Raw genomic sequence first — 65866 nt, forward strand, 5'->3', positions numbered from 1 at the left:
TAAAGTAACAAAATAACAATTCCTATTTATTCATGTAATATTGCAATTTAAAAAAAGTAAAAAACGATGGCAACTTCCGGTTCACGGGGACAAGCTACTAACTTATATCAGACATATGAAAAACATGGAAATTTGCTTTAGCTTCACCACTTAAAGCCTAATTTCTGAATCATGCAGCAGGTTTGTGTCATCTGGCTCAAGACCAGCGTTAGGTTTTTATTTCCAGACCACATCTGCCGTTTAGAACTGGTCTGAGGTCAGCAGGGAGGTGTAAACATCAGAACCCATCCCAGATATGTGAACCTGCAGTGCTAAGGATGAACACCAGTCTGTCCATCTCTCGCTCTCTCTCTCTCTCTCTCTCTCAAACTGAGTGCACGCCAAGTGAAGCTTGAGACAGAATGTCCACAACCCAGCGCATCGCATAACACACACGCCTGTACCGATACACTGTGACATCAGAGATTGACACCAGACTAACACATCAAAACACACTTAGGTTGAGTTTTTACAGTGTGACAGCTTTGTAAACAGCACGTTTATCTCGGCGTGCCTGCTAATGTGGACATGTTTCAAACTGACAGACGGCTTTTGGTTACACAGGAAGTTTCTTTAAACCGCAGGGCCGGACGAGCACAGACAGTGTGTGTGTGTGTGTGTGTACGCGTGCGCGTATGCACGCTTCGTGTGTGTGTGTATACACACAGAGTCCAATTCTCATGCCAGTCTCCCTGATACACGCTGCCCACCAGAGCTGGAAACGGGTGTTTCACCGCTGACCCCCTGATGATGGGCAGTGCTACCAAACACAATCAAATACTTCCTGCCACACAAACTGCCGTCTCTAACTGCACTCGTACTGTAAACAAACAGTTTATCAAAATTGTTCAAATATAATCAATGCGATTCACTTTTTAGTCACTTTCAATAATATTATACTTCACTGAAAATACTATTTGATTCTGTTATGGAATTCAAGGCCTTGTTGAGAATGCAATTCGTGACTGCAGTAAGATTTATACATTCCTTCCCGAAAATGTAGTTTAAATAACCTTATTCGATTTAGTAAAACAGAGTTAAGTATTAGTTTATTGAGGTTTAAAACAAGGAAAATATCTATTTATATCTATCTAAATATATATATATTTTTGTAAATATATCATCTTTTTATTTTTAAACGATTCGTTTATTGATCTTTAACTTTGTTCACTAATTCATCAAGTAAGTTTTTTTCTTATGCAAGTACTGATTATTTGTAATGTGCAAGTTCTTGCCTCAATTGTTGTATATTAATAAACCTCGGGGAGGGGAGGAATGAAAAAGCACAGCTTTGAAACAATCAAACAAACACAGATTTTTCCTCAATTTTTGCGAACGATTATAAACAAATTGTTAAAGTCTGTAATCATCATTTGTTAAATAAAATATTGCTTAAAAATGTAGGCTTTGATACAATTAGATGTATGCTTTCAAACATATGCGACTGTAAAGTTTATATGTCATTTGTCAAGTATTACTTTTGTGTGACAACACTTCTTTGCCCCCTACCACACACACACAAAACATTAACGTACATATTTCCCTTAAAACAAAACATTGAGTTGGTTTTTCCCTCACTGACATTCAGCCTCAATATGTTCTAGCATAGAAAAAACTCAACCGTGCGAACTATCAGAACATCAAAACCAATTTCCTGTTTTCAAATGGGAACACAAAGCATTGTGGGTACACAACTGTTGTCAGACCATTGCTTCTTACACACACACACACACACACGTGACTACACAAACACAGACCGCTTTCTATTCCAAACTTTTACCTTCTCACTCTTCTTCCTCTTTTACACATCTAACACTTCCACTTTTCTGGTTTTCTGGTCGGATCGTTGACGATCAGTTTAGTATTTAACCCTTTAAATGACGCCATGTTCAGATCACCTGTGACACACTGATAGATGTTTTGGGGTTTCTGTTGCCATAAACAGAGAACATCTAATCAATTGAGATTCTGAAGAAACAGGAAGTTGCTCGACAGAGAGCGTTATCTCAAGGATGTTCGCATTGTGTGTGTGTGTGTAAGAGATTTCCATATAGATTTCTGCATGTAAGTCTCTGGTGTTTGTTTAATATTGTTATTTTTCTTTTTTGCATTGAGTCTATGTAAGAGTTCACGTGATTCATGATTGCTCACTCTCATGTCATTTCAAACCTGTGTGAATCTCTTTCATCTGCAGAACACAAAAGAGGATATTTTGAAGAACGCTCATAACCAAACAACATTGAACCCCTTTGGCATTTCTCAAAATATCTTCTTTTGTGTTCCACTAAAAAAGGGAAATATACTAAACAGCACGAGGGTAAATAAATGACAGAATTCTGAATTTTGGGTGAACTTCCCCTTTAAATCCACCAGAAGTTTGGCAACATCTCCAAAAACAACAACAACCTGCAGATCAGAAACAGTGTGCAGGTGTCCCAAAGGCAAACAGTGATTACACCAATTCTGAAATGACAAATAAAATAAAGTCACTATATAATTTCTTGAAAACACTCACTTTACCTAGTGCTTAAAACATTAACTGCAGTTTCCAGTTAGGTTGTTTTGAGCATCTTGGAGATGTTGCAACACTAATGCAAATACATAAATAAACTTCTCAAAACCAATCTTGAGACTTCCTGAGTTATGGTGAGAATGCGTGAGACATTCCGAGACTTTGTGAGATTTTCTGAGTCTGACTGAGACAACCCGCAGGATATGGGTCTGCATTCATGTCTCGGGGTGAGCGGGGGGACAGGAACACGTCTGACAGTCCGTATGAGAGCAGAAAGGAGACATTTAGGTGATGCTGAGGATTTAGGGAATTAAAATCTTTGGGAACCGGGATGAGGGGGGTGTGGGGGGCATCTTTTGTTGGGTTTCCTGGGCCGCCCCCCTCTCCCAGTGGAGCCCCTCTGAGCGGGTATCCTGCAGCTGTGCCTTCCACCCCGTCCTGTGCATATCAATGAGCCAGCGGTCCGCCAGCGGTCCAACGGAGGCCCAACGGAGGGACCATAAATCAATTTGAAAACATTCAAAAATATAAAAAAGTAAACCGCAAAAAATGCCTTCAGATAATTCTTGTAACATCTGCACTTCAGCCAATACAGATTTTGGACAGTAAATTTTATATATAATATTAATACGATACATAATACAATTTAACTTTGTTTTCTTTTCAGATTTTCAAACTTAAAACGTTTTTAATGTGATTCACTCAAGCGTGACTCGTGAGCGCTTCTGTCCAGTGATTTACTTCAATCTGAAACGTTTTATTAAGATAAAAAACAAACAAGTACTACCACTTAATAAAAATCACATTAGTGACACTGCCGCGCTCCGCATCCGAAACGTGACCAAATAGGGAATTCCTGGCACCGGCGCGCTCGCAGGAGCTTAAACTCTTCCGCAGTCACTCCATCTTCCTCAGTCTCTCTTTTCTTCTTCTCTTTTGTTGCTGTGATTTTCATTGCAGCTGGATCAGACGGAGCAGTTGGCAGGCACCACTGTTGCCGCTGGGGCGGGTATTGCCGGCGCTACGAGAGAAAAGGGGGCGAGCGGAGGCGCAGGGAGGAGGAACGGGTTCGGCCGCGCTTTCTCACGCTCGTAAGAAAGACTTCACTTCTTCTCTGCGGCCAGAGGCACCTGCTGATTACCATAGAGACACAGTGGGAAGTTTTCCCCCTCCGCTGCTTTTTGTGTTGTAGATTCCCCCCTCTTTTCGTTCCGGTAAACAAGCGCTCCATGGATTAGTTTACTGGGCGAAGAAAACAAACAAACAGGAACGCAAAATTCCAGCGAACGGTACAGATGCATGCGTGAACGCCAACAGAATGCTACTGTGATGGAGGAGAAAGCATTGATTGCTTATTAAGTGAAAGTTGTAAAAATGGTAACTAATTATTTATCTTCGTTAGGATTTGGGGCCCGGTGTATAAATCTTTTTTTCTTAAAGAAAATCTATTTATTATTCTGATGTGGATGGTAAATTGAGGTTTTCTACATCAGGCCCCTTGTTTTCTGGATTTAGCCATGCATGGGAGACAAACATTACATAAAAGCAATATTGTCACACGTGTGTTCCATAAACTCAGTTGGTTAAGCATTGCATGTTTGCAATGGGTTTAATTCCCAGGGAACGCAAAAATGTATCAAAAATGTAACTTACTTTGAATTACAGCATCTGTCAAATGCAAAAGACATGTCATGTATGCATGATGTCTTCAGTTTACATTCATGCATTTGACAGAAGCTTTTATAAAGATTACAGATTGCCTTAAAAAAAGTTTCTCAATTAATCAACTTGATATTACGTCTGAACACAATTTATCTCTGGACTTCATAGAAAGTCTGGTCTACTTCATAATTCCTTCTGGACCAGAAATGTTATTTTATATTTTTCTATTAAGTAAGAATGAGAGCACAATAACAGACTGTTGATCTCTACACAATATCAAATAATAAGTAATAAGTATCTTGCCAAGATCTTGTAAGGGCCCCCTTTTGTGGGTTGCATTGCTTTGTGGTCCCCCAAATAAAGACTTATTATCTTAAACTTAAACCAAAGACATCAAATTCTGTTTGATTGCACAAAATGTATGATAAAATGTGAACTGTGGCGCCCCTGGACCAATCTTGGGTCCACCCGGGGGACCGCGGCCCCAAGTTTGCTGCTTTAAAACAAAAAAGGCTCACTGGTTAATCATGGTTCGATATGATTTGGGTAAATCTAACTTCTGGAAAAAAACAAAGACAGAAATGTCTTAAAAAGCTCTGAGGATCAAACTGCAGGGGTCTAAAGCAGTTTATGTGTGCAGAATAATAATAATCGACTGATCCAGGATCTTTCTTTTTACTCATATCTGCTGTATGTTCTGGAGTTGAAAAGACTCTTAACCGCAGAAAATCTCGGCTCATGATGGATGTCAGAGACAAGCAGGACCCTGGCGATCAGAAAACCACCCGCGCAGCCGCTCCGCGCAGCCGCTCCGCGCAGTCAGCGGGGAACACAGAGCAGACGTGCGGAGGAGGACGGGCAACCGCGAACAGAAGTGCAAAACAGAGAGATTAAAGTTGAGGGAGGAAAATAAAACAGCAGAAAAATGAACCGGACGAGCGGCCCGGTGGCAGAGCAGGAGGTTTCATCACAGCAAAGTAAGCACACAGCGGGCGCAGAAGAAGAGCCTGCTGGTGCGCGCACACACACATCTATTCGCCCTCCTCTCTGACAGCTGCACCCTGGCAATTTACTTCTCCCAGCACATTTAGCAGGAGCCTGTATGCCATCACCCGGAGCACAGAGACCTGCTGGCCTCCAGACAGCAGACTGAGCGCGCTCCACCCGGGAGTCCAGCACCGGCGCTGCCGCATCCAGCCAGAGTTCTGACGCTACAGCTCAGCTGTCACGTTTGGACAGTGATGAATAGAGATCTTCATAAGAGTAAAGAAGAGATGCGAGACCTATAGATACATGCGTGAGAGCTGATCATCGGGCAGAAATGATGCAAGGCCGTGAATGATTCCCATTACAGTCCGATGTTACCTTGGATGTCAAATAAAGAAAAAAGCTGAAATGTAGGAGTTCATACAGGAAATAGAGCTCAAGCGGAAAAAAAGAGACTGTAGTTGGTCAAGACACAAAACCTTTAAAAGGCACTTTTAACTGTTTTTTGCCGTTACCAGATTGGAAATCTGAGAACTGACGAGTGTAAATTCAAAGCCAAGAGGCACACCCATATACACAGCATACACAATCTAAACCCACAGACACACCCAGAGCACACCACCGCAACCCCCCCAAACACACACACAGGTGCTCACATCACATGACCACCATGACACCTGTCACCCTCGACCCACATGTCACGTGATGTGTTGCCCCTGCATATCAGACCCCACAAGAAGAAATAATACCATTTTTAGTATTTACTTAAATCAAGTCGGTAAATTTTGTACACTTTAGTATACTACTGTAATTATTGTATGGTATAAAATGTTTAGTATAGTATATAGCCTATAGTATGTATGTGTGTGTGTACAATATTAAATGAAAACACTACAGAGGTACTGTAGTATACTTTATTGTTGTTTACTGTTACTGTAGTATACTATAATGTTTACTATAGTAAATGAACAACTGCTGTAATACTGTAGTACAGTATACTATAATGTTTACTATAGTAAATAAAAAGACTGCAGTAATACAGTAACCGTAGTGTACTATAATGTTTACTATAGTAAATGAACAACTGCTGTAATACTGTAATATAGTAAATGAAAACACTAAAGTAATACTGTAGTAGTATTTCATCTAGTAAATGAAACCAGTGCACACATGAAGACGACTAACAATAAGCCCAATTGGACAAGTGATTCTCTCCAGAGAAGAGTTTTATATGAAATAAGACCTGTTAACTCAAGTGAGCTCACGCAGCAAACATCTCTTCTCACAACTGCCAACTCACATAAAGAAAAAGATCTCACATCTTCAAAGCCAAGATACCTTCAAATGTGACAGATACACAGAAATGCATCATCTCACTACGTTTTTGTTTGCTCATATTAAGCTATTTAACTATTAGGTCAAACCCTTGAAATACATGCATGCTCTTGAGAAGAGAAGAGCTAGAAGTCATCAAATTAACATTTTCAGCCTGTCGAGCTGGTGGAAGCCGTCAGATTCCCCAGCGATGTATTAAACCGTGAGTGCTCGAGCTGTTCGAGGAGGTCAAACACAGTAAACACACCGTCTGTCTGATGCCTGATGGAGCCAAAGGTGAGATGACAGTGACGTGACATCTTCACCCACCCACCCAAACACACAGACTCATGTGACATTAAACTGAGCGCAGCCGCTGGATCTATGACAGCACGCCGGCCAAACACACAGATGGGAGAAAGAGAGACGTGTGTGTGGGAATTTGCTTTTCACAAATCACACGAATGCTCCGTCAGCTCAAATCTAACGGTCACCCGAGAACTTGAAAAACATCAGACACAAATGAGAGCGTAACTGTTGAAAGAGTATGGAGGTGTAAAAGAAATGTAGATTGCGGAGGTAAAATAATCTGGATTTTATCTTAAAGGTGATTTGTCCATTTGAAGTCAAAATACTTTCCATCGGATCATACAGTGAATATACAGTGGTGTAAAACTCTTTCTGTGTCTGCCGAGCCGGCGTTCATTCATAATTTCTCTGTAAGTCAATCAGATAGAGGTAACACTTCCCCCTTCTCTACTTCTCTGCTTCCTGATGTGGTTAACCAGACAGACGTCGGATGTCACAGCGGACTGAATTTTCAGCTAAAACCATCATATACACCGACTGTCCGAGTTCTGCTTAACAGAGTAGACCTGATGTAATTTCAGCTCATGTCACGGACGTCCAAACACGGTGGGAAATTCAGAAAATCCACGGCAGACAATAAAACCAAACAACATTCAAGACAACCGTCAAGCTACCCGAGAAAAGCTCTGTGTCTGAAACACTACAAACATATTTATGTACATGAACACAGACGCTTTAAGCTTGATTCACACACTTACGCTCTCAGTGTTGGAAAAGGTTGATTTAAAAAGAAATGTGCTTCCTATAAAGTAACTCATAGCATTCCTTAGTTACTTTTATGAAAACGTTACGTTACTCTTTCGATACCTTTCTCACCTGACCGATGCTCACTCTCTTCCAGGCCTTGCAGGTGTAGTTTAATCCGAGAGTTTTTTTACACTAGTATTTAACACTGAAATGCATTCAACAAAATAACATATATTCTATATATCACGTACAACTGAAGTGATTGGTTCCAAAATGAAATAACACAAAAATCATGTTTTGTTAATGTGCATTACAATTAATATAAATCAAACTGCAGTTGGTTTGTTTTGATTTAAGCCATAAGTAAAAAACTAACACAAGAAAATCATTATAACATTATAAAAAATGTTTTTATCTCATTTTGGAACCAAACTCTTCAACTTCATTTTCTCTTAAAACTACATTTAAAGTGAAAAGAAAAATTCACTTACACAAAAAGATAAAAATTCTGTCATCATTTAATCATCCTTTTGTCATTTAAAACCTATAAGACTCTCTTTCGCAGAACACAAATGAAGATATGTTGAAAAATGTTGTTAACTGGATCCCGTTCACTTGCATTGGGTTTTTTGTCCATACAATAGAAGTGAATGGGTGCCGACGTTGTTCGTTTTTGTTTTTTTTGTGTTCTGAGTTCTGCGTAAGAAAGAAAGTCATAAAGTTTTGAAATAACAAGAGACTTAGTAAATAACAGATTTTTTATCTTTGAGTGATCTGTCACCTGACATTCTTGTTAAATAATCACTTCATGATCAATAATTCTGAGTGCGCATGTATAAGTATCTACATTCATATTAATTCAGAATTTAAGTATACTCCATATACTGTTCAATAATGGTCCATTGTATTTAATGTGGCAGCATCTAGCGGTGAGCCCTTCCATTCGAAGCATTACGGTGGCTGACACAGAACTAAAATGTTGTGACGTTTTCGCTTCTTTGCCGAATAAGAAAACATATCTATGAAAGGCGCTCTGTAGTGGAGCTTGTCCATTTGAACCCGTGGTCAACACTTGACTTTCCGTTCCATTGACCCTTCTTACCGGAAACGCAAGCCCGTCCGAACATATGTCACATTTTGCTGCGTAGCAAAGTTCAAGTTTGGTGAACTCTGACCTGCAAATTTGTTTCACGTGAGTGCGTGACACCAATAGAAGATTAAAGCATCCTCTTGGTACATAAATGTAAAAGATAGAGGATTCACATGCTCAAAGTGTAGTACAACCGATGCATAAGGCGACTGTAGAATTAACTTGGCGAATTCCATGTAAATAAAAATCTCACACTGGACCTTTAAACACATTTTCTTCAGAAAACACTGGAATACACTTGTAATATTCTGCAAGTAATTCTGAATGATTTCCACCAGAGATCAGAGGAACTCTGATGTCATGACAAAAATCTTTGATTCTTTTCAAACTAAGGATACACTACAGCTTCAGATATCAGTGTGTATAACCACAAAAACAGCCTGCAAAGAAATCGTCTGAGCAGTTTGTGATGAATGTAGACACATTTGCTCTGTAAGTCGCTAAAAGCATCTGCTAAATGACTAAATGTAAATGTAATGCTCTTAGACGTTGACATGATCTACTTATTATCAAACCTGATCAATACACAGACTACAGAAGCACTCAACATTGTACTTTAGTGGAAAGAGGCCTAACATTCTTAAATCACACTTTTCTTCAGACGAGCTGTCAATCAAAAGAACGTGAAATCACAGCAGTAATACATTACAAACATGATACACGCCCAATACACACACCTCTTTTGTGGAGCCATCCCTCCTTCACAATCGCCGCTCCTGCCGCCGACATGATCTCCTGCAGGAGACGTCAGTCTGTCCAGCGTAACACCTCCTCTCTCACAGGACACACACTGGAAAACATAAGACGACAGAAACTGTAAAACACTCAGATATTAAACTAGTGCCGTCTAACATCTCATCCTGGTGTACAAGTTTAACCAGATGATTAAAAATAGTGAAAAATCATTGACCAAGCACAATGACAACATGTGCAATAAAACAAGCACAATTACTTTTTTTTAATGAGAAGCATTTTTAAATGTATATACATTTTTTACTTGTTCTCAAAGCCCACATCATTATAAACATAATAAACTAAAGCTATGGGTTTACACTTTTGAAGAGCCTAAAGTGGCTCATGGACTTCATCATGGTTGGGTAAACATCTGTAGCAGTGAATGGGAGACTACAACTAATATATTTTTTGGATTCTCATTTGCTCAAATAGCAAAAGAAAAACTCAACAATATTGTTTTCACTACTTTCAACAAAATAAAAGAAATTGAGAGTTCAATAACAGCAGTCAAAAGAGAGAATAATGTCAAATTTACCGTGACATCCATAGACGCTGTTTAAGAAACACCCTCACATTCAAATGTTTTTAGCAATTTGATGCAAAAGTAATATAATACAAAGAATAGTGTTATAAACGTACATGTTTTAAAAATGAAGATATAAAAATCTTCAAAGGATTTACGATGCTGATGACCGTTGAACGCGACATCACAGTCAAAAAGGTCCGTTCCACAAACAAGTTTTGTGTTTGTTTGGTCACATACACAACCATAAACAGTATGACATGTAAAGACTTGTTTTAACTTAAAAAAAATGTATTATATTGATTAGGAATAAAAGTTTCAATGAAATATAAAAATAAAACAGGTGGTGAAAGTTGACTTTAATAACAAGACAGCATCTGTGTTTCATTTGTACACATCGGCAGATCTATTCAAAAATTAAGAAGATATCACTTTTCGGGTTCTTTTTCAAACGTTTGCATGTTAGTAATTCAAGAACTGTTAAGAATATCTTAATATCCTTTTAAATACGTCTTTCAAACCTTTCTTTTGTTTTCTTCATTTGTACAGCACTGTATGGTTCAATCCCAGATACTGTATATGAAGATCTCAATGTCGATCTCATTTTAATGGTCAAAACCCAAGGTAGGTCATGAGGCCCGAGATGTAAACCTTCTGATCTAAAGCGTCAGAGTGGCAGTGATGATGATGTTTGCAAACCGATTATTAAAATGCTGTGGTACACAGACACAGAGACTGTGTTTGATAACTCATAGTCATAACCTTCTGTGTTTTGTCTGCACTGTTACGTTGGAAAGATGAACTTCAGAGTCAGATCAGACCCAAACAAAGAGGCAAGGACAGTCAGATGATGCTGTTTTACGTCAGAGTCTGTCTCTCAAACCACTAACACACACAACACATCTTCCTGTGTATGTGCTGATATCAAACAGCATTCTTGACATTCTGCGCATTACTGCTGGCACATTTACATCAGCGATACTCCAGAAATGTCTGAAGAAGTTCTTCATTGAGTCAGAAAAGCAGTTACGTCTGTCATCTACCCACTCGAGTCACATGTCTGAGGACAGACATCGAGTCTCATGACTGAAGGACGAGAGAAACAGTAAACAGAGCTTTCAACCTGGACCGGGCTCAGATCAGGCCTGGTGGTTCTATCTGGTTTTGAACTTCTAATGGCAATCAAACACAAAGGCAGAACCGATTGTAAAAATGTTCATGAAATTGCCCAAGAAATGTATGAACAATAAACTCAACAGGTCAAATAATACTCAACATTCGAAAGGGAAAGGCCGATTTTTAGTTTTCCATTGACATTATATAGTCTTATACAGGTTTACAACAACATGAAGAGAAATAAATAACGGCTGATTGTTTATCTTTGAGTGAGCTATCCCTCACTTTTGGTTTCTAACCGTTGATGGTTTCGTGCTCAAGACAGCCAAATCTTCACCACATGAAAGTCAGCAAAAGACATGTTTCTTTTTGTTTATCAAGTGAATCTGTTTTAACAAAAGTACTTTTTGAGCACATTACAATATGGCTTGCTTACACCAAGAGACAGACACAATTGCAGATCTTTAAGATATGAAGTGTTGCATGTCAACATAATTCAGAATCTGATTCCGAGATTCTGCATAAACGCTGCGCATAATCTATAAACATAGCATATCAACAAGACTCAAAGAACAAAACACGACTCAAAGAACAAGTAAACATGATCCATCACAAACAGATGAAGTACAAACCAGTTCCTGTGTGTTGGAGTACATGAGCAGGTAAGAGTGTGTGTGTGTGTGTGCGTGCGTGCGTGCGTGCGTGTGTGCATGTATGACAATCATTGTGTTCTCATCAACATTCAAACAAACATCTGCTCAAGTCAAGAGGATATCTGGATGATTCAGAAGCCTCTACATTAAATATTTAACTTATCGATGCATTTGACAGATGGTCTACAGGTTTAATGCTAAAATTAAATAAGAGTGTGATGTATTGATATGATATGCCTGTATTGTTAAAGGGATACTTCACCCAAAAATTTACAATTTTACACACCTTCGAGTCCAAATCTGTATACTTTGTTCTGATGGACACTGAGAAATATATTTGGACGAATGCTAACATATTTCATTTTGGAGTGAAGTATCCCTTTAAAGCTTCAGCAACAATATAGAAATGAAAACACAGCAATGGCGTGGAACTGAAGAATTGTCAATCCTTGTCACCATTTATATTTATGTAAATGTGTCAAGCAGTTGTATGACATATGGCGTATTGCTCCTGCACTTTGGATAAAAGCGTCTGCTAAATGACTAAACGTAAATGTTTTACCCCAAATCATCCACGACGCAAATGCAGCATCACTAAAGCTACAATCTGCAATACGAGCTAGAAACTATGACCCTGGTATTTAACAGTGTGCTTCAAGAAACTTCAAAGGACATAATAAATGCTTTATTCGTTGCAAACACAGTATTATTTTTGACAGGTTTAAAGACGAGTATTGTTTATAAAGTGTGTGAATGAATGAAGAGAAACAATGTAACATCGAAACATGTTAACACTGGGCCTGCGCGTGCGCGCGCGCCTAAAGTGATACAAAGTAATAACTGACGCGTGAACACTTTGATCTCCGCACAAGAGTTAACGAGCTTAACCAGCAGCTAACCAGTACTTCCCTTCAGCCCGCGTTAAACCAGTTGAACACGAGAGTTCGTGTTTTGATTCAGGCCGCGTTCAGACCTGCAGTCTGACGACTGCTAATAACTGATTTCATAGAGAAGAGAGATCAGACTCTACCCACTCACAGTATCACAGGTGGGTCCCGAGCATGTCTGTGGATCTGTTGGCTCCTGTAAATCCACGGAAAACACACAGACGCGTTTTCATAAGCGCGAGCGCCAGTGCTTCCACTACAACTTCCACAGCGCGAGACGCGAGACTGTTGAGAGACCGCAGAGAGCCGAGAGCGCAGGGTCCTAATGCTCATCCCTTTACTGGAGAGAGTACAGTATATTATACTGGATGACAGAGACAACAGTTCAGTTTTAAAGAGTAACGTTTGTTTGTTAAACATGACATAGTAGTTTAAATAAGAAGAATGCACTAGATTATAGTGGAGTACTAAATACTTTAAACAAAATGCATTAGAGAGAAGGAAGCAGTAGTTTTACAATGTAGAGAAGATATACAGTAGAATACAGTAGAGTGGAGCGATGTAAAGGGCCTTGTCGCTGTTTTTCGGGAAATGGAAAAAACGTATTTAATGATTAAACTTAATGATTAAAGTTTAAAAAAGAGACAAAACACGGTTGTCAGACACTACTTTTTATTGGTTAGATATTTGCAAAACCCAGTGACAAATGTAAATGGTGACTAATAATAATGCTTTAGAAATATGAGATATGAGGTTTCGGGGCACCAGCTAAATTAAAGTTTACTCAGAGGAGTTTAATAATGTTTTTTAATGTTTAATTTTATTTAATGGTGTTTATCAGAGTATCACAGATGCAGCTGCAAAAAAGTAAACACCACAGACAAGTCAACAACATTCAATATGTGTGTTGTTTGCGTTTTTATGTTTATATCTTATGTAGATTTGAATTTTATTTTTTTATTCGTGGGCAATACGCATTTATCAAACATGGAAAAAACACAATGTAAAATGTGTCAGATTGGGTCGTTTTCAGCCATAGTCTCTAGGCAAGTGAACCAATTGAACATTTCATCCTACCATAACATACACAAAACAATTCTCTAAAAAAATGAAGTGTTATAAATAACATGAAGTGTTAATTTTCTGCTGAACATGTAATAAAGTGCCCGAGAGAAGCTAGTGTAACTCATTGATTTCAACACATTATTTAATCACCAATATTTAATGTATTTTTTCATTCAATTCAATTTTATTTATATAGCGCTTTTCACAATGTGTTTTGTTCCAAAGCCGCTTTACAGGAGAAAAACAGAAAGGTAAAACACAGCACAGTATATGGTGTTTATAGAACAAGCAAGATCATTCTAATAAATAATATCTGTATGTCTTCTGGTGAGAAAGCCAACACTGCCCTGTGGCGAGGAACCCAAACTCCAATGATAAATAAATGGAGAAAAAAAACTTGGGAGAAACCGGGAGGACCAGTTCCCCTCTGACATGTCACAGCTGCACTCAGTGACTTTGATTTAAAGTTAGTAAATGTTTATGAAAAATAGAGAGGGCTTATTAGTTGTGATTTAGGAAATATCATTTGTTGAAACTGTTTAGGTCTAATTACAGTATGTCTTATTTTGTGGCTGATATCAGACAACAGAGGGAATGTTATAAGCAGGGAAAATAGTAATAGCATAATGTAACTGAGTACAGCTTTAACTTCAAACTGCTAATGTGATGTAAGTTTAGCATTAAATACTAAGTATTGTAAATTTAGCATTAATGTGGCAAGTAGTCCGTCTTTGCTCTTGGGTGGTAATGGAATTTCCTGAGCTGCGATGGTCAGGTGGTCATTTGCTCTTGGGTGGTGATGGAATTGCCTCAGCTGGAGCTGGAATGGTCTGTCAGTCCTCAGGCTCTCGCAGAAGGGTGGCACGGGATGTCCAGCTGGAACTGTTGTTATCTCTAGTTAGGGAAGGGCATATGATGTTTATCTGGGTCTGGCGTAATCTCTCCCTACATCGGGATGGGTAAAAAGTAGCTAAATAGTATATTGATAATCTGGAAATAAAACAATACAAAAATCTTTAAATCAATATAGAATTTGAAATGTCATAGCTTCGTGTATTGGACATTGTGATCACATATTGCATTTTGTGCACAAATGGATTAGAAGATTTTATGAATACTATTTTTTAATTCTGTCTAGCATCAGGAGGTCAGTGTCATTATTTATGACATATAATCGTGGCTGTGAGGAGCTCTGGCTCATCTCTTTGATTCCCCATCTGAGACCCTTTTAAATGTCTAAATGCTTTATTCACTCTAGGCTCTGTCCGGATGAGAGCTCATTAAATATATTATCTTTTGTGTATCTGTCTATAAGACTCGGCACATCATTATTATGTTTTAATATCTGTAATTCTGCAGGCTGTGTCTTTATGTGTTCCTAATGAGAAGATATTTTCTATGATCTCCTCACATTTACATGATCTCTGTTTTTATTAATGTCATGCAGATTTTAAAATGGAAATGGCCTCAATGTGACATTTATTCCAGAGTTTTCAGGAACACTTGAGCATCAATGTGCAGATTTCACTATACAACCTCTGTTTGTCAGCAGTTTGCCGTTTACACAAACAGACTGCTTCTGCATAATTCCTCATTAATGTAAATTGCTAAATCTTACTTCACTGTGGAGTGAAGTAAATCTCAAATGGTTTCTCAAAGACAGTAATGAAATTATGGATAGCAAACAGGGACTTGTGCTGAAATCTCTGAAAGCGATCAAATAATTCTATAAAAGGTCAGAGATCTCAATATTAACTCAAACATTTCTCAGTTATCTGAGCTTTGTAAGCCACATCGAGAGCTCTACACTCTTATTGTACTCCATTGAAGAGTCCGGAGGTTTAAAATTAATGTAGATTGTGGAGGTACTATAATCTGGATTTGGGCAAATTTGATGGGAAATGTTTGAGTTCATATCGGGATCTTCACTAATATTGACTTTTGATTGCAGACTTGACAAAATCTGAGAAGCGATGTCGACAATGTGTCAAACTGAGCGTTGATTGACATTATTGACATATTAAAGAGATCTCATCTGTGATTTGATTTCTCTATATAAATTACATTTGCTTTCTCAAGATGCATCATCTTCAGTCTAGAGATTGAAGGGTAAATTCTCAGTAAAATATTCAGCAGGTCGTTCGTGTGTTTGTGAATGAGAGTGTGGATGGGCCTGCCCAGAGAACGCTGGAGGAATGTGATGCTTTTGTCTTTGTGAGGAAAGAGAGAGGGTCAGCTCGGAATGCCATTGATGAGAAAAGAGAGTCCCCCCCTCTCTCTCTCTCTCTTTCTCTCTGTCTCTCTCTCTTTCTCTATCGCTCTCTGTGTCTGTCCTGTGAGAACTTCTCGCTGTCATTCTGAGCCACTCTCTCCGGTCCCAGGGTGCACAACAACTGCATTGTCCAACCCGTAAACACACTGTCCACGAACTACAACCAAACTCCCTCTCTGGAAAGATGAATGAGACGACATTCCACCGCACAGCGACACTGCAACCATTTACATCTTCAGAGCGACATTGTGAAGATCTCAGACAGAAGAGAGCTTTTTCACCGTCGTCTGCTTCATTCAATGTTGATTCTGTGGCATTTGTTCTCATTATGCACCCTGACATGTGTAGTCTCTACATGACAAGATTTGTAAATCATCAACTACAAAAGTTCAACGATTCAACCGTAAATTGATGTACAGATGAGATTGTTTGACGGATGCAGTTTTCTTTCTTTCGTTCAGAAGTGGGCGATAAACAATATGTAAAATATGATGTCATCGATATATTTGTTATTCTCCTGCAAGAGAAAATTGTACATTTTAAATTTGTTTCTCTACTAAAAATCAAATCTGTCTGCTTTTGAGAATGAACCAGCATGATTTTATAAATATCGAGAAAAGACTCAAAAGTACACTTTTGATTTAATTTACATTTATTTATTGAGCAGATCCATTCAACATTTTGCCTTAAACACACACAATAAACAAAGCAATGTTTCTCAATGAAAGGTTATTAAATGTATTGAACACGCAAAGAAGATATTTCGAAGAATGTTGATAACCAAAATATTAAACCCCATTGATTTCCACTAAGACTTCTGAAAATATCTTCTTTTGTGTTCCATCGAAGAAAGAGTCATATATATGTTTAAACCACATGAGGGAGAATACATGATGACAGAATTGTTTATTTTTGTCTGAAATATCCCTTTAAGAGCATTGTGACAACTAGCCCTGGTCTCTCTCATATTAAAATGTACATTTAGTTGTTAGAATAAAAGTCACATGGCGTCTCTGTTGTGAAAGTCCAGCCCCCAGCTCTACACATTAACTAGTACACGAGAAATACAAAACTCAAAGTATTGTCTCTTTAAACAGCCTTTCAGAGCTTCAAATGGCCCTTTCAAAGCGCTTGACAGCTGGAGTTTAGGCAAAAGGTGACCCGACAGTTGCAGAGGGCAAAAGCTCAGCAGCTGCAACTCCCTGTTCACGTCTTCACTGCGCCTACAGGATCAACAACAGTTTGAGTGTTCATATAGATCACAAATCCCAAAATAACTCTGTTACTATGTGGCTCTGTAGCATTTCTGTGAATTATGGCACTGGTGTGCGACTGCGTGCTGTAATATCTGTGCTCGCTGTAGTTTTATTGGAATCACATTTACATTATTCATTTAGCAGATGCTTCTGTACCATTCGACGTATGGCGGAAAATATCAAGATAACAGAAACAGTCACAGAGTTCTGTATCTATGATCTGATAGACATGAAGATTTATTATGATCCTTCACTGAAAAAAAAGAAAAACAAATTTGATGTCTTTAAATGACCTTAAAGTAGAAATATACATTTTCATTCACCTTTTACAATTTAGAAATGATATAGTGACCAAAAGACTTATAAAGTCTGGACATTGTATCAGACGACTTGATATTTAAGATATTCTGTATCTGCTTGAATCTTTTAAGTTTACCTAACATGTGTTTATTTGTATACACATTTGCCTGCCAAACTAAATTCAAACATTTAGGCAGGAGCCTTTGGGTCAAAAGGTTTTGAAGTAGCAAACGTTCATTACAGCTTTAACGGCACGAGAAAAAATCAAACCCATTTGGGTGATATTAGTAAGACTAAAAGGGCAAGTTAGTGCCAAGACATTCCAGCTCAGTGCGGGATTAGCTTCGATTAGATCCCAGAAAACTCTGCGAGCACACAACACATCAGCTCTCAACAATGGCCACAGGAGGAGGGGGAAACGTCTCAAAAGAGCTCTAATTATACACTTAAATGTATTGAAAGAGTGGAATGCATTTAGACTGGATGGGCTTGCGGGGAAAGTCGCAATCTGGAATAACTGTGGCAGCTCGAGCATCTAGAGGCCTCTCAAAAAAACACTTCATTTTCTGGAGAAAGCAAATGTTCTCTAACATCTATGCTCTTAATAAGTTCCTCTTCATTGCACTTCCTATTTGCAAATGTCGTTCTTTAGCCTTGTGTTGTTTTAACACCAAGCACCTGGCAGGTGAAAGGAACTTTAAATATTTTAGTAGTGTATAATATAAATTTAATATTTTTACAAAAGTAACATTTGTATAAATACACAATTTGTGCCTACTGCCTTCTCTTGTTATTTTTATTATTATGTATTGTATATCATATATTATATACTATATACATTTTTTGTATATTTTGTAAATTGCAAAGACATTTTAAATGATTTAAATAGATTAATTCGATGTTAAGCAGCTCTTTAAATCACTTCCAGAAGACATAAATACTCATTATGACATTCCACAAGAGAGCACTTTTTAAAACTAAATTAAACTAAAACTAAAAAAAAACTTAAAGCTAATAAAATAAAAACTTTTTATAAATTTAATACAATTTAAAAACTCATTTTCATCTAAAAATCACACAACAACATCACTCACTAAAAGGGAAGTGCCCTGAAAGGCACAGCTGTCTTGTAAGTGAACACTGCTGCTCACTGTGAGTGTGTACTGTACACTGGTGTTATCGCGAGACTGGACCATTAACAACCTGCTCGACACACACACACACAACAGAGAGAGAGAGAGAGAGAGAGAGAGAGAGAGAGAGAGAGAGAGAGAGAGAGACAGAGAGAGAGAGAGAGAGAGAGAGAGAGAGAGAGAGGGGGCAGTGCGTAGTGTTTCATGCGCACCGGGCTCGAGAACAGCGCTCAGGACTAGAAAAAGACACTTCAACATCTGGACACACATCATGAGAGCACGCGGAAACATCTGAGTCAGTCTCCACGCGCGCGTCTGTGAGTATTCGCTTTGATGTGAAGTTACGTTCAACTGAACGCGTGATACATTGTGTCATCGGCGCGGCGCGGCGCGTTTGATCCGCGCCACTGCTCGAGTTCCGCTGCCGTGAGTTTCTCTTTACGTCAGGTATAGTTCAGCTTACTCGTGCTCTTGTCAGCACTTACGAAATGTTTCGCGTCAATGAAAGGTAAGACTCATTAAAGTGTTTCAGTACAGATTATTTATTAAAAGTTCAGTTACTCCTGTTGGCTGATGTCGCTTTACAGGAGTTACTTATAAAAATAAAAGTTCCCTGTTATAAGCTCGCGTTTAACGACTTTGTGTGTCTGTTAAAGGGCTCGCGTTATAACGATAACAATGTGAAATGTGTAGAAGTGGGAGAAGTTTGCGCGGTTGCTCAGAGGAACATATGGCATAAAAGCACAGCTGGAGGTTTGAGACTGATGTCAGAGCAGCTGACTCCACCAGTAGACACACACTCGCACACACACACTGCTCAAACACACCACTCACTAACCCACTCACTCACATGGACGCGAAGTAGAAAGTTGCGTTTGGACGTCTGGTGCTCTCTTCGAGTGTCCTGAGGGTTTAGTTCGTGATGTTTGGAGCCTCGAGCGGTTTCTGACTGGATTTGCTCTCATTGACTGCTGCTGTTTCATGGGAAATATAAGCTTCTGATAGAGGAAGGTATGTGTAAGTTTTCTTTTAGACGTAAAGCTGCTGTTGTGATAGTACATTACTTGTTTGAGCAGGTTGCTTTTATCCCTGTTAAACTGTTTTGACATAGTTTAACTGGTTAGATTTTCAAAAGTTTTCAGTCACGCTGGAATATTTCGACTGTGAATCAACCATAGCTGCATAATAAAACAGTTTTATTTTAATGAAATGCGTTTTGAGTGTAGTTTGACATTAGGCTTGAGTTTGCAGATGTGTCTGACTGAAAGCTGGTGCTTGTTTCTGTGAGACAAAAGTTCAGTTTCAGTGAAACCATGAGATTTCAATAGTTGTTAGTCGAATTGGTCTTTTGGCCTTTAATGCTCTCCTCAGCGGGGTTGGCTGGACTTTTGTTTGTCTCCAGTGGCCTGTAGATGCGTCGGCAGGTCTGCGTGTTGTGAATAGCTACCCGGCGTTTGTTTAACATCCAGTTTTTCCTGTTTTCCAGCAGGTTACGGAAGAAGAATGGAGTTCCCGGACCACAGCCGCCAGTTGCTGCAGTGCCTGAGTCAGCAGAGGCTTCAGGGTTTCCTCTGCGACTGCACCGTGCTGGTGGGAGACGTTCGGTTCAAGGCACACCGAGCCGTTCTGGCCTCGTGCAGCATGTACTTCCACCTCTTCTACAGAGACCAGCTGGACAAAAGGGACACGGTGCTTTTGAACAGCGACATCGTGACGGCCCCCGCCTTCAGCCTGCTGCTCGAATTTATGTATGAGGGGAAACTGGACTTCAGCACGCTGCCCGTGGAGGACGTCCTGGCCGCCGCCAGCTTCCTGCACATGTACGACATCGTGAAAGTGTGCAAAGGAAAGTTAAAGGACAAGGAACCGTGCTACCTGGACGACAAGACGGGGGACGGCGCGGTTCCGGAGAGAGAGGAAGCACCGCAGGCCCCCCGGAGAGGCGACGGCGTCGCAGATTGCAAAGGTCCCGGGCAGAAGGCGAACGGTCACCGTGACGGGTCCCCGGACCTTGTAGGTGTCAATTATGTGTCAGCCGAGGCCGAGCCCTGTGTCCAAACAGCTGGAAAAACAAAAGCCGATGTCAGTAGTTCGGCCGTCCACGTGTCCCAGAGGTCCCGGGCGTCGGATGACATGGACTGCGCTCTGGATTTGTCTTTCAAGCCTCTGTCGAGCAGAGACGCCTTCCACCCCTCCTACGTCTCGGGACAGCTGGCCCTCGACAGCCAGCAGCAGGGCACTGAGCCACTTGTTAAAGATGAACATGACTTTCTGTCAGAGCAGGGGGATGGCGAGCCTGTGAGCCCGGAGAGGCGGCGCTTTGGGAATAGCGCCAGGAGCTCGGTGGTGACAGGGTTCGCTGCCCTCTTCCCCGGCAACAGCGGCCCGGCCGCGGCCACCCTGCTCCCCCCGGACGACGACCTGATGGAGGGGGAGGGCGAGGGGCTGGGCGTCCACCGCGAGGAGGGGGGAGGACGGCTGCTGGCGGACAGCGAGGGAGAAGACGAGGACGATCTGGCCTCTTCGGACATCTCCACGTCCAGCGGGGTCCTGCTACCCGTCGGCGGTCAGCAGGTGTGCGTGTGCCCGCTTTGCAGCAAAGTCTTCCCGAGCCCGCACGTGCTGCAGCTGCACCTCAGCTCTCACTTTCGGGAGAAGGACGGGGTGCGTTCCAAACTCTCGCCCGACGGTTCCGTGCCCACCTGCTCGCAGTGCGGCAAGACCTTCTCCTGCATGTACACGCTGAAGCGGCACGAGCGCACGCACTCTGGCGAGAAGCCCTACACATGCGGGCAGTGCGGGAAGAGCTTTCAGTATTCCCACAACCTGAGCCGGCACGCCGTGGTGCACACGCGCGAAAAGCCGCACGCGTGCAAGTGGTGCGACAGGCGCTTCACTCAGTCGGGCGATCTGTACCGTCACATCCGCAAGTTTCACTGCGGCCTCGTGAAAACCCTTCCTATTGGATAAAAACTCTGGTCACTGTCATCTAACTTTTCGGGGCAACTTTTTTTGAACCTGTCTGACACCGGTAATAATAATAATAATATCCAGTGATTTTCCAGATGATTCGTTTATTAATGACAGTTAAATGCACTTGGACGTTGACCTCATGTGTGTCATGTATTTAAACAGCTGGAAGAAACCGTCCAGAGGATTCACTTCCACCGCTATAATTTATCACTGGAAGAAAGTGATTCGACCGTCATGACAGAGAGACGTTTTGATGTATGTTCTTCATTTCATTGTTCAAATGCATTCTTACAGAAAGTAATGAAGAGACAGATTTTATTTATTAGTTAGAATTATGTATGCAGGGGGATGATTTTGTTTTGTGTGAATCTACTGAAGGCCTGACTGTCGACTGAAATCTACCACTGATGTTTGTGCACTTGTGTTATCATTGACATGAAGCTACTGTCTGCTACGTCGGTTCTAATGACGTTCTTAGACATGCGTTTGAATCAAATCATTTAATATGTCTGTAAGACACGAGGTGACCGTGGTTTAAAGTCAGTTTTCTGATGTAAGACAACATGTTCACATCTATTCTGCTGAAATTTGACTAAATTTTTTCTGATTTTCTCTCTTTCTATGAAGAGTAAATGTGGTGGAACCACTGCTGACCTAATTCACCGATCCTCTCCAGATCTTTGCTTAACTTTACCTTTTTCCTTCACTTTGACGTTTTCGTTGCTTCTTTTTATTTAATGTGATGGTGGAGTGTTTATGGTTGTATAGTAACAGTAGTTGGCACTAAAAATATCCAAGTTATGCTGTATATTTCATCAGTCCTGAAAAAACTTGATTAGTTATTTATTGGTTTTGTTTGTTTGGTTCAGGGTTTACTGTCGACGTTTAAAAAATGATCACGCTGGTACTTCTTTTTTTTAACATTATTTTGACAATTTATATGCGATACCTGGTTTCATTCATTGAAGTTTGACTTTTGTGATGCTAACAAGCACTTCATAAACAACACTGAGATACTGTAGGCTGCTATTTCTAACTGTATATTTATTGTAAATAAGTATTTTATTAAAAATCATTATGTCATGTTTCGTTTGAGATATAGTACGAATGAAATGAAGCTGCGATTCTTAACATTGACAGTTCGTGTCTTCCAGCCGCGATTTAAATCCCTGTTTGTGTGACATCATCTTATACTTTTGTTACAGTAGATATCAGAGATGCTGTAACTATTGGTTCAGAAGCACAAACGTATGAACGATCTGAAGATGAAAAGAATCTACCTGAAAGATCTACCGACTGAACTAATGTACATGGGGATTATAGAACCGTGCGGGCCAGTTAAAGGATATTTCATTCATTCATGAACTTGCATCCTGATCAATTCTTTTTTTTGCACATTTAATGGAAACATTTCTGTCCATGTACTTTCACTTCTGTGTGTATATTTTCAGATTTTTACACTGGAATTTCATCATTGCAAATGAATTTCTTTGTTTTTGTGTGTGTATTTCAGAGAATATGTTGAGATATAGAAAGCTTCCTGAATTTATTGTCATGTATTTACACGATCACATGATACAGTACGCACAGTGACGAATGCTTTTGGATTGTAGATAAACTGCACCTGTTGCAATGATGTGACACATCCGAATATTTAACATCAGGAAAACTGATAGATTAATGCAATAAGAAGAGAATAATTCTCAAACTGTGCTTCACACGTGACTCGTGTGGATTTCTCAATTTAGTCTGCAAAATGACATTGTACATGAATACTGGAGTTATGTCTTCTGAAGGTTCAGACTGTGAAATGGTAAAATCATAAGAACTATTTATTGATTTGTATCTTGTGTGACATTTTGCTGTTTCTCAAAATTTCCATGTGTGAAATATAAGACGATACTAAGTTGAGAATTTTTTAATAGACTGTAGAAGTGCCATTAGATCTAATATAATTTTTTGATAAGACAAGAAACATATTTTATAGGAAAACAAATGCTTCACTGTTAAGTCCTTTAGTGAATGTAGATGACAATCTGTTGGATTTGACCTTGCTTGGATTTCTTTAATTTATTTGGATTTTTTTGGCGTGTGTGTGTGCGCGTGCAGGCTTTCTTTATTTCTTCCGAGGGCACGGTGGACATGTGAGCCCTTGAGTGTGTGTGGTGTGTGTAACATGTGACAATCTTTATGTCAAACTTGATTTAGATTTACACATAGATTAAACAGCCTTTTCTGTGGATTCATTGTGTTTGTCTTTTCAAGTGATAAGGTTTTAATGACACTGAATCGTCAAAGATATAATAATGACAAAGCCATTGATAAAGAATTGTTTTCGTTCATGAGTAAAACTTTTACACAGCGTTCTCACGGTCCCACCCGTGAACGTATCGGATCATTTAAGAAGTGTATAGAAAGCTCTGGAAACTCATCAGTTTTATTTAGGAAAGCACCAATACCATTTTTTGAAGGCAGAGTTCAGATATTTTTTCCTGGTATACTCGCCGATACCGATGCCTGTACCTTTTCACAACACAGTGAGACTTATAAAAATAGCTCCATAATTACAAACGACACCTTAAACAAATGATGAAAAAAAAAGTATTATGTGCTTTTCGAAAACTGTCAAAGCACATTTCGCTACAAATGTCTGTCAGTTCTGTCCATCATGTCACATGAGGTATCGTTTTTTGGTATCTGTGCATTTTTACGAGTACGTGAGCTTAGTATCGGGCCCGATACCGGTGCATCCCTGTTTAATCTACACATTTACTTTAATTTAGTTTGAATATATAGTTTTTCTAGGTACTAAAATAATTTATCATCACATTCTGTCGAATGATCTTTTTTGTCATCCCAAACAAGGAGAAGACTCATGGAGATTCATTCACAGGCTGTTTTTTTAACAATGACCTTAAACCTGTTACCAGGGAGTTTGCCGTCAGCCGTCTGCCGATGAGAGTTTGTGTACAGAACACAGACGCTTCCGTATAATGTGAATGATGTTTCCATTCTTAAAAGAATTGCAGAAGTTACGAGTAGAATTATAATCGCAAATATGTATTTTTATATTCATATCTTCATAACGTCTATACAGTGTATTTATCACAATAGATGTGTAGACCTACAGTAAAGCAATTGCAAATCCTTACTTGTTTTAAAGATTAACTGATATAAGAAACTAAACTCGCTGAACAAAATTTATCATACACATCTTTATTTCCACATTAATAAGAAACCTAAAACTGCTCATTTGCATTCTGATCAAACCAGCAGTTAAAGAACTCTCAGAGACCCTCATTATTCCTCCACTGCACATCCATAGAAATCCAGCTGCCTTGCGATGTGATTCCCATGACCCTGCCCCCAAAGAGACCACACGCTTTTACACAAAACCACCCCCAAATACCCACGCTCGGCCCTGTCCCACTCACTCTTTTGTCAGCGTCTATATTGTTCTCTATACGTCTCAAGTTCTGCTCAGTTAACTGCTGCAGACGCTGCGTTTCACGCCGGTTTGAGAGATGCAAGTCTGTGTGATGGGTTGCGTAGATGTATTTAAACTAAATAAATGAGTGTTACATCGTTTCAGTGGGCAAAGCGGCTGGTGGGTTGCCAGTTAAGAGTTCTCCAAACACAAGGGGGTTGCCAGGTATTCCACCATAAACATTTCACTTCGTTTGTAACTTCGAAAGAGACCATGCACGACCGTTTTACATTCACACTGTGTTGTGGCAGAAATTCATCTGATAATTGGTATGAAAAAACTAGAGAGAATACGGAAGTTAAAAACATTTACATACGCATCCAGGTTCACTTTATATTGAAATGAAAAACTACAATGACATTTTTTTCACTATATTCAGCCTGTCCCATGTTTTTTTTGCATGCATACACGGTTCATCATACTACATTTATTGAATTATTCAAGCGTGTTTAATTTTTGTTAACTTTTGTAAGAGAAAGCATTTCGGCTCTCCAATTCGTGAAGCAAAACAGGCAGCAAATAAGAAACAAGAAGCCCATGACTCATTTTACTCTTTGATAAACACGCTTGTCTTTCCTTTGACTTAATGAGATGTGTGTTTTGCCCTCGCTTATCAAAAACCTTCATGTAATTTCCATTTTACCACAGCTAGCACATTTGCATGTATTCCCCAGGCGACAGCAAGTCTTTGTGGGAGAAGTGAAGTTGAAACTTGGATGTCTTCACCCCGCAAGGCCAGCGGTGGGAGACCTTGACCTGTGATGGGGCGAGCGGGGACATCTGGTGCCTGGCCATGTTTATTTATTTATTTACCTCATAACAAAAGACAGGTGGTCACACTTGAAAAAGACACACACACACATTCATGCACATTTAACGAGTAAGCGAGCGGCCCGCTGTCAGAGACGAGACCTTTGTGTCTTATACAATTAACTTCAAAACATTTTATCCTTAATGTTACCCTTATAACAAAGTACGGTGTCGGTATCAAACGCTGTCACAGCACTTTCATTTATATAATGGAATCATTTTTTTAGGCTTTACACCGTGGCACAGAGATCAAATCTCAAAGACATCAGTAGAAAACAGCTAATGGGTTTAATGGTTATTGTATTGGTTTTAAGGGAAACTATAAAGTTGTCTCCGTGTCTCTACTGGTAATGTGTTGGGTGTGATGTCACCTGCACTTCAGGTGCTTCAAAAGGTGCTTTGATGCCATAGAAGAATGTTTTTTGTCTAAATGGTACCATAAAGAACCTTTAACATTTTCACAAAAGGTTCTCTGTGGCGAAAAAAGATTCTTCAGATGATAAAAAAGAAAGACTTTGGTTCTTTGAAGAGCCTTTGTCTTAATGGTTCTTCTATCTATGGCATCGCTGTGAAGCACCTTTATTTTAAAGAGTGTGGTGGATGTGGAATTTGTAAAGCTCATGGTATTTGTAATGGCATATTCATTTCAGCCGGGACGGCAACAAGTCACATTGTCTTGTTTATTTTGAAGTGCAGAGTGAGTTCACACGCGTCTATAGATAATAAGACAGTAAGCATCACACAGTCTTGTGTATGAGCTCACAGAGGAGGTGTCGGCCTGCCCAACGCACAGCTGTCACTCACACACACGTGTATTTATAGCCGGGACATCAACGAGGCACGACTGTCCGTGCACAGCTGTTCCTACACAAATGGAGGGTGGATACTGAGCCACACGCCTGGACTTAAGTCCATCCAGGAGTCAGTGGGCCCGTGAGGCTTTCAGGGGTCCCTGGCATGTGACACAGAGAAACACGAGCCGCCTCGGAAGTCACGGCTGTGACCTTTTACAGTAAAACACTCATGATGGAGAGAAGAACAGCTGCACGGAAATCACCAACAACAAACAGCATACACGTGAGAGGAGAGAGTTTAGAAAGTTAAATAAATAGTTTAATGTATAATTTAATAACACACATCGTGAGAAAAAACACCATCAGTTGTCCATATGACTACTGGAAATTTGACAACATGAAAACATCGTATTCAGTCAAACATTCTGTTTTCAATTGAATTATTGGCTGCGTGTTCAATTTTACACATCTTACTGTTCTTTACAGCACTGCATTTCCCACATGATTTCCTCTTAGATTTTTCTATATGAAGTCATGTAAATCTGCTGGTTGTTTTAAGCCTGGGTCAAACAAACATTTCCAGGTTACCCAAAAGCAATCTTTGTAACCCAGCATGAAACTACTGAATGAGCCGTAAGTGTATTTTCTATTTGGTTTAGTTAAGATTACACAATATTGTTGGATTGGTTTCAAATCTTATGTGTCAACTCGTGTTTTGTGAAGTTGATGTTAAGTGTTAAGGAAACATCTTTCACAAAAGTACCGTTCGCTAATATTACAATTATAATATTAAAAGGTCATTTCATTGAAATGCTGCCCTCTAGTGGCACACACACACACGCACACACACACACACACACACACACACACACACACACACAGGCCTTTACTGATTCAACACAAACATAAAAAACAAAAATCATTAGAAAAACATGATCCATACAGAAAAAAAACATGACAGATAGAATTTGTGAGTGGCCTGTTAATCATGATATATTGCAATCTTAAAAACTGTCAAAGAAGAAAAGAAACTCAAAGAAACTAAATTTCAAATACTTGGTCCTCAAGAGGCAATTTGGTTTGTAGATAGCAGTTCACATCAAGACCCCACATACAACAGTTCATATACATCACAACAACATTACATCATTTATGGCAAAGAATTTCAAAACCTGCTTACAGATGGAATGAAATAATTCTTGAATCTGTTTCATTTACATCAATTTATATTTTTAATCTACAACCCGAAGGCCACCATTTGAGTTCATTGAACAGTGGAGGGGTAACATCAGAAAGGACTGACTGATCCTTTATGAGCATTCTATCACCGTAGATCGACTATTTCTCAGTTCAATCGTCGTCGGCAAAGCAGGTCCAGAGTAATTCCGAAAATCAAGAATCTTCTCTTAAAAAACAAAAAGAGGCATCACACCATTGAGACCACCGGACCATGGCTGACCTCTCAGAGACACGTTCACTGAATCATCCGCATATTTAATGTCTCCCCTCAAAGGAATTCTGACAATCGTTAGTATACAAAGTAAACAAAAGAGGACATCGGACACGACCCTGGGGGGTACCTGCACAGTTTACACAGGGACAGTTTTGTTAAAAAGTTCACCAGCCTAAAATTAATTATATTTTGAAACAATTGAACAAATCTAGTAACACAGCAAGTAATTGTTCATACCTGCATTTGTTAAAACACTTTGTGATTGTAATGAGCATTATGTTAACTGAAATATATACTGTATGATTGTACTGAAATGATCAAAAGAAACAAAAACATAAGTTCACCAGCCAACAAACATTAAAAACCAAATGAAAGATGTTAATGAGATTTCTAGCCAATATGTGGCTGTATAAAGTAAAATACATTTTTCTTTTTAAAACCTTAATCAATAAAGTGCAAGCAGCATCTCCTACTCCTCCGCATGATCAATAAGCAAATTGCAGAGGGTCAAGTACAGGTTGTGTCAAGGACAGAAGCTCATCTCTAACTATTTTTTAAGGACTTCATTACTAACGAAGTAAAACTTGTGGCTTTTAGACAGTAATATCAAACAATGTTTCAAACATCTAAAAAAATACACAGCATTTTAATAAAGTAGAAAGCATTTATTTCAACAATCACTGGAGTATATACACAAGTAAAGGAAGGACAGGAGTTAAGCAATATATAAAATAGTAATCTCATTTACATTAAACTGGTAATGAATTAAAATCATTTCTTGCACAATGTTCAACGTCATCTCAGCATCCATGCATCAATCCATATGTCCTGTGTGCTTTGTGATCAGGATGAACAGCTGACGCACAGGACACGGTCGTAACGCTCGCTGTAACTGCAGAGAATAGAGAACTTTAGATCCTGATCAACACAAACATGGGAACAGTCAGAAAACGCACGTCTCATTCACTCACTCTGTAACGGCACAGAAGTTGCAGCAGCGACTGGAGCAGCTGGAGCATTGCAGGGTGCACGCAGGACACGCAGACCGCTCACACTGCACGCAGGGCTGCCTTGACCCAGAGACCCTCTGACACACACAACACGCTGTAGGAGTCGCTGCAGGACCTGAGAACAGAGATATTACAAAAGAACACAGGTGAGTCGCATGATACGATCGTTTTTTTCTTCTGATACTGATTGAAACAAACAGATACATCACGCTGTATAACAATTGACCTGGAACGGTGTTTGCTTTCTGTAATCGCCCATCTGTGCCGATAAGCGTTTGTCCTTTCAGAAGAGTCTGATGGCCTTGTGCGGAGGAAGACGCCTCAGACACCTGGACCGCTGAAGGTTTCTCCTCCCCGTCTACCTTCCAGATTCGACTCATTACGGATTTTGTCCCGTTGAACAGCAGATTTTTGGTTTTCTCTGATTAAAGAAGAGTTCACATGTTCAGACCTCACGGTTTACAGGATTCTACATGTTCAGACTTGAAGCTCAAAGACGATGGATTCTGATCAGCTGTATTTAAGAGTCTGCAGTAAGTTCATTGAGTGAAAGTGTGAATGAAAGAAAGATTTTAAACCCTAATTTTAAAGAGATGTTTTAAAGTGCTCACCCCTAACAACATAACCACGGGTATATTAAGTAACAGCTTTCTTGCTTATTTTGGTTTTCCATTTGCGGAAGTATAGTTTGAGTAATGTTAAGCTTAACTATTGTTGTTTTACTCCAATTAACTTACGTGAGGGACAAAATAGCATTAAATGAGTCACGTTCGGTCACGCACACGGAAATATTTGGATGTTTAAACGAGCATTACATAATAAAACTCCACCGGTGTTGATCATATCAATCTATTCTAGATAAATGTGATATAATGTACTACAACGGGCCGATACAACAGAAACCGTTTACAATGATATAAATGGTTTTACCGTAAACCTCTTGTCTGTATTTCGGTCCAAAAACTCCGTAATTGTTCATTTCTTTTTGCCCAACATGAAGTTTGTACTGGGAGGAGAAGGTTTCGCTGAACGGATACGAGCGTTTCGGCATTTTTAAAAAGACAAAGCGTTTAAAATGAGATTAGTAGAGAAACTTCAGAAATAAACAAACAAACAGAAGTCAAACGCAACAGACTGACACGCGCACGTTCGCGCTTTAAGGCCTCCGCTTCTTCTTCATCCGGAGGCGCGGCGGTAAGAAGCGTGAACGCGCTCAGCGCCCCCTGCTGCTCACAGTCACCATTGCAGCAAATGCACAGTTTGACATCACATCTCTCCTAATGCTAAAAGACAGAACGTTAAATAAGGTTTACAAACAAAACTGTAAGATTAAAATGTAATATTTTTTTGTGGAGATGTTTTTTTACTTGTATTTATAGCCTACTGGTAGTATTTTGTTCCTTGTTAAATTTATGTGTAAAGTTTATGCAAAGTTTATTCACAAACGCAGATGGTTTAAACAGTGGAGGGTGAAAAGAAGGTGTGCAAATCTTTAAAAATGTTAAAAATAAGAAAGCCCTAAGCCGATTCATCACATCTTTTCTACAACTGTATATTGTTAAATATTTTTGGGACAGGATTCATGAATGGCTGGAAGGGGATAATGTAATAAACTGCTCTTTACTATAATATGGTTAAATTTGCTATAATGGTTGTTGAATTTTTATTCAACAATACCTATTGATTTAAGTTACGCTTCATTTGCATTAATAGATTCTTTAAAGTTCCTCCATGTTTTGTTACATTTAAAAGGTATTTTAAAATGTATTTAAATCTTTTAGGCCCTTAAGGAACAAAAGTGCCTTAATCCTGTGTCTCTCTCTCTCTATATATATATATACAGTGAGGGAAATAATTATTTGGTCCCCTGCTGATTTTGTAAGCTTGCCTGCTTACAACATTTTACATTTACATTTAGTCATTTAGCAGACGCTTTTATCCAAAGCGACTTACAGATGAGGAAACATTGGAAGCAATTATAACAACATGGGCCACAAAATACAGAAGTGCATCAAAACTAGTCCATTAAAGCCTAGCACAGTATACAAAGCTAAGAATAGTGAGGTTAGAAGGTTTATTTTTTTTATTATAAAGAAGGAAAGGGAAGAGAATTGATATAAGAAATCAGGGGAAAAATGTGTATAAAGGTTATAAATTGATTTGCAATTCAGTGAAATAAGTATTTGGTCCCTGTGAAAACATTTACATTTATTGATTTGGCATATTAATGCATTTATGCTTTTATCCAAAGCGACTTACGTTGCATTGTACTATGCATTTTCTTTTCTTTGTAGGCAGGCAAAAAATTAGCAGGGGATCAAATTATTATTTCCCTCACTATATATATATATAATATATATATTTACATTTTTCTTTTTTAGCATAATATCTTTATTTACATACTATGCTGATAAGAAGCATTTTGTTAATTATTTTCATGGATCCAAGGTCAGTTCTGAGGACGGTTTGGTTCTGTTCTGTATGTTAATGGCACTGAGGATTCTCTTGAGATCGGATCATCTTGGCACAGATAAGGGGGGACTACATGTTCTCTGTCTGTGTCTATTTCTGAAGCAGATAATGTTCTGTCTAACCTAATTATATCCAGAGCCGGACAGTAACGGAGTACATTTACTCGAGTACAGTACTTAAGTACAATTTTGAGGGATCTGTACTTTACTTGAGTATAATTTTTGGGGAGTACTCATGACTTTACTCAAGTACATTTGAGAGGCAAATATTGTACTCTTTACTCCGCTACATTTCTATCCATAACCGTAAGTACACGTTACTTCTAAAAAGGAAAAAGAAAATCTCGGAAACCACCAATTAGTTTTTTCCCTCTCAAACGTGATTGGATTGTGCAGGCGCCACTTATTGGGCGAGCCTATCAGCAACAATCACCCAGACCTCAGAGCTCTATCATTTGCTGTACACAGCTGTCAATCATCTCACGTCTGCATGACACGTCCTGTGTACACTTCCTCATTCAGGACATCCGTGATAAAACTACAGTGACATTTCTTCACCAAAACAAGAAGCTAATAAATGCACGATTGAAGAATATGTGTTTTGTGTGTATTTTCATGCGATTTGGGGGTATTTTTATATGAATAAAGAATAAAGGTAAGGGAAGAGTAGCCAATAGCGTCATATAAAATGCTAAATATAACATGAAATGAACTTGAAAACATCGCGACCGGTCAGCTGATTTTCTTTAATCATTAATATTTTCTCTTCTTTGCTCTATGCTGCGTGTATAACACGGTCAGGTTCAGAGGTGTGTCAGAACATTGCTATATTGCCTTCTTTGCTGTTTTAGGTTTATTGATTTCAGGGGCGGCGTTTGTGTATGGCCCTGGCGTTCAGAAAACATTGTTGAAATAAAGTACGTGTGCATAATGAGACTCATTATAGATAATTAAACTACTTTACACTGATGTGTACATGTAGCATAGGCGTCGGAAGCATGTGTATTTGAGAATGTATAAACACCGTTAATTCACATAGCGTCATTGACGTAGTCGATAAGACCGAAGATATGTAGTTTTGACGTGACATCATCGTAATGTTGGTTCGATGCTCTTTTTGGCTAAACTCGTTTGTCTGCATTTTCCACATTTAAGATCATATACAGGCATTTATTTTCAATAAAACAAAGAAACTGTCTACAAAATGCCTAACAGTGGTTTTGGAATCAAGTGTGAGGTTATGGGTAGTGGGGATGGTCTTTATTTTCCCAATTAGTTGGCATCCATTTAATAATTTTAATAAATCTAATAATTTACACTATTGTTATTGTATTTCATTCATAATGTAAAACGCTATCTGTGAAAAATTTAAAAAATATATTGTACGGAAAGACTTTGTAGTGCAGTTGCAGTTTAGGCTATTATGTATTTTGCGATTTGCCACTAGCTATGCCAGGATTAGCTTAAAAATGAAAAGAATCAAGGCTTAACAACCTTGCGACAAGGTAAGACATGTTTTATATTTAATCTTGTTTGCTGAATCTGATCAATGGTTGGTTTATATTTTAGTCTCATAGTCGATTAACGTAGTCGTTGGTGGTGGTTATGACAACATCTGGCTGGGTTATTTTTTACTACTTTAAGTTTTGTGGTTACATATATGTGGTATCATTTGGTTTCATTGTGGCTCGTTTTTGTATGGTCTGAGGAAATTTCGCCATACCCTAGGTTTTGATGAAACGCCACCACTGATTGATGAAAAAACAGAGAAACTCACATGTACACACAATTGTTAGCTGAATTGTATTTTCTAATATTACTCATTAATGTAAGCCGAGTATTTGCTTTGATGTTCTTGAGTATGCGGTGTGTTGTTTAAAACTGTTCGGTTCAAATGTGGGTGCAAAAAATCCATTAAAACTCTAGCAGAGGTGAAAAGAATAAAGCATGGTAAAAAGATTAAAATTACTTTATTTTACTTTAAATTCCTTTAACATTCTCCAAGGTATTAGCATTAACATTTTTCATAACTCCATGTAGGACGTTTCTGTACATAAATGTAAGCACTGTGGCAGTAGTAATGCAATATTTAGAAAATGTACTCTTGTACTCTTGATACTCAAGTACTTTTAAAAACATGTACTTCAGTACTTTTACTTAAGTACACATCTGACTGTAGTACTTTTACTTGTACTTGAGTAAAATTTAGCAAGGGGTATCTGTACTTTTACTCAAGTAATGAACCTGTGTACTCTGTCCGCCTCTGATTATATCTGACAGGACACAAAACACAGGGAAAATCTAATTAATACATTTGCTAAAACCATTCAGGAAAAAAGAAAACACCTTGATTTAATGCAAACACATTCAAGAGTTGACAATACTGCCAAAAAGTAATTATGAAACAAAAAACACAACTCTTCACAAAGTTTCTTTGGATTAGTTTATATCTCACAAATCAACATTGGAAATATTGGACATAGATTCTAAAGAGCACAATGTAAAGCCACTTTTAAAAATAAGGTTGGTTATCTTTAAACAATGATATAAACCATCCTTGTGTTGATCATTCCACACGATCGACGGAAAGATTATTAATGTAATGCCTTAACACAAAAACCTGGTTTATCATCTTTTATCAAGTAAAGACTTTGAATAAATAACCAGCCAGTAAAACCAGGAGACTCATTGTGCTGGTCATCGGATGGAGAACTTGTGAACTGATTTCCAGTAGTTTCTAGAACATCTGTATTATAGATTCTCTGGATTTCCCAACACCGACCCATTTAACTGTGAAGGGACCACAAACATGAGGTTTAATTGAAATGTAATGTTGTTTATTAGTTTACACCGTGAATGACTTACTGGGAACGCCGATGTGATTTTCCACAAAGCGAATGTAGTTCTGCGCTTTAGAAGGGAGATCATTCCGCTTTCTGACCGCTGAAGTGTCCGTCTTCCATCCGGGGAAAGCTTCATATTCCACCTCCACCTTCTGCAGAACCTCCATGTTGGCTGAATGTAGAGAGAGATAAAATATAAAATATACACGTGTAAATCTGAACAACTTAATTCATAATCTTATAATGTTAATTTATGTGAATAGCTTTATAGATATGATCCATGTAAGCTTGGAAGAAAATATAAAGTCAAAACAACCAGCAAACTCAAATGTGATTCTGAATAAATAATGCGTCGTTGTTTCTATACGAGTTTACCTGGGAAATATGGAATCCGTTTGCCATTGATCTTGTAGGCCACGCCGACTTTTATTTCATCCAAAACATCAAGAATATCTAGTTTAGTCAAAGCAATGCTGCAGAAACATAGAAAACATTTGGTAAGCACAAGGACACTGTGTTTAAGAAGTTTTTTCTTGCATACTGCACATCATGTTCTTTATTGTTGACACGGCTTCAAAACTCAAAGAAAAAAAAAACTCACGCAGTGAATCCGTTGATCATGTGGGCATATTTAAGAATAACCAAATCCAGCCAACCGCAGCGTCTCTTTCTGCCTGTAGTCACGCCCACCTCGTGACCTCGAGTCTGTAATAGTTCACCTACAGCCTGTGAGAAATTAAACTGTTTTTAGGCTTTCGACTACAGGTTTAACTCAATTTCTTCTAAGAAATGAAACATTAAACACAGATATCTCAATTAGTTCTTGTCGCTCTCTGTCCGAGACTAAATTTATCGGATGCTTTTCAATCACACGTGGTTCACAGGAGACAGCTGGTCCAGAGGGCCCGAATCCTCATACAGTACATGTGAAAGTTTCATGATCTAAAAATAACTGTAACAAACAAGAGATGATATGACCATGTCTTACAGCCCGTCACTCAAGAGAAATTCACATTTCAGGTTACACTAAAAGTGTCAACGGCACCTGATGGCACAGTAATGGGACTGTTGGCAAGCTCACGCTAACTCTTACATTGAGTTGCTCTGTTGGAAAGGCCCCGATGCCCACTCGGGTGGTGTAGGCTTTTGACACGCCGTACACCTCTCCGATGTTTGCAGGAGGGATGCCAAGACCCGTGCACACGCCGCCCACCGTGCAGTTGGATGATGTCACGAACGGGTACGTTCCTAGAGGGAAGACACACAATCTTCAGGCCTGACATCTTTGCATGTGCCGCACCGAAGCATCTGATACTCCCTCACCGAAGTCGATGTCCAGGAGAGCAGCGTTGGCCCCCTCGACCAGGATTCTCTTCGGGAGTCCGTGAATTGCATCATACATGAAATAGACACCATCTCTGACCAGAGGCCTTATCCTCTCGGCGTAATCCTGTGAATGGCATGACGATGATGAGATACATACAGCTCACAGTGAGTGTCATCTGGAGATGTTCGACTGACCTTTAGCTTCTTCAGTTCACCCTCTACGTCCACTTTAAGTGCCGGGTACATCGACTGGTACTGCTGCACAAGATTTTTCACTCTTCAGGGGTAAAAACAAGACTCAAGTCAAACTTGATATCTAGCGAATCGCTGTACGAATATAACCATCATCCCACTTACAACATGGCTATGGATGGAGCAAACACACTTAAGGAGTAAACACAAGACTGTAAACTTAATTAAAGACACAAATATGTTGACATTATCATTATATCATTACACGACATTCTTAATAAAACGCACGAGTGTCACACCTTGTAGAAAACTCATTGAAATCTGCCATAAGGTCACAGATGCGAAGTCCGGTGCGAGACGCTTTGCAGGCGTAAGTGGGTCCGATGCCTTTTTTAGTCGTCCCTATGCTGAAAACAAAAGACCACGGTTCTTACGGTATAGTTACGACAGTCACGAGTCAGACAAAATGGAGCTGTTCTTACTTTTTGCCCTCTTGAGCTTGTCTCTGAACCTCCTGCAGTCCATCAACCGCCTGATGAAAATCAAACACTGACACGCACAGACGCACTCATGACATCACCGTACATCACAACACTATTTATACAAAACAGTCATATTTACCGATGTGTGCTCGATCAGATATCACAAGCCTTTTGTCCCAACCTTTCAGACCTTTATATGAAACAGAAATTCAACGATTGCAGTGAACATGAAGTATATCACACTTACACAACACAGATTTACACAATAATCGTTAAGATTTTGTATCAATGTAATTGGTTATCTTTCTAAATTAATTTCTTCTCTTTCCACTTGGGATTTACGAGTATTACATTACTTCTGAAACACAGACCGTGCATCCACATGTATTGTTACTGAGCTTTACCTTTCTTCTCATTCTTATCAATCTCCTCGAATAATCCTGGAAGGTGAATCACGACACCATTACCTGGGGATGACATACACATTTATAGCATGAGTTTATAAACGAAACAAAGAAGAAATCCTACATACTGAATTCAGTGCAGTGTGTTATCGTATGTAAATCCTTGTGGCCTATGAAGTACTCATATCCTGTTATCACCTGATAAGAAAAGTCATTTTGAACTTTGACTCTGTCTAATCAAATCAGAAAAACTGAGAAATCCATCCGAGCGCGTTGCATCATGGGACACTGTGGTTTCTAGTGTATACTACATATACTGGCAAATCCCAACACTGTCCAATGTCTACCCCAAGTATGGGCATGCTATTCCGAACGTAGTCTGGAGTCGTTTCTCACCGATGAATGATGTGCATTTAGTGTTGATTATTCCACTGGGGAGAAGATGAAAGTCATATTCCTTCTCATCCACCACCACTGTGTGACCTGCATTATTTCCACCCTGTGACAGAAAAACACACGTCACGTGTCCGATTCTCTCCATCTGGAAACCATGCACAGAGTCATGCACAGAGGAAATGTACTGAGAAGAGTCTCCGATAACCCAGTTTCAATTTACTATTTTATTTTCTTCAGCGGGGAAACCTGGAAACACGAGCTAATCCAGCGGAACGCTTTGCCCTTTACCCGACCAACCAGCGGCTCGAGCTGCTGATAGAGCACCTATTTTAACCAGACCGGGCAGTGCGCTTGTGTGCTGTGTCCTGGCCTTCTCACATGTCCAGAACCGCCGGGAATGTGACCTGACCTCAAAAGAGGACTGGAATGAATTCTGTCAACATTCATCTACCGACTCGTACACCAGCAGAACGGGGACCAGATGAGATGTTGTACTGAACCAGAGACAAACTCAAAACTGAGTTATGCTTCTGTATTCTGAATCGGATTCGTTCCTATTTACACAGCATGAAGATGCATAACATTATGTGTCATTCATTTATAAGGACTCAAATATATGTCGCATATATATGATGTTTTTATCAACACAAAAACAAAACAGAAGCACGCACACTTTTATTTCATTCATTTTATTCTTATTGCTTGCTATTGTGGTTTTAATTGTGTTAGTCAGCTGTATTTTATTGAGTTATAATGGCTTAAATCGAAAAAAAAACAATTGCAGTTTGATTGATATTAATTGGAATGCACAATAAAAAAACATGATTGCAAAGTTATCTCATTTTGGAAATAAACTCTTCATATATATATATATATATATATATATGAGGTTATTTTATATGATTTGATATGTATGAATATTACCTGACACCTGCACACGATGTCAGACTCTGTTGCTATTAAATCAACAACTTTTCCTTTGCCTTCATCTCCCCACTGCGCTCCTAAAACCACCGTCACTTTATTCCCGGAGTCGTTCCTCGGCCGTTTGGTGGCGGCCGTCGGCGGGTTCGTGTAGCTTTTGTGGTCGTTCGCTGACCAGCTCTTAGACATGATGAATAAACCTGCTCCTTCTCCTCCGGTGTGGAGTGAGTCTTCTGACAGCAGCTGTCATCCGAGGAGCGTGTGAGGAGGAGCTGGACGAGAAGATGCGCCGCCATCGCGCTCCTCCCAACGCGGACCGGAAACCGCCGCAAATAATAAAAGTCTTCTAAAGTGTTTGATCATAAAAGCGTTTTTACTTCACTATATAATCAAATTGTATGGCGTAAATGTCACATTATACCTGTTGTACATTTCTCATCGCTTTTAAGAGTTGCCCAATGTCTCTAGTTAAGAGAGATTTTATAACTTTTCCTAAGCATATACATTCACAAATGCAAACTTTCAAACAGTAAACCTGTCCTCCCAGTCTTGTTAAAATAAATAGAAAATGATCTAATTATGATCTCAGTATGTACTAATAAGAAAGCTATAAGCACTGTAAGAATTTGTACTGCTTTTGATCTCTTCGCGTGAATATATTTGTGCAGTAATCCGGCCCTTCTTCTTTTCTTTTTTATGTATTTTTGTATTTCTTTTACAATAGTATATATTTGTCCTATTTGTTGTTTGTCATTGTTTTGGTTGATATTATGTGATGTATACTTTCTCCTTTGTTATGTTCCTGTTCTAAGCTTTCATAAATAACAATATATAATAAAAAAGTAAAGCCATGTACCTTTTATTTTATACATTTTATTCTTTACATTTTATTTTTTTGTTTGATTTAGTCGTTATTTTCCCGTTTCGTGTATAAATCTTTGGCAACGTGACTAACACAACAATGTAAATATAGTATTTAAAACTGATTTGAATCAACGCCATTGAGAGGATGGGAGAATGAGCTATAAAGCGCCCCCTATAGGACAAGATGTTCATAGTCTGTAATAAATGACAGAACATTCTCTTACACTTCCAAACATTGCTCTTAAACACGTGATGACATCTGTATCTGCCTCACTTCAGGGTCACTGGATTGATTCTTCCATATATCATCTTATCTCAATGAGACAACACAAACCACACTCAACACTGACTCTGCATTTTATTCACACCTTATATATTTTGCTCATTAACATCAAGCCTGAGACACACACTGACATCCATACAAAACTCGCACATAAAGATCCTGGAGGACATAAACCACCACAAACGTAAAATATAAAAATCTGCGTTTGTGAGGCTTTTACAATCAGCGCATGTTAAATGAACTAATACTTATCACGGTTAATACCAAAATATTCTTAACATATAAAGTGTACATTCAGAGGAATATTAATAATAAACGGTGCGTTTCATAAATACTAGAGCAAAAGCAAAGCATTTTTAAGGTTTTGTGAAATACACAACTATAATCCATATTTAGCCATTATTGGCTAGAAACTCTTCTCAAAATCTTAAATACTCTTTGTAATACATGTAAACATTTCATGTGATCACAAATAAATCTTATCGTGTGCAACTACTTAAAATTCAGCTTGGACAAAATTTGCATTTAAAAATACATATTTTGTCAATCCAAACTCAAAAAAACAAAACACGTTATACATTGTGTGTTTAAGTACTCCTTTAGTTGGTCCTCCGCTGGTGCAGAGGGTCGTGTGTGATGCTGATCTCAGGTCAGTCTGTAGCTGATGAGAAACAAGATCACAGGAACACGCTCAGCTTTTCCTCTGGCCTTTGGGCTTCTTTCTCCTGAAATGTCCTGCGATATGAGAGAAAAAGAAAATCAAACTAATCCCACGATGATGAACAGTAACCTGGATTATTATAAAATACTCGAAGTCTACTTGCCATTAAAAATGCCTATTGATAATAAGAATCATAATGTCAAAGGTCAAACCTTCCCTAACCTTCTCCAGCTTAAAAAAAGCTGACCCACTTCACAACTATTTGCTCCGCTTATCTTCCATTCAGACAGAAGTAAAAGTTTACACAGTAAAGTCACGACACAGCAGAGATCCCTCAGAAATGTCAGTCAAAGGTCGTAACTTTAGAAGTCATGTGAGGATCAGACCTTCATTTACGGTGTTGCACACATCCGGCAACATTCCACTGTTGAGATTTAACTACATTAAGCAACGAATATAATTTAAGACAAAGATTGTTGGCATTGAGATGTTAAAATTACACCCGAATCACAGATTCCCACACGTTTAGAAATGAGAATGTTATGTCAACACATGTTTGCAAGTAGAAAGTCTGGGGTTAGACATCAATTCGACGGCTTTAGTTCAACGGACGATCTGTTAGTTCAACAGCGAGGTGGTGGAGGACCTACCTTACTGTAACACACACGCCTTTTTACTGCGGTCATTCCTTCTGCCACCCTCCACTTAAGAGGGTTAAAGAAACAAAACAAACGCTGAAGGAATGATTGCCATTCACGTCACGCATCTGCAGAATGCTGACGCTAAACCATTGGAAAGATAGTTCACATCTGCCCCAATAATGGTTCAATGTTTTATAACTTGATGTTTACGCGGTGAATCTCATGACAGCTGTCAAGAACACGTCAGTCATATTAACCACAATAATAAATCATTGTTTGGCTTAAAGAAAATTAAAGTCCCAGTGAAATAGAAAATGACAGTTGTATTTTTGTATGAAATATTGCAGCGTTTATAATAAAAAGCTTATCAATGTGGGTCATTGTCTTTTTAAAATTCACGTGGCCTCATTATCTTCAGTTTAAATCTGAATATGCACTTTCATCCTGAAATTACATAAATTTGTTGGCTTGGGCGGAGCATCCTTTAACTCCTCCCCTTCAACTGTCAGTCTGGTGCCAGCTTCATTTCAAAACCATTGCAAACGCTTTTTACACATCCAATCAATTCGCAGAAAAAAACATAAGCCACGCCCACTAATTTTCTCAGTTGAAATTCCTTTTCACTTTGAAATGTGTTCACTTGGACTTCCAGTTCACGGGGACTTTAAGCATGTTTCAAGCACTCTTCCAGTTTTTTATTCCAATTTGCCCAGTTGTTGTATAACTACAACAGTCTTAAGAATGAATGAAACTTGAAAATGGTCTTAAAACAGGCTTACATTTCTTCATGCAAAATGTTTATTTTGGGTTAAAATATGACCCGGACATGTTCTACATAAATGGAGACTGCCAATAAGGAAAACCGAGATACATTTTCCAGAAATATTTCAGTCAGTTTGTATTGGCATTAAATGAATAATATTAAAATATAATAAAATGATAAATATGCCAATATATGAAGAGTTTATTTGCAAAATAGATAACTCTACTTAAAAACATAAAGTAAAAAAATAGAATGCAAAAAAAAACATGATTGTCAAATAATCAATCAAACTGCAGTTGGCTTGTATTGATTCAGTAATCATTTAAAACATACAGCTAATTAACACAAAACACAAAAACATTACCAAAACATGATTTTGGACCATTTTATGTGCTCTTCAATTATTGATATATTTATGTATTAATAAATTAAATTGAAAATATAATGCATTTAAGTATATTTACTTTAAAATATAATATTACTATATTAACAAACACACGTGATACATTAAAAACACACTGGACACTGTCAGTTTCAAACACCAGTGTTAAACAATACAATCTTTATTAGATATAGAAATAGTTTACCTTCATTACTGCTTTTTTTGTTTCTTTGGAAGAAACGTTTATTATTTTCAGGTTTGGCAGAGGCGGGGCCAACAGCAGGAGTGGGTGGAGTTTGTGAACGGTGCCCATCCAGTTCATCACATGACCGCTGTGTTTCAACACTGACTCCGGCCGTCTCGTTCTCTTCTCCGTCTGTCTGAGCGTCACAGGACTGCAGCGGATCGTCAATTTCTTTCTTACAGTCATTATTTTCACAACCTCCGTTTACGCGAGTCGAATTTAAGGAGTCTGGTGTCTTCATTGGAGCAGGGCTCTGATCATCTTCTGTGGGTTTGATATTGTTCCCATTGCAATTTTGAACTTGTGCATTCGTGTTTTTTGGCGTAAGGCAATTGGGCGATGGGTCTGAGCTGGCCTCAAGACGACTGCACTCTGATGTGCTTTTTTCCTGAGCTGATGTATCCACAGATACAGTGGTCACAGATGAGTTGTGCTGTGTGTCGACGTCTGTTGAGATGTTTGTGGTGGTGGTTTCAGGTGAGTTGCAGTTACCCAGTGAGGCCGGTTCACCTCTGGGACTGATGTCGGAATCTCTGACCGGACCTTCTGGAGTAGAATCTTGGACTGCTGGAGACGCCTTGACTGCAGATGAATCGGCTTCTTCGACAGACCTGACACTTGCTGCTTTAGAACAAGAAGACATCGATTTGTTCAACAACTCTATACATCAGAGTCGAGAATAGAAATGGACATGACAGCATGAAGCAAAAGCGCAAAGCGAGAACTTTTTAAGATATTTTCTAGAATTTTTGTGTTTGTGACGTGTTCATGCAGTTACAGCTCGTAATAGCCTTTGACATTTATTAACATGCAAGTGTGTTAGTTGAAATCAACTCGTTCGCTCGCACATGCACAGTTTAGACGCTGAAAAGCACAGTGAGTGGCAAAGCGTTCCTATTGGTCCAGCAGGAAGGAAGTGAGCAAGCATGCTCAAATCCCAAAAGTCTGTACACTCCTTTTCACCTCCTAACATGCGAGTGGACAAACCGATTCGCTCTCTGAAGGAGTCAAATCACCAACATGACACTGATTTACGTTATTAACGGTTTTAACGTTTCATTAAGGTTTTTTAAATGTTAAATTTTTTAACATTATAGTTTTGCTATACAGGTTTGCTGTGGGGTTTATTCAATAACAGCAACCCGCTGCTTTCTGACTTTTTTTGAGAAATATGTAATATAGTATTCTTTAGTATTTACAATAGTAAACTGTGATATAGTACAGTAAATACTACACTATAGTATTCTGTAGGTTTACTTCAGTGCATTAATAAACTGTAGTAAACACTGTTGCATACTTAGTTATGCATACTTAGTGTGTTTTCCAACTGTTTACGATAGTAAAAGTAATTTATTCATGTGGATAGTCATCAATAAAATGATGTTGTGTCGATTATCCGTGTGATGCCACACGTTTTCAGACTGCACTGAATTGGAGACATTTCCGTAGTATATTGATTCACCCCGTGAATCCACTCGCAGGAGGAAACGGAGGCGTTTGAGACTTCTGTGGCGAGTCTGACAGCTTCATGTCTTACCAGGCTCTCTGGCATCCCTATGAATTTCACTAGAAGACGCACTTTCCGTTTCGCACCTGGGACGGGCCTTTCTCAGATTGAAACCCTTTCGGATGTCCGCCAGGAGGTGGTCGATGATACAGCCTTCCTCCGGCACAGGTACTCTTCTGACTGCAGGTACACAAACATCACATTCTCATGACGGCTGCGGATGGATTTGTTTTTCTCACAACAGGAAGCTGCTCGGCTAATGAAATAACTCACTTATCTTTCCATCTTCTCCTTTCCGTCTCTTGGATTCCTCCTCCACCAGCTGTTGTTTGCGTTTCTCCGCTTTGGCCGCTTGTTCTTTGCGAAACCTGTTTTCCTGCAAGGACGAACGACACGTCAATCACGGACGATACGATAACAAACCGCATTTACATTTTCGGATGCTTATGTTGTAAGAGACTGCAAGACCATTGCTGTGTGGATGCTGAGGCCCACATCAAAAATATTGTAGTATATTTGAGCATTTCTTTAAAGTAGGCATGGGCCGGTTATCGGTTTCAAGGTATACAGAGGTTTGAAAGAGTCGAGGTTTCAAAACCACAAACATTTTCTGTGATACCGTTTCTAAGGCATGAGCGGTGTTTACACAAAATTAATTAAATCATAAAGTCATGTTATTGATTTGATGTTTACGTTTAATATATACAACACTCCATTGAAATTTGGCTGGGTGGTTAATAACACACTTTTCTGTTGTGTGATAAACTCAGAACACTTTACTCGGACTTTAAAGTTATCATACCGTCAAAACCTCATACTGGCCCATGCCTACTGTAAAGTGTTGTACACAGTAGTATACTGCAGTATATCATAATATTCCATAGTATTATAGCAAATTGATAAACTGGAGTAAATACAGTTTTAATATTTACAATAGTAAGGTTCAGGGTTCAAAAACACTATAGTATCTATACTATTCATATATTTAAAATGCTGAAATTACTATGCAACACAACGGTTGTTTTTTTTTTAATGACGTTTGTAAAAGCTGTGATGGCTTTGAAACGGATTGACTGACCTTCAGGGATTTGAGAAAGAGTTGCCTGAAGATCTTGATGTTGTTGAAGAGTTCCTCGAGCGAGAGCTGAGCAGCATCTTCACAGAGATACTCAGCCAGATCAATCCTTCTCTTCTCGATGTTAGCGAAACGCTCCTCAAGAGCTTCACACGCCAGCAAGTTCTTCTGCAGGAACATCAACACCATCAGAAACCTTCAGATCACTCCATAAATCACTATAGTGCTTGCAAGTCTTGTTTTTGGCAAATTTTGCATGGCTGGGATAAGAGATGAAGGTCAAGCCTTGTCCAATATTTGAACCAATAAATGTGAAAGACCTTCAACAAATTCAATCTGGAACAAACAAGCGTTTCTACCTCAATGACCCCTGAGAACTGCTCTCGGACATCTTCAACCGAAGACGACACCTTCCTCTCAGCATCTCTCAATCGCTTCAGGAGTGTGCTCGCCTCCGCCTGGCTCGACTCCACATTTATACTGAGAGAGAGAGAGAGAGAACAAAAAAGTGCTTCAGACTAAAATGACAACGCTAACCTTGTGACACTCTCATGAAACATCTATTCATAGTACACAACAGTAGTGTGCAGAGTTGTGTTACCCCGCCGCTTTCTCGCAGGCCTCAATTTCATCTGGAAAACTCAGCAGCTCTGGATGGTTTAATTCTGCTTCCTGAAAAATCACAAGATTTATTCGATCGCTTTCGTCCATCACAAATGTGAGAACAGCGTACTTAAAGATGAACGTGTGAGCCCATGTGACATCACCTCCAGGATGTGATGTAAGAGCGTGATGCGACTCTTGTTTGCTTTGGTTTCAGTGAGTTTCAACAGGGAACCAATCTTGAATCCCTCAGCATTACCCGTGTGACTTCCCTTGAAAAAGGAAAAGTTTATTAGATGAGGAACTAATTCAGTGTTAAAATAAGACATAGGAGAAATAGAGAAGGTGTTGGGCTGCGTTGTGCTCAGTTGGCAAAGTTTGCTTTAGATTTGACCTTAATGTGAAAATCAAAGGCCATTGACCCATTTATTGTCGTGCCATTTATTTTCTCTCATGTGGCTGTAAATCTGTATGTGACTCTTTCCTAAGTGTAACACAAAAGACGTTATTTTGAGAAATTTCTCTGTGGTTTTGTGTTCACACAATGGAAGTCGATGGAGTACAGTGTTGTATGGTTATATACGTTCTTCAACATGTCATATTTTGTGTCTGCAAATGTCATACTGGTTCATACTGGCATGACATGAGCGTGAATAAATGATGAAATGATTTTCATTTTTGGTTGAACTATCCAGATCACAGTTCACATGAGCCAACTTAATCCAAATCACACCCACTTCACAATATATACTGAGCAATAATAAACATTACAACTGTTGGAAATTTTGGAGGATCTTACATAGTTGAGAAAGTTTCCAACATCAAGGATAAGCTTACAGAAACTGGGCAGCAATGAGCTTTGTCTGAGACCTGCAAGAGAAACAGAAAGACGTCTTATTTACACTCACTGCGTTCATTTACTACGGTAAACACTGTGTGACACGCAAATGTGCATGAAGCATTTTCCATCATATATATTTATCACGACACCGACTAACCATAAAATACATCCACATAAGTGTTTTGCATTTTACATGACTATATTAAAACGATTACCAGTCACACACCTACTGTATCGGAGATCATCGTTTTAGTATAGCAAATAATCTTACTTATAAAACTTTCAAGTACGTGAAATGGGAGCAAAGAGGTATGCAGAGAAATGTCTACATTTCCTTATATATATTTTCATATTACCTCACTGTTCCTAATAAATCTCCATACTGCACTCGGGCCATCATATAAGATTTTACTTCATTTTAATTCCTTACATCCTATCTTTCCAATTGTATTTTCATGTTTACGTAGTCATTCATATCAACAGAGGAATAAAGGACTCGTGACGAATGTCTAGTGTGTAAATGGAAACTCACAGTCACACGCCGAGTCGAGCAGCTGGGTTTTGGGTTTGAGAATATCCAGCGTGGAGAGAACCTCCTCACACAGTAACATACACTCAACTCTCAGCTGATAACTGATCACAAACACACACAGCTACAATAATACTGCATTATCATACATCACATCTGAGTCTTCATCACTTTAAATACTTCAGCGTGTAGCAGGTTAAATGAAGACTTACAACGGTACAGCCAGAAGCAAAAGGTAAAACCGGTCAACATTGGCCAGCTTGTCTGGATCTCCTTGAAAGGACTTCAAGTTGTCAATCTAGAGACAGAAAAAGACAAAGTTAAGTGTGATGTGCGTGTCACTTCCATTCACGTCACTTCTGTAAAAACAATAGAAACCATTACAGGAATTCTTTCAATGGTTATAATGGGAGTTGCATTGGTTTTACAATAATGGTAAGGTAAACACCTGACAGTTCATAATGGTTTTTGCAAAAGAAAGTCTTCATGAAACCAAACAGGAAAATACACGTCACGATACGGAATAAAGTCAATCTCATGGTGAAGTCTCTGTGAACCGGAAGTTGCGATCGTGTTTACTTCCATATTCTGACGCATTCGTTTCCAAGTGAAACAGAATTTCGCATGAGGAAATAAATGTGGGCAGCGATTTTATTGGATGTATAAAAACAGATGTTGCATTTTGAAATGTAACGGAGATGATTGACAGTTGAAGGGGAGGAGTTTACAGATGCCCCACCCAAGCCATCTCATTTAGATGAATAGTCACTACATGACGGAAGTGTGTTTTCTGAATTTAACTGAAGACTATTATGGCAACCGAATTAAAAAAAAAGAGAATGACCCACATTGATAAACTATTTACAATAAACGCTCCAATATTTCATGACATTTTTTTGTTTTATTTTTAATTTCAATAGTAACTACAGGAAAGGTTTGCAAAGACACATTGATCTGCTTGAAAAGGTTTTAAAAACAGACATTATTTTTGAGATTCTTGGGTGTAGAAATGACACTACACCCTAAAGATCATAAGTACTCAAAGTAAAACCAATACAAATTCCCCTCGTCATAGTTTGTGTGTTTGGAACAAACCTCGTTTTTTTCAGGAAGCAGTTTGAGAAGCTGTTTTAGGGATTCCACATCAAATTTAGAACAGTCGCCATTCTGAACCATGGTCACAAAGTCTTCATATGAGCTGGCCAAAAGATAATGCAACATCTATCAACATCTCTTAACATCTTGCAAAAACATCATCATGAACAGACGTCTCCAAAAAATCGGATTTTACCACTTAAACTGCTTCAGAAATATGTTCAGATTCAAATTCTTCTTGGGGTCAATGAAGGAAATCTAAAGACAAGACGACAATCACTTAATGCCATTTTTAATTGCTATATCAAAAAACAAGTATGAAATAAAGATTTAATCCCATCCCAAAAACACATCACAGAAATAAAACCGATCTCATATAGACTAAGAATAGATCGAGTTGTTTACTGAGAGAGTATCAAACCTCTTTGAGTTCTTTTCTTGCGGGGGCGACGGGGCCCTTGTCTTTGGGTTCAGCCACCGGCAGACAGAAGAGCTGCTCGATGCTGTTGTAGTTGGGCTCGAGTGGAGTATCACCTGGAACTGATGCCCACATTGAAGAACCATCTATAAAACCACAAGAGTTACATAAAATGAGAACTTAACCATTTAAAACCTTGAAATCTGTTATATCACTCACTCACACCCACCCACATCTCGCTCTTTTCACAGATATTCTAAGGTGTGAAATCTCACCTGTTACCGCTCTGGAATTGAGTTTCTGCCAGTTGAGTTTCTTCATTCTTTGGCTGGGATAGGGACACGTCTTCACAGGCATGCTGTTACACTGACCAACAGTCTGGACGCTCCCGGCAACTATCACATCCCCCATACCTGGAGGAGGAGGCGGCGGCGGCCCTCCAGAACCCATCCCTGGAAGAGGAGGAGGAGGTGGAGGACCACCAGAAAGCATCCCTGGAAGAGGAGGCGGCGGCGGTGGACCTCCAGAGCCCATCCCTGGAAGAGGAGGAGGAGGTGGAGGACCACCAGAAAGCATCCCTGGAAGAGGAGGCGGCGGCGGTGGACCTCCAGAACCCATCCCTGGAAGAGGAGGAGGAGGCGGTGGACCTCTTAAACCCGGCGGCGGAAGAGGCGGCGGTGGTGGAGGACCTCCGAAACCCATCCCTGGCAGTGGAGGTGGTGGAGGTAGAGCTGTGCCTGGTGGTAAAGGAGGTGGTGGAGGAGGTCCAGTTCCTGTTTTGACATTCAATTTTGAATCCACACTGGTCGTGGATGAAATCTTTGTGGAGTTGATCACTGGTTCCTGATTGGTTGATCTGCAGGAACATGTCAGTTTATCATCTTTTGTCTCCGTCTGAACGGCTTGATTTTTTCTTTTCACCACGCGACTGTCATCTTCAAAGGAACCTTTGGTGGGTTCCTTAGCGAAGACGAGACGCTGCAGTATCTTCTCACATGAATCCATCTCGGCTGAAACAAATAATTCACTTCAGAATATAAAACAAAACATATGAACCAGCACAACAGTTACGCTCAACACGTTTTGCATCAGAATAAAGACTTTTCATTGGATGTCAACTCAATACAGCACCAATATTTTAAATATTGTATATATGAGAAGTTTCGTTCCAGAATGAGATAACTCAAAATCAACTCAAATCATGTCTTTTTTATTAATCAAACTGCATTTGGTTTGTTCTGATTTAAGCCATAACAACACAGTTAACTAACACGATAAAACATGATAACATAACAAAGAACATGATTTTGGAAAAAAATCTTCTTGTTTTGGAACCAAACTCTTCATATGTATACTTATATATATTAGTATGTACACTTCATGGAGGTTAACTCACAGTTGTTTTCTATCAGAATGGCTCGGTTAGTAAGTGACTCCAGAGCCTGCCAGATATCCACTCGCTCGGGACCCAACAACAACAACGCTTGCAATATAGACAACAGCTGTAGGGACGATGGGAAACTGCTAACCTACAAACACATCACACAACCAAACAGATTGGATTTGACACGAGAGAGTTATTCACATCTAGCACAAACTGACAAAAACAGTCTTCATTCATTGTTAGGATTTCAAGTGAATGAATGAATGAATGGAGATCAGCGACAGTATCCGGCGCTCACCTTATTGAAGAGTGATGTGAAGACCTCCTGAGGGTTACTCATGTCAATCCCACCATAAACCCTCAAGAGTTCCTCCTCATCTTCAGCCATGGCCTCTTCAAACGCCTCGCACTGGATTATCAAGTCTTCATCCTCCTCTTCCCTAAAACACATTCACGCAACACATCACATACACATTTCTGTCCTTCTACATGACATTTGAATTGGCTCAGTTCATATTTCAATAGATTCAAATCAAATGTACCTTAGCTTTGGCAGTAGCTGAAGCAACTGTAATCCTGGTGAACAAAAATCAATTTAATATCCATGAATTAACCACACAAAACGTCAAAATATTCTTCTGCTATCTGTTGGAAAGCTGATGTGAGACGTGAGCTAGGCACCAGACAACACAGGTGAACACAATTAAACACGTGATCACACCAATGGCTGTGTCCTCAATAGCTCACTAGCATACTATGCATACTTCACTTTGATTTAACCATCATATAATGATAATGCTAAAAGCTGTTTCTGCAGTCTTTTTTTTAATAAAGTGGATGAAAATGAGACATACACATGCATTTTATCTACCTTGGTTTACTAGGTAGTATGCAGTCAACAGTCTGCTAGTGTTCCATTCTAACCATTGTACCTTTAGCCAAGTTTTCTACAGAATTGTTCTTCGTTTCTACATAAAATGTAGATTTTACATAGAGCAATCCACAAAATGTTACTATGAAGCCGGAAACATAGACTTACTGTATGTCATAATGTCATATATCTATACATCCAGACATACCAATGAACTCCTTGCGCATCTTGTCTCTTTGGCGCAGGTCATCGATGCTGAAGATGATGGCGTTGATGACGCTCAGTAGGGTCACCATGTAAGGCACATTATCTGTGGCTTGAAGCTCGTTCATAACCACACTGAAGCGATACTGCTGCATCTTCACACACTTCAGGAAAAAAACATGACGTCTCAAAGTATGTCATGCAAATATTATTTGCACTTACTACAGTTCAGTCATGGCAACTTTTTACGTGATAATGGACATGATACATCAATATGTGTGCTTGACTTCATGCTTCAATGTTTACTGTTTTCCAGACTCAGATCTCGGAACGGTCTCAGCTTCTACTTCCAAGATCCTACTCTGATCCTAGTCAGACACATAAACTCGGGGCAGATCGATCAATCTTGACCTGAAGGAGACCTACTCGAGATGCTTCCAGCGAGACTAGCATGGAGCTAACTTAGGTGTAAAGCAAAAAACTAACTTTAAAGTATTTTCACCGCACAAAATGATATGAAACTAAGTACATGTTGTCATGACAATCAAACACTTAATATAATTTTGTCGCTCTTTAACGTGGTGTGATGTGCTTGAAACGCATCAAAGTCGAAAGTGAGACATTTCAAGATATTTCCATCTCGCAAAACTCAAGACTGAGATGTCAAATTTGAGTTATAAACCAATACTGGATCACAAGAATAGGACCGACGGAGTGTTAGCCTATGCCTCCAGAGCTTCATGACTTAAAAAGATAATACATTTTAATATGTAGTTTATATAAGGTGCAGCCTGCGTTATATAAATAATTCTTGTGTCTGCGCAGCCCAAGTTGTATAAAGAAGACTTGTGTCTGCGCAGCAGGTGCCGCGTCGTATAAATGTAAGATTTGTGTCTGCACAGCCCTTGCCGAATTGTATAAAGAAGACGCTTGTCTGCGCAGCCTGCGTTGTAGGAAGAAGAGTTGTGTCTACATGTATCTGCGCAGCTCGCATTGTATAAATACCCGCCTCACTTTATAACGCTGCAAGACGAGGTCACCGCCCATCGCAAAGTTTCACTGTGCCAATTAGATAAACATTGCCCAACCCTGATATGTATGAAATGACAATTTAATGAAAGGTTACACAACACAAAAAAAACATTTTGTCCTGTTTTTCACAAAAAATACACCTTTTTTAATCCAGATGCATTCACTTGATAAGTAAGATGAAAATAATCAAGATATTTATTTCTAAATTAATAATAAATGTAGTTAAATTGAGTGAGTTTATGCTATGAAAATCTAATTTAAAAGTAAAATTTTTATACTCAATCCTTTTGTCTTACTTTAAACATACGTGAACTCATTTCATTTTGAGTGTTCCCGAATGACAACAATCAGATCTGCTTTCAGACTGCTTTTTCCAAACACTACCTCCAAAATCTGCCATTGGACGGGCAAACAAAAAGTCCCGCCCCAAACTCATGAAACAGATAAGATGTTTAAATGTGTTGGTCCAACAAAGGGCTCTGTTTGACTCAGCAAATTAAGCCAATAAAAACATATTTAAAGACAAAAACTGTTCTTTTATAAGTTGTATTAAATTAGACAGACGATCATAAGCTTTTATGATGTATGTTAGACAAACACTTGCCTTGTAATGATCCAGAGCATCGAGGGCGAGTCTGTGTCCCTCTGACGAGAACATGCTGAGGGCCGCCAGAAGCTCAAAGACCTGTTTCTTCACCATAGTGTTAGACGTGTCCAGAGCTGAAGGAATAAAGAAAGGTACCATTTTCATCGTTAAAATCCTCCTCCATGCGTTTCCTCCGTCTCCACTGACGGGACGGTTAGTATTTTGGGGGTCGTAATGTGAACTTTGTACTTCTGATGGAAGTGTAAAAAAACAGCTAAGCATGTGACACGTGTGAATGTTGTTGTGCAATGCAGATACCGCGACCGCTGCAAGAACCTGTGTGTTTTCTCAAATCTATCTTGTCCCCTCGGTGTAAAAGGGTCTTCAAGACGCAAAAAGTCCATTTACCTTTCGACAGTTTGCGCACGTAACCCTCGTTGTCCATGATGAAGTGGATCCCGGCAGACGAGTTCATAACGGCTTTAACGCAGTTCACACACGTGAGCTGCAGCAGAGCATCTGCGATTCGAGAGCAGCCTCGTCCTGACAGCCGGTCCAGAGCCTCCAGGAGCAGGTCCAGTCCCGAGAGCTCCAGAAACTGAACCATCCAGGCCTGGTCGCTCTTCTCCAGACGCTTCTTCATGCCGGAGTAGTTGACGACAGAGGGCACCTGCAGCAGACGGATGCACAGCTCGGCATCTGCGTTCTCCAGGTTGGCCTCCTGCGAGGGGTCCGAATCTTGAGACGAGCCGAGTCGACCCCTCACCGCCGCCCATTTATTATGGGCTCCGTCTTTCTGTACAGACATGGTGATGATGAGGTTGATGATGAAGGTTCTGTGAAGTCATAAAAAAAGGAAAGGATTAAACTTTACGGTAATACAGATTTTATTTGTCAAAACAAGTCGTTTTGTAAATTAGGCTTTCTAAAGTTGAATGCCAAAGAAGATATTTTGAGAAATGTCTCAGTGCTTTTGGGTTCAATGTTGTTCGATTATCAACATTCGTGCTCCGAAAGAAAGAAAGAAACCGACATGAAATGAGGCCAAATAAATAAAAAACCTAGATGTGTTTTTGTGAGATTTACTTAAAACAGGACTAAACAATACTAAAGAAAAACACAATATCTGATAACTTTATAAATGATGTCGCATAAGATACAACAAAGATGTAAGTTTGCAAAATCAATATAATTATTATTATAAAATATATTTCAAGTCCCAAAATTAAACTACCAACATAAAGTATATGTTGCTTTCTAATTAACATCATTCAAACTACAGTTGTTTTGATTAAAATATAATAACTCAAACAAATAACACAACAAAAACACAATGTCATTTCAACAAGGTAAACAAACATGTCCCACCCTGTCTGCAACCATCAAAAAGTAATGACATATAACTTATTATGTTATTGTGAACCTTTGCAATATTCACATTCAAATTATTTCTATCATTGTAGCGTGTGATTTAAACCTAAAAATATAACAGATATCACTAAAAAGGTAATATTAAAGTAGGCAAGGACACAAGGTCTATGAGAAGGGGTGATGATGAGAGGAAGTTGAGCACAGGAACAGGAAACAGAGGAAACTGCCAATTCTTCAAGCCAGCGGGAAAGACAGATCAGTCCGGACTTGCAAAAGCAAAAGCAAACACACTTCAACATTTCTCCCCTCCGGATCAAACGTTCCTCTATTGCTTCATACTAATGATTATTCTGAACTGCGCTGGAATTTACAGCAACAAAGCAACTTTCCAAAGCAAGTGTTGGCAAGAAAAGTCTTCACGGGCGTGTTTGTGAACTATACTGCTCCTCTTTTAAATGCGGTATTATTATTTCAACACCAGACTGAATGAATGAACACTGACTAAAGCCACTGAGCTTTTCCTCAGAAAGAATGCTTTTGTTCAGAAAACATGTTTAATACAGATGACTCACATCACATCATATTCTACAAATGATCATAATCCAAATCCAAATGATCGTCATACTGCTCCTGTAACCCAGCTGGTCAAATATTGCATAAGCATTGCAAAAGTCATGGGTCTGAAAAAATGACTTTATCACTTTCTCAGTGCACTTACAGTTACTTTCCATAAAGGGATAGTTCACCCCAAAATAAAGATTCTGTCATTCTTTACTCGTTCCAAATCTGTATAAATGTCTCTGTTCTGTTGAACACAAAATAAGCTTTTTTGAAGAATGTAGGACAGCAAACTGTTCTGGGGCAGCAAACTCTTTCTGGTAATAAGCATTCCTCCAAATATCTTTCTCTGTGTTCATCAGAACAAATAAATCTATACAGATTTGGAAGAACTAGAGAGTCAAACATATCTCATCGAATTTACTCAAATCCAGATTATTTGACCTCTACAATCCACATTCATTTAACACCTCCGTTTCAACCATTACACTCTCATTTGATTCTTTTTTCATTTCTCATGAGCAATTTTAGAAGAAACATCTGAGTTGATACTAAAATGATATGCAACCGAGAACTCCATTGAATTTCTTAAACTATGAAAGAGCAACGTCTGGGCAATATGATTTCCCTCTGGGTTTAAATAAATGTTGAATCAAGTGAATGGTCATATCTTGTAGTCAGATGAAGTGATGTATTAACATCAGATTTGTTCCCTCAGGACACACACACACGCACACACACACACGCACGCACGCACACACACACTTGTGTTTGTTTTCAGACAGGTTTGGGTTTGTTCAGGTGTGGCACAGACCCACACACATTCGACGTGGATTGTAGATGAAATGTTCTGATATTATAGCTTATTGCTAGCTAAATGGTTTAAATACTTTGAAAAGTTACCGTCAAACATAAATTTGGGTTTTGGTTTATTTTAGTTGGTTGCAGATAGCACAAAGACATGAACGTATGCTGGCTGTATAATTTTCATTAATAAACTGGTTTTACAAACTTAGGTATTATCGTATTCCATTTTGCATTGTTCTTTAAAATCGCGCAGCCGTGCTCTGAATGAATGCAAGTCACCAGATACAAAATATAAATGTTCCATCTGTTTTAAGCTGTCTGTTGCTCTGTTTAAAACACTGTACCACAGCATCTTTCATGTTTACTGTAGATTCAAACTTGTCTCTGAAGGATCAACAGCGGAGCACCAACCCTTGTTAAAGCAGACACACCCGTCTATTGCCTGGAAAGTCAACAACCTTTCCTGTACAAAAGAGCAGCTGATGTTATTGGATGATTCAGTAAATATAAAAATCCCTCATTCAGCGCTATTCTCTCTTGCACAAAAATCTTCAGGTTCAAACTCGCTGATCCAACAAAACACTTCACACAATAGCCATCACAGACAACAGGGATTAACTGATGACAATACAGCGTCTGTGCCTGAACAAATCTACACAAATCCACCGAAGTGCTAGATTTATTTGTCCTCGTTTAGCCCTTACCAATAAATAAAACATGTTAGAGAAAGTTATTTTGGATATGTGTTGTTTGGTTTGGACACGTTCCTGCTATGTGGATGTGTCGTCTCTGGATGCCAGCTACTGCCTGCTAACGTGAAGATAAAGAGCCACAGAATGAGAAATCACAGAAATGTATTTACAAACTGGGCGGTTTGGATCGTCCGCCATAATGAAGCACATTTCTACTGTAAAAACGGAATAAAATCACATACAGATCGTATTATTGTTCATTTGAAACTGAAGCCTGTATGTGAGCTCAGAAAACTCAAAACAATCACAGAGCGTGAAGGAATTTTACATCATATGTTTGGAATGTCCTTCACACAGAGCGTCTACTGTCTCTTACTTTTACTTTTAAAAAGGAAATGAAGGACAGGAAGGAAAAGACAGTCTCCTGTTGCGAGTCTAAGCCCTTTTGGCCGGCCTTAATAGATGTATTTGACAAAATTGACATTTATTCATACAGCAGATGCTTTTATGCAAATGACTCATAAATGAGGGAGAGTCTTGATGATTCTAAAAACAGGCTTCATTTGAAATGCACAAAACTAGGGACGTAACGGTTCACCGGCAGCCGGTTGAAATCGATGCGATGATTCAAGCCGGTTGAGATGTTATTTGAATCGCAGTACGTGTTTTGAACAGCAGGGGAAGATTTGTATATGCTGATATTCCTTTAATGTAATAAATCCAAGAAAAGCACAGACAAAGTCTTAGCTTGTTTATTTTAATAATGCTTTTGTATAATTCGCTTTTTATTTGATTTGGAATTTGTTTTACAACTGCAGTTTAGCTTTGTTATTTTACAAAATAATGTGCAGCATTTGAGTAATAATAAGAGGGCAGTTGTGAATTTCTCAACATTAAATTAAATTAAATTGTGAATGAATCATATCGTGAATCTCATCATACATAAAATGCAATTAACTCTAGTATGCCTCGGGTCTTTTCAGGTTAAAAGGTTATTTCTCAGTCACAGCAAAGGTGATAATGTTGTGTTTTCTCTGTTGATCTTGATATATATTCTTACACACTTCAGTCTTTAAGAGCCGAAGGTCTCTCGGGTGATAACCAACATGTGAACTACACAATCAATGCTTTCAACCTTTATATAACATTTTATTATCCAAAAGATGAGCAATACTTTAGTTACAATTCAAATAAACAGTTTTCAAGTAAAGAGTACTGGTGCAAACATTCGTGTGTGTGCGATGCTATAGTTTCAGCAGAACTGTCTCCGTGACCGAACCATATTTTCTGAGCGTCACTCTTTTGACACAATCAGGACAGGACAAACAACAGCAGCTTCCTATTACATGCAAATGGACGCCTTTGATAAGCGCTCTTGACAAACAATACGACTGAAAATGACAAGAATCGTGCCGTTTCGATAAAAGCCTGTTGTGGTGGAGTGACTGTGAATTATTCAACATCGAATAAACTCAATACACTCATGCCACAATTTATGATATCTCTAATTATTAAACATTAACACGAGCTGAAAAATTAGGCCCTTCACATAATTTAAAACAACACGACACTTTAACACAAGAGGATTTAAATGAAATGAACACAACACAACTCAAAATGTTCAGAGTTACTCATTTCAACAAAGTCTTAAAGGAATTGTTCATGTTTGAAACGAAACATCGGTCATTATAAACACGCCCTCTTGTCAAATTTCAAACCAGCATGACTTTATTCTGCAGAACAGAAAAAACGATATTTTGACAGATGTTGGTAACAGGAAAACGTTGGTCCCCATTGACTTGCATTGGTTTTGGGTCCATACGATAGAAGTCAATGAGGACCAACCTGCTTTCCAACATTTTTCAAAATATCTTCTTTCGTGTTTTGCAGAAGAAAGAAAATCACACAGGTTTAAAATGACAACAGGGTGAGTAAATTATGACAGAATTTTCATTTTTAACTTTAAATTCAACGTTAAGCGAAAAGTAAGGAATATTTCGAATACATTTTCACATTTGACAAGAGAATGCTCGCGATTTCAGCAGGGTTTTAGGCGCGAAATGTGAATCGCCCCTAAGACAGTTCTTACATTTATTTCTCAAGATTGATTTTCAAAGTATATTTCATTTTATTCTTATGAAATAAAATGCAGATGTGCCTACGTAACATTCCTACGAACAACCGATATTTTTTCTTAAGAACAGTTTTGTGAACCCGACCCCTGGAGACAAACCTTACAAAGAAGAACAGACCAGAGTCATATCTAGGGTCAGAAAACCAAAATGAATAGCCTAACCACCTAGAAACCACAAAGTAAATCCTAAAACCACATAGCAACACCATAGCAACCACCCACTACGCCCTAGCATTGAATCAAGCGACTTTTGCACAGACATGCACAACTAACATTTTTCTAAAATGCACAATGGTTGTATTATAGTAAAAGTGGAGTTTGATTGATTGACCACCATTTGTATAATCACAGTTTTACTGGAAATACCATAGTTTAACTATGGTCATGAAAGCAAATTCATGGTCCATTTCCAAATCATAAGGGTTTGAATGATAACTGTTAACAGATACGACATTCTGTGCTTGATATAATCTCAATGTGCTTCAAAAGATGACAGGTCAAAGTGAACTCAAAACAACAGTAGATTCATGTGATGTGAGAGTCCGAAATACCGCGTGGAGGGACTTTAAGTCTGAACATCTGGTTTACATTTGACTGAGCTTTTAAACACAAGTTCTCCTCCTCTGCATTTATCCAGCTGGTCTTCTATAGAGCTGTTCTCTCAATATTACACCCACACTGATATCGTATCAATCACAGCACAGGACAAACCCCTCTTAGCCAACACATCCACATACTCACAATGATCTTTCACAATAGCATCACATTCAAACTCATTTTTACATACTTAAATGCTGATACTGTAACTTTGACCCAGAACCTGTAAAACACGAGAGCTTTCATGTACAGTCATATCACACATCATAACGCAACTACACAAACAAACATGTTTATGACACAATGACAGGTGATATGTTGTGTTTGGGTTCAGATGTCGGATGTGATTATATCTGCCATCTTTACATCGATGATCAATAGTACAGTGCAGCGATGGATCCCTCAGAAAGATCCGCTATCCTCGACATTCAATCTTCCTTTAAACATGGCGAATTTTGCTCCGTGGCGTCGTAACTGACCACAGATTTAGGACACTTGGTAGGGCACATCTCACTTTCCTCCAGAAGGGAGTGTTGAAGCTTTAATAAATCATCGTCTGTGGTATATCTTTATGAATAAATGTGAGCTGTCTTACCTGTTTTTGACTGAATGTCCTTCAGGATGCGAAACGATGCAGATGTGATGTCGAGAAACACATTCCTGGTGTCACTCCGGATACTTTCTAACATTCGGTGTGTGGATGTAACTGTTACATTCGCACTGACACATGTCCTGACTCCGCCCCCCTGAGTGGGCGTGTTTCAGATCGCCCCGCTGTCAATCAAAGAATCTCGCTGAGAATGGACGGAATGCTGGTCACCGGTCGGTCATGAATCTCGTTAACTAACGTTTCTGTTCATTGAAATCAAATAGAGGCTTAGATATGATTCAAATGCACGTGTTGTCCATCGAAATGCACGAAACCTGAATATTAAAAAATAACAAAATTGAGGAAAAATAAATGTCACTTGAACTCTTACTAAAACCACAATGACTCTGGCTACGGTTAACTGTGAAATGTCAATTTTAAACGTAGCATGTAGCATGTTGTGTCCATGAAAATACATTATCGGAAATACAAGTTGTTTAATAATAAAATGGTGTAGCTTACTAACTTTATTCTGTACGACTGCTATGTTTGGTGCTTTCCACTGAATATGTAAAAGAGTGCATCATGCAACACATCTAGGCAAACACAGGTGGACATTTCCATCATTTAAATCTAATGAAATAAAAACGAATCATGTTTTTGAACCGATAGTAAGTATCTAAAATTCTCTATGTATCCATATCCAACACTAAACTCCAACAGTCTAAGGGTTTTATTATCAAGTTCAGACAAAACATTGCAATGTGTTTCAGGTTACAGATGAAAAGGTTTTCACGTCAGTCACAGGAAGATGTTCATCTGTACGACATTTTTGTGTGTCAGACAACAAGCTTCATCTCGCATGTTTTGTGTTGTGGGAGGTTCAGTGATGTAAGAGAGCCCAGATCCTCCTGCAGAAGAACAGAACCTTTCCATACCTTTCCTGTAAGAAAAGGCATTTTCATGATTACATGTTTGTGGAGCTTCGCATGCTTCCTTTTCCTCTCTGCATAATGCAAAATATTGTACGAGATTGCAACATATATTACTGGCATGTACTAATGTACAGGTTTGGTTCTCTACTATCGTTGGTAAATGGCAACAGCGCCACCTGCTGTACTGTAAATGTAATAGCTTATCTAGTCATTGCCATGCAGTTACTGAGCAAACTGACTCATAAGTGCACTTAGCATACATATTTAATTGCATCTTTGTAGTAAGTGAACTGAAAAAGCACACTCTTTAAAAAGACTGATGTACAACTATTATCCTCTGCACTACTTAAAGGGACAGTTCACCAAAAATAAACATTCTGTCATCTTTTACTCAGCCTCAGGTTGTTTTAAACCTGTATACATTCTTTGTTTCCGATGAACACAGAGAAAGATATTTGGAAAAATGTTAGCAGTTTTCAGTTCTAGGACATCATCCACTACTATAGAAGTAAATAATATTGTATTTTTTTGTTCTGTTGAAAACAAAGTGATATATTTAGCGACTAGATTTAATCCCCTAAAATATTTCTTGTACATAATAATTTGTGTCTTCATTTAAAAATGATATCAAGTTTACGTGAGGCTCGGGCAAACTGTAATCTAAGATATTCATTGTATGATCATTTCAACATATGGGAAGGGTCACGAAGCATCAACATACTACTCCTGGTTGATTCAGAATCACGGTGATGGTGCGCTATTAGCTCTTAAGAAAATATGGGAAAGAGATTTGAATTTAACATTTGATGACGAGGAGTGGATTGGAGTTTTAAACAATGACAAAGCGCCATCTAGGGATGTAAAAAATACGCCTTAACTGGACCTTAACTTCCAGAATGTTCAGGCTTGGGTTAAAAGATTCACCATATTGCTGGAGATGTCAGACTGAGGATGGAGACCTAACTCATGCTCTCTGGTTTTGTACAAAAATTCTGGATTTCTGGAAGAGTTCATGAACACACGTCTGTTTATACGTCTGTTCATGTCCTCCACTGTTTATATGAGGGACATAAGAGACATAAGATACTGGGTACAAACCAGTTTCATGATTGGCAGACAAATAATTCTTAGGAGCTAGAAGTCAGAGGAGGCCCCTTCCTTTCAGGAATGGATAGCAGAACTAGGTAGAGTGAAAATATGTCTTATAGACAGATGGATAAATTAAGTTTATTTCATAAGAAATGATCCAGATATTTATCTTATCTTGAAAAGGGACAGTAATCATTTTGTGAATATTTTTGTTTATTTTATTTATTATTCTACTACTTTTCTCACCAATATATGCTGGAAGTTATATTTATTGTATTGAAGCGTAGAACCAAGTTGTGACCTCAAGCTGTATTTGGGTGATTTTTTTGTGTGGATTAATTGGTGTTGATAGTGGGCAAATGTTGATTTGGTACAGATGTATTATGTTGTATTCTGAAATTGCCTGAAAATCTATAAAAATGTTAATCACAAAAAAAGTACATATTATTTTTATTATATTGTAATTTCATTTAAACAAAATATATTGTTATTTACTAAATGTATTCAACATTTATTAAATCAGTACATTAAATAAAGGGTCTTCATACTTTATCTGTGTTTATGTATACACAAGTCTACACTTTCAATACCTCAAACCTCGTTGATGGTTTTGACTGTAAAAGCCCCTTGTGTTGCAATGTGTCGGCCTGCAGTTCCCCCGCCTCGCCGCAGGGGCGCTCTAGAGCTGTCGTCACCCGCCATCTGTCGCTTTAAATCACACAGAAGAAGCTCGCGAACTGCTCCTAAGCTACTCTTGAGCATTATTTACGGCTTTATTTTAATTACTATCAGATTAAAAGTATGGCGTCAACAAAAGAGCTTTTACAGATGGATCTTTACGCGTTATTAGGGGTTGAATCGACAGCCACAGAGAAACAGGTGCGTCAATATAACACTTGTATTCATTAGCTTAACAGCACACATGACTGTTTTTATATCACTTTACTGTATGAAATGCTATATTACAAAACATGTTTACTTCGGTATCACCTTTAAAACAGCTGCAGGTTAAAGAAGGTTTTATTTATTTGCGGTTGTTATGAAAATAGATGTGACTAAACCTCTTTATATTTGCACATTACAGATACATTCATTGAGTGCAACGAGTGTTTGGTGTTTTATCCCATTATTTTTAGTGCAACATGCTCAGGACGACCGAAGTGTTTTTATTCTGTGTGTTTTGAGGACAGTTCTGTTTTAACAGATGGGTTTAGACACGTTATATGCATTAGCATCTATAGTACTGTCTGGTTTTAATATCCCAAACACAACTCAAACTTAACTACAGAACGCCTTTTTAAATCAATAATATTTAACCAAATACATTATGATCAATCATCTACTGTCAATTCGTTATAAAGTGGTGAAATAATTCACTGTATGACCAGCAGGTGGAGATGCTGCCCAAGAAATGAACGCCGTTGTGCGGGTGACGTTTGATCATTTTTGAAGTCTTGTGGTGAAGCAGTTAAATATCTGTGTTATGGTTTAAGGACCTAAATCTCTTGCATGTGTGTATTTTGCCCAGTTTTCAACATGCTGTTAAATAAAATATGTTATTATAAGATAAACAATTATATAAAGTCATTATTATATCTGGCTGCAATTTATCCACAAGACGACACACATCTGTATGCAATTTATTCAGAAGGAAATTAGTTCTGGATTAAATGCTTTGCTTCAAGTTTTGTCTTCTACGTACATTTTTAGGTGTTTGTAATGCTTGCTTTAATACACATCACTAATAAGTATGTCGTAGGGATCATTGGCCCATCTGTCCCGATGTCTAATGATGTTTATTTTTGGATAGCCCTCCTGTAGGATCACGACATGAGAGAAGTTTGGGTCGCTCTCTGCGGTCCTCCAGACCTGAAACCGTTCGCCAGCGGCCGACACAGAACTGAGCGTTTGAGACCTTGTGTTTTGTTCATTCGTGCATTAGTGACAAGTTTGAGTCTCTGTCTCCTGCGAGACACGTCTGTCAGCAGCAGACATCGTCTAAGGAAAAACACAGCCGTGAACTCTGCCGTCCACATTCCAAGAGACTCTTGGGAGTTTATGGTAAAAGCAGATTTCTGACCGAGGTCTCGCACAGAATGTACATGCACTCGAGCGTGGGTTTTTCTGAAATGCAAGTCATGTTTGAAATTCGCTGGCAGAAGCGTGTTTTGGTCCTGGATGCTGATGATGGTGTCCGTATGCACATGCGTGCAGCACTGCGTGTGGAGTTTGACAGTAATGTGTGCTGTGATTTAAAGCCAGCGTTTGGCTCGGATGTCTCGTGGGATTTCAGGGTTGTGGTGAATGTTGCCGCCATCTATTGTTAAAAAACATCTCCAGCGGTTTATGCTTTCCAGGAAACCATGGCCCGCTTTGCTTTGTCTTGGGTTATGTAAAATTTGTGTGCAATGTGCTTTGCTTTGTCTTGGGTTATGTAAAATTTGTGTGCAATGTGCAATAGCTTTTAATTTTTTTGCTCTAGCTGCACCAAACACAACAGAGAATCTTGACATTTTATCAGGATATTCAATGCGGGGAAACACACAGTGGCTTGGACGCAACCTCAAAAAGTTCGCACGGAACTCAAAATATGAATCTTGTCTTCTTTTGCAGATCAAGAAGGCGTACAGAAAGCGAGCATTATCCTGTCACCCGGACAAAAACCCAGACAATCCCAAAGCTGGTCAGTAGAGTCTCATTTTCTTTCAACTTTACTTTAAATAAATCACCTGAGAGTTTGAGTCTGTCTGATCAAAATCTGTTATTGCACAAGAGCAGGTAGAGTTTTGTTTTCCATCATATGTTCCACAGAAGATTGTCTGACACTGTTTGGACAAACCGATCATTTCCCCCCCGAGCATCTTGACATCTTGCTAAGAGCTTGACTGATAAAAGCCAGCCATAAACTCCACACCTGTATGTGAACACGTGCGACTACACAAACGGAATTTCACCGTCACTGTGAACTGAAAATGTGTCAGTAAAGCCAAGCAGAATTCAGTTTTCAGCGTTTGACAGGCGCTCGAGGCTACAGTACAAACTCCAGCATGTGGCTTCTCTTATGCCCCCGTGTCTCCGTCTGCATGCTGGGAAAACCAGCAAAAACACAGCGTGCACCTTGAGATAGAGTTGCGTGCGGGGCGACTTTTATTCCTGCGTGCCTTTCACAATTCCTGGTTTAGTCTAAAACGGGGTACAGAATGAAAGTGAAATATGCAGACTCGCACGCGAAAAGAGAGCCGTGCGGCTGCGTGGGGGGCGAGACGAAGGCCACGTTTCGGGTCACGAAAGCCGCTCGCGTGCGGGCCTGGTGTTCCCACACGGGCTGTGTTGTAATCACACGGGTAGCGTGAAACGTGAGCCTCAGTCTAGACGTGGTCCTCTGTGGATGTGGGGTGAAACTGGAGCTTGCAGAAGCTTGTTAGTGGAGAACAGGACCATCAGTGAGTCATTAGGGGTCCGGGGTGTGTGATTGCTTTGACGGCCTGTGGCGGGGGACCCCCAAAGTTTACATGGAGAAAATCAGCAGGTATCATTAGCGGGAGCGGCTTTCGTGAGACTGCTGGCACTCTGATTCAATGCAGTGAACGTAAATAACAGAATGGAGATATAACGTTTCAAAAATATACCTTGTTCAAGATTTTTCCTGACTTTTTATGTAGTGAGTTGACTACTGATTTACAGGCTACATGAAAAAAACTGTAGTATACTTTAGCATTTAACAGGGCTCTCACGGTATCAGATTTTCACTACAGGGTTTTCATGGCCAAAAATGTTAACAATGACTGTATTATTGTGATCATTATTGTAAACATTATGAAGGCTATCAAAGAAAATCAAATCCTTAATTTAATTTATTTAGTCTTTTCTATTTTTTGGGGCAATGAATCACACTCGAAATATTTGCAGGGAGGCAGAGAGAGAATTTGCAACCATCTTAAAGTCCAATTTTAAAACGATAAACATTGTTTTTAATATCACGGTTATTGTCAATACCGGTATATTGTTGCACTCCTAGTATTTACTATAGTAAAGTGTTGTAAAACTCATGGATACTAATGCATATTAAATATACTTGATAAAACAATTTATCGATTCCGTATAGTTCATACTTAATAATATTGTGGTATACATGAATAACGTGTATAATATACGGCTGTATTCTACAATTTCCTGCAGTATTTCCTACAGTGTATTATAGTTCATATTACAGAATGCAGCAGTATATGGGATGTACTTATAATAATAAAGTAGTTTACTAAAATGTACTACAGTTAACTATAGTAAATACTGAAGTATACTGCAGTATTTACTACATATGATCAACTCAGTATAGTTAATACTACAGCCTACAGAATACATTAACAAAAGTTGTCTCTCCGCTTAATATACTAGATTTTCTACAGTATTTTTACATTTGGGTGAGTTTAAGGGTTAGTTCACCCGAAAAGGAAAATTCTGTCATCATTTACTCACCGTCATGTAATTTTATATGTGTATAAATGACTTTGTTCTGATCAACACCGAGAAAGATATTTGGAAGAATGTTAGTCATTTTCATTTTTGTGTGCAGTATCTCTTTAACTAGCGTAGTTGGTTAGGTAGACTATTCAGTGGTGAGGCAGGTCTGAGCAGTCAATGTTACATTCTTGTTGTTTTATCCATTACAGAAAAATCATTTTTCAACGTTTCTATCTGTTTACTTTTGCAGCTGAACTCTTTCATCAGTTGTCTCAAGCGCTCGAGGTGTTGACCGACGCTGCTGCCAGGGTGAGAATCAGATGTTTTATTCTGCGCATCATTTACTGTCAGCTTCCACCATATCTCATTTCTGTCTGCCATCCTCACAGGCCGCCTACAACAAAGTCCATGCTGCTAAAAAACAA

At 38.9% G+C, this 65866-nt stretch overlaps 6 protein-coding genes across 15 annotated transcripts in view; 2 read left to right on the top strand and 4 right to left on the bottom strand.

Annotated features, from left to right (window-relative positions):
• Positions 1-12968, bottom strand: part of akt1 (v-akt murine thymoma viral oncogene homolog 1) — a 27929-nt gene extending 14961 nt beyond the window's left edge. Inside the window, exons 1-2 of the mRNA XM_079458845.1 lie at positions 12786-12968; positions 9398-9510 (exon numbers count right to left, since the gene is read on the bottom strand). Coding sequence (XP_079314971.1) covers positions 9398-9449 — 52 coding nt within the window. The 5' untranslated portion in view covers positions 9450-9510; positions 12786-12968. The remainder of the gene's footprint in view (positions 1-9397; positions 9511-12785) is intronic.
• Positions 12969-18743: 5775 nt separating this feature from the next.
• zbtb42 (zinc finger and BTB domain containing 42) lies at positions 18744-23874 on the top strand. 3 transcript variants are annotated; one of them, XM_079458135.1, is made up of 2 exons: positions 18744-18977; positions 20147-23874. In XM_079458135.1, the coding sequence occupies exon 2, from the start codon at positions 20164-20166 to the stop codon at positions 21628-21630; it is 1467 nt and encodes a 488-aa protein (XP_079314261.1). In that variant the 5' UTR covers positions 18744-18977; positions 20147-20163; the 3' UTR covers positions 21631-23874. The 3 variants fall into 3 exon arrangements, with proteins under 3 accessions (XP_079314261.1, XP_079314260.1, XP_079314262.1); XM_079458134.1 differs by lacking the exon at positions 18744-18977 and adding an exon at positions 19101-19168; XM_079458136.1 differs by lacking the exon at positions 18744-18977 and adding an exon at positions 19424-19671 and having other exon boundaries at positions 20147-23868.
• A 3151-nt stretch (positions 23875-27025) lies between these two features.
• siva1 (SIVA1, apoptosis-inducing factor) lies at positions 27026-30383 on the bottom strand. Its single transcript, XM_079459095.1, has 4 exons — positions 30118-30383; positions 29414-29608; positions 29149-29302; positions 27026-29069 (listed from the first exon to the last, which is right to left on the bottom strand). Exons 1-4 carry the CDS (start codon positions 30236-30238, stop codon positions 29021-29023), a joined length of 519 nt encoding a protein of 172 aa, XP_079315221.1. The 5' UTR covers positions 30239-30383; the 3' UTR covers positions 27026-29020.
• Positions 30384-33610: 3227 nt separating this feature from the next.
• On the bottom strand, positions 33611-38553 carry adss1 (adenylosuccinate synthase 1). Of its 2 annotated transcripts, XM_079459096.1 has the most exons (13): positions 38226-38553; positions 37302-37404; positions 36906-36968; positions 36641-36691; positions 36502-36568; positions 36319-36426; positions 36023-36104; positions 35825-35951; positions 35595-35749; positions 35103-35227; positions 34877-34974; positions 34524-34673; positions 33611-34448 (listed from the first exon to the last, which is right to left on the bottom strand). In XM_079459096.1, the coding sequence occupies exons 1-13, from the start codon at positions 38412-38414 to the stop codon at positions 34396-34398; spliced, it is 1371 nt and encodes a 456-aa protein (XP_079315222.1). In that variant the 5' UTR covers positions 38415-38553; the 3' UTR covers positions 33611-34395. The 2 variants fall into 2 exon arrangements, with proteins under 2 accessions (XP_079315222.1, XP_079315223.1); XM_079459097.1 differs by lacking the exon at positions 37302-37404 and having other exon boundaries at positions 38226-38543.
• Positions 38554-39430: 877 nt separating this feature from the next.
• Positions 39431-59101, bottom strand: LOC306895680 (inverted formin-2). Of its 6 annotated transcripts, none has more exons than XR_013786815.1 (23): positions 58963-59065; positions 52617-53044; positions 52227-52342; positions 50595-50754; positions 50058-50091; positions 49814-49955; positions 49528-49660; positions 48407-49141; positions 48135-48277; positions 47910-47971; positions 47714-47816; positions 46831-46916; positions 46622-46722; positions 46048-46118; positions 45413-45520; positions 45247-45317; positions 45005-45125; positions 44649-44813; positions 43844-43946; positions 43657-43750; positions 42025-42684; positions 40684-40737; positions 39431-40107 (listed from the first exon to the last, which is right to left on the bottom strand). XR_013786815.1 is itself a non-coding variant. In XM_079459107.1 (23 exons), exons 2-22 carry the CDS (start codon positions 53014-53016, stop codon positions 40685-40687), a joined length of 3717 nt encoding a protein of 1238 aa, XP_079315233.1. In that variant the 5' UTR covers positions 53017-53044; positions 58963-59065; the 3' UTR covers positions 39431-40107; position 40684. The 6 variants fall into 6 exon arrangements, 4 of the variants coding, with proteins under 4 accessions (XP_079315233.1, XP_079315232.1, XP_079315234.1 ...); XM_079459107.1 differs by having other exon boundaries at positions 43601-43750; XM_079459106.1 differs by having other exon boundaries at positions 42025-42687; positions 43601-43750.
• A 2523-nt stretch (positions 59102-61624) lies between these two features.
• Positions 61625-65866, top strand: part of dnajc17 (DnaJ (Hsp40) homolog, subfamily C, member 17) — a 31725-nt gene continuing 27483 nt past the window's right edge. Inside the window, exons 1-4 of one of the 2 annotated variants that reach the window (XM_079458297.1) lie at positions 61625-61859; positions 63594-63663; positions 65692-65750; positions 65831-65866. The exon at positions 65831-65866 is cut by the window's right edge and continues 52 nt beyond it. In XM_079458297.1, coding sequence (XP_079314423.1) covers positions 61782-61859; positions 63594-63663; positions 65692-65750; positions 65831-65866 — 243 coding nt within the window. In that variant the 5' untranslated portion in view covers positions 61625-61781. The remainder of the gene's footprint in view (positions 61860-63593; positions 63664-65691; positions 65751-65830) is intronic. The other variant, XM_079458296.1, reaches the window with a different exon arrangement.

Source organism: Barbatula barbatula (assembly GCF_947034865.1).
Source record: "Barbatula barbatula genome assembly, chromosome: 6".
Taxonomy (NCBI): Eukaryota; Metazoa; Chordata; class Actinopteri; order Cypriniformes; family Nemacheilidae; genus Barbatula; species Barbatula barbatula.

Excerpts from the sequence above, each read along its gene's own strand:
- adss1 (XM_079459096.1), bottom strand. The coding sequence starts at position 38,414 with ATGTCTAAGAGCTGGTCAGCGAACGACCACAAAAGCTACACGAACCCG. Across the intron at positions 35,750-35,824 it reads TCTCCTGGACATCGACTTCG|GAACGTACCCGTTCGTGACA; the intron begins GTGAGGGAGTAT and ends TCTTCCCTCTAG. Across the intron at positions 35,228-35,594 it reads TTCCAACAGAGCAACTCAAT|GCTGTAGGTGAACTATTACA; the intron begins GTAAGAGTTAGC and ends AATTTCTCACAG.
- LOC306895680 (XM_079459106.1), bottom strand. The coding sequence starts at position 53,016 with ATGTCTGTACAGAAAGACGGAGCCCATAATAAATGGGCGGCGGTGAGG. Across the intron at positions 49,956-50,057 it reads CAGCTACTGCCAAAGCTAAG|GGAAGAGGAGGATGAAGACT; the intron begins GTACATTTGATT and ends AATGTGTTTTAG. Across the intron at positions 49,142-49,527 it reads CATTCTGATAGAAAACAACT|CCGAGATGGATTCATGTGAG; the intron begins GTGAGTTAACCT and ends TATTTGTTTCAG.
- siva1 (XM_079459095.1), bottom strand. The coding sequence starts at position 30,238 with ATGCCGAAACGCTCGTATCCGTTCAGCGAAACCTTCTCCTCCCAGTAC. Across the intron at positions 29,303-29,413 it reads GAAAGCAAACACCGTTCCAG|GTCCTGCAGCGACTCCTACA; the intron begins GTCAATTGTTAT and ends CTCTGTTCTCAG. Across the intron at positions 29,070-29,148 it reads AACTTCTGTGCCGTTACAGA|TTACAGCGAGCGTTACGACC; the intron begins GTGAGTGAATGA and ends TATTCTCTGCAG.